Genomic DNA, 52,063 nt, shown 5'->3' on the forward strand with positions numbered 1-52,063 from the left:
CCTTTCAACCCCTACCATTCTGTGATTTTCCACAGAGAGTGAAAACAGGAGCCATGTTCTCCAACTTCCCAGTAACAATTGCTAAGAGTAGTCTTACAAAACACCTCTTCCACTAAGATTACCTTACCACTTGTAGGTAGGAGTCTGTTTACTTGCATTATGAAAATTGCAAAGACGACCATCACCTTAAGACAAGGAAACATCCTTATTTTATTGTGAAAACAAACATTACATAAAAACAGAGACTTTCAAGTTCTGAGCACTTTCTGGACTTTGCTGAGGCACAGACTGGGAAAGTACCTTTGTATGGTCTGGAGTGGCTCTGTTTTGCACACTTTGATCTCCCTAACTCAGCCTCTGCTCTGGTTTTCTCTCCCTGCCTATATCAGGCTGCTCTTTGCCTCTGTCACAGACCCAGATGTTGAAAATGTAGCTGAACACCAGCACCATGTTAATCTCTTCATGTTAAGCATCTTCCACTTCCCTGAGCATCTTTCCCTTACAAGTGTCTGCAGAAGGAATGGTATAGAAGTCATTATTTTGCCTCTCTAGAGCCACAGTACAACTTTTGGGTGTAGTTTATCCTCCCCAGGATGATTAATCTTGATTTAGCATCAACTATTACAAGTATCAAGGCACAGTGACACAGCACTGGGGGGAACCAGGTAACAGATCCATCAGTACCAGTTTTTGCTATCAAGCTTTATACTAGGAACTTGCAAAAGATCCAGAGAGTGGATTTAACATTTTCCCCTCAAGAACCGATAATAAAATTCTTTCCAGAGAGTGGATTTAACATTTTCCCTCAAGAACTGATAATAAAATTCTTTCTAGAAGACTATTTGGAGCGAGGCATTCATTTTGTAAGTGCTCTTTGAGCATGGCAGCCAGTTTCTCCATACACAGCTGCCTCCTGTTTTCAGAAAACAGACGCCGAGAAGGTCGCACAGTACTCAGCTTTGCTTGAAGGCAAAAGCTGACAATCTGACATTTGCAGATTGATCTAAAGGCTTCGATTTTTTGGATAAACTTGAGTCCTCTGATTTTTGCTCCTGGTCCTTTTTCGTTTCCTCTTCATCAGCTGTGGGACGCTTTCGCTTTTTGTCTTCTGCCAAGTCATTAGCTGTTCCTCCTTTTGCTTTCTCGGTCCACACCTTTGAAGAAAGGACGTGATTAAATAAACAGAGAACTACAGATTAGGCCACAAAACTCACCACTTCATTTTATACACCTTATTTTCTGATCCTATGGAGGCACTGAAACAACTCCCATCAAGAACTAATAAGGATGAAGTTTGGAAGAATTTCCTCACTTTCCTTTCTTCTAACAATATTCTCATTCAAAACTATTTCATTTGAGCCTGTATATGAAACTGAAGCCTTTAATTGTCTTTCTGGACAACCAAGAAACCCCAAAGGCCTTAGAACAAATGTAAGCCCAAACGAATTAAGGCTGGCTATGTCACTTGTAGCTCCTTCCCTTCTCATTCTTTATTTCTTCAGGGATTACATTTCTCCCACATGCCTCACATTTCCAAAGGGGAAAAGCTTTCTGCTATTGCTTATTATTCAGACAGTTTATATTTTCATAAAGATCATGGCCTAATACAAAACTGCAGCCCACGAAAGTGGAGGACTCCTAAGTGAAAAGAACCAAGGAATTCAGTGAGAGGGAAGTTCTCAAAAGCCCAGACTGGATGCTTTCTCACCATCCTTTCCTCTGCCGACATCACTCGAAAGCGGTTCATGCCTTCCTTTATTATTTCTGCTTCGTTCAGATCAGGATTATCTATCAAAATGTTTGCTCTGTTCTCTTCCAGCCATGTCTGGAATCCTGTCTTCGGTCTAAAATAAGCACACAAAAACTGTCAGTTTCAGGAAGCTACAGGCAACCTCTATCCTCCAAAACAACATTTCTCGATGACACCTAACTGGATTTTTATGTTCTTGAAAGAAAAGACAAATGTAGTCCTCTGTCTGCTTTCTCTTCCTGCAGTATGCTTAAAGAACACGCTGACTAGGCAAGACTAAGTCAGGCACTTCTACTAAAACTGCAATCTATGTGGAGATTAACATTTCAGTTTCAGAATGATGAAGCATAATGGCTCTCTTCCTTTCTGACAAGGTCCCATCAACCTGAAAACAGAGCAGACAGATTAGCATGTTTCAACTAATCTTTTCCACAGTTCTCCTTGCCACTTGTTTTAGAACATTTTCTGTTAAGGTTAATGAAAAGAATGCTAGTCCAAATGAATGGTAATTACCTTCCTCAGTTAAACGAAGTCTAAATGAAACATGATTATAATACTGCAAGTTTCCCGAGGACTGGGATTGTTAGAAAACACATCTGCTCCAGAAGAACAAGATAGATTAGTCTCTTTGCTAGGAAGGGATGTGCTCCTCGGGGGAAACAAGATTCTTCTGCTTTCTTTATTAATAATCAAGCTAAAATAAAACTTTCACCTTTGCCCATAAACCCCTCAGCTTTTAGACTTCCTTTGACATTTACTAGAGATGTTTCAACTTCATGCATTTCCCATACTTGGAACTGGCACAGCAGCAGGGTTTCGTTTCTCATTCAAAGGTCATTATCAGATGCATAAGTAGTATCAAGGCAAAAAGTGTTTCTTATAGCCCCAAAATTGCATTTTACATTGTTTATTATTCACTCATACATTTGTTTGTCTCAGGCTGATGAGATAAGAAACTTCTACTTTGACTAGCACTGCCATGCACACTGGGAAAGACTGAACAGACAGAAGGCTTTTCTCTGGTCTTCCACTGTGATGGTCATGTGGCACTTTGGAAATCCAGCTGACATGTTTTATGCAGCTTTTCTGCATAGTGTAAGTAGCAATTCACTGCATTTCTGAAGTGAGTTCACAGATGTGACAACTTGTGAGCTAACACTTTAACCTTGACGTTATGCCATTTTGTCCAGTCCAGTGTTTGCAGAGACAAAACAGGTTTTGGGCCTGCAATTCTATTAAAATTGGAATATGGTACCTAGATGCAAGTGTCCTGCTCACCTTCTGTTTTCAGTGTTCTCCTGTGCAGTGACTTTGACTTCAGGTGACTCATTTCCTGCTTTTTCTTCTCTTTCTTCCCCCTTTTTTTCACTAGAGTTAGGTATACGAGTCTGGAAGAAGGAGGCTGCTGAAGCCTATAGAAATTGAGGTTAAAAACAAACAAAAATGGTAAGAACATCTCATTTCGGTCAACATGTACCAACAAAATGCCTAACAATAAAGCCCTTCCTGAAGGCATAGGAATCCCTTACATTAACACAGAATCTAATCCACCCACTTTCAGTGCAGCAGATGTTAACATTCTATAAAAGCACAACATCCAGTGCAGAATGTAATTTCTACAACTCTTTTATGTGCTTTTACAGTTTCCACAGTGTACTTTGATGAATTTTGCCATCTAAGATGCTTTACTCAATTAACAAGCTTTTGTATTTGGTAAAAGCTGGTAAAACTCAATTTATTGTTCCTTGCTTACTGAAACAACATAAAAAGACTAAAAACGTTACCTGCTTGGACTTGGGTTTGGGAATCAGAGGCTTTATGACTGGAGGGTTCTGCTTGTTCACAGCTCGACTGCCAGACATAGAAGTCTTCTTGGAGTATCTGCTCATAGTGTCTAGAACATTTCCTGAGGGGACCACAGGGTCCTTTTTGTTGGATGACACCTAGTGAAACAAATAAATAGACATTTCCTTTATTCTTTGTCACATTTCCCTACTCTGTCTCTCCAAGATATCTATCATAGTTCTATTGTAAACTTTAGATATCGTAAACTGATGTGATTTTCAGAACACTGCAATCAAATCAGCTGCAAAATTCTTACCTTAAAGGGATTCACTCGTCCTTGGCTGCTTGATGCAATTACAGCTATGGAACAGGGAATAAAAGAAGAATGTAAAAATCTGTGTGTACACTTACATATATATAGATAGATAAAAATTTATGAAGCAATGTGCACATTTTAGATGAGTAGATGAAAAAAATATTAGCCTCATTTACACTATATACACTCAGGTATTGCTATTCATCAGAAAAAACACACACACAATCCCAGAATGGTGGGGATGGGAAACGCCCTGCAGAGCTCATCCAGCCCAACCCTCTGCTAAAGCAGATGCCTCTCAATCAGGGAGCACAGGAATGTGTCCAGGTGGGTTTGGAAACCTCCTGAGAAGGAGCCTCCACACCCTCCCTGGGCAGCCTGGGCCAGGGGCAACAACAAAGGAATTTCTCCTCATGTTCCAGTGGAACTTTGTGTTCCAGACTGGCTCTATCCTCTTGACACCCACCCTTTAGGTATTTATCAGCATCAATAAGGTGTCCCCTCAGTCTTCTCCAGGCTGAACAGCCCCAGGACCAACAGATGAAAATACAAATCCACAGGAAGACCCAGTACTTCCTCCACTCCCAAATCCATTTCCACTTCTATTATTCTTGTTAGAGGCTGGCAGGGGGGAGGAAGCAAGAAACACCAAGAGGTCACATTCTGTCCCTGCCTGCTAAGGCTCACAGTTCTACATCAGGGTTAATGACTCAACCTTTTAAGCGCAACCCATAAATGTGCCTGTCATGAGTAAAACACAAATCAACTGATTAATGTTTTCATTTTCCCCCCTGTCCTAAAGAATGCCTTCAGGACACAGCTGGGCAGAAAACTGATTCAGTATTTGGCACAGCTAAGGCCACTAGCATACTGCTATGGAACATCATCAGGTAATGAAGACAGTAATAGGAACCCCTTAAAATATGAGAGCAACTACTACTGTAAGTTACCACTTGACAACACTGTTAGGCATTAAATTTTAGTAGTTATGGGCAAACAGAGGATAAAACAGGCACAGAGATTGTGAAATGTGGTAAAGTTCTGATCTGGAATAAAGGGAGATTTGCTCACCAGACTTTGGAGTAGTCACCTCTGCTGAAGCGACACCTTTGGAGAAAGGATTCGACCCTTCAGAAAACAGAGAGAGACATGTATTTAAGTGCAATAAAACACAGGAGCATAACTTCTTTAAAAACATCCCCCCAAAGAGACAAGTAAGTTACAGTAAAGCTGTCTCTATTTTAAAGCATGATGTTTCATTTTCAGATTGTACACACACTTTTACAAAACCATCTGTTGTCTCAACTTAGATTTCATTTCAGGTTAAACTCTAAACTTCTTCCTTAAAATGTGCTCAAACTACTTGTCTACCTTGTCAATTCCTGCAAGTTCTGAGCTGAAACCAAAGTAACCATTTCACATGGTGACCTAGTCCATTAGAAATAGTCTCAGACAACAAAGAAAGCCTCCAAGGTCCCTTGAATGGTTACTAAGGACAATGGCTAAGAAAACCTAGTCACTGCTACAGCTGTAGAGTTTCAAAACTCCATGAAACAAATGGAATTATTTTCTATTTAAGTAATTGGTTTCTAAATCAAACCTCCTGTACCTCGCTTTTGGTGTCCCCTGGCAGCTGCTGTGCCTGTCTTGTCTTAAATTTTATGTCAAAAGAACAAAGCAAAAACTATAGACACAAAACCCTGTTGTTTGCACTGTCCTGTAGACTGCTGAGTTACCCAAACAACGAGTTGTCTGGGCACTTTCTAGAGTTCCTTATCTGTGAAAGACACATCTAGGTAATTTCCATCTTATTCAGGGAACGTATTTTTCTTACTCTGCTTATGTACTTCTGGTATTTCTTCTGCTTCCTCATAGGCATCAGAACTCTCAGCATCTTCCATGTCTTGGTCCTGCTGAACATTTCTGACCGGCGGCCGACTCCACTCCGTGGCTGAGTTGCTGTAACTAAATGGAAGGAATTCATCAGAGAGGAAGTAGTCACCACATACAGAAGGAAAACTGAAACAATGGAAAGCTAACTTACTTAATTTAGGAAAAAAGAACAGTAATGTTTGTCATTTATTTGTGTTATACCTCCAACGAAACTGTCAGGATTGCTAAAAGTAAAATGAAGATTCATTAACCACTTCAGTTCACCCCAAAAACCAAGTGTGGTCGACTGAAGTGGTGCTCGTGGGGTTTTAAGAAAGACCGTGCAAGGCTGTAAAACTTCCTAGGATTCCCACTCAGTTAAAAGTACACACACAAACAGCTCTGGATACGAGAGTGAGTGTCCAAACAGAAACAGCAACTGTTTACCACCTTCTCTAAAAGGTCCCTTCCAATCCTACCAGTCTATGATTCTACAATTCTTCAGAGTGTACAACACCATCACTGTGTTACCAGAAGACTTTGTTGCAAGTAGAAATTCAAATGTAAAACATCTTCCATGACCTCCACTGAAACACATGCACCTTCAGTTCCAGTATTCTGCAGACATGAATGTTACACGGGTGGCAACATGGACACCTATTTTCAGTCTGAAGCTTAGGCAGCAAGTTATAACGTTTAATCTGATTCTTCTCTAGATTCCCAACAGTAGTATGTACATTTCTTGCATTTCCTTCCTAACCTTTGCTGATTACTAAAATCTGTGTATATGTAAACTAAAGGTTCATTTATTTCAACTAGAATGTCAGTGATTATTCTGGCACTAAGAACAATGTGGTGCTTGTGACAAGTTTTAACCCTCAGAGTGGCTGAAGTTGCAGACATGGGATTATAGCTTCCACTCACGATCCAGAAGAACAAGGCAGAGCATTTATAAATGAATTGTAAATGTGGAGTTTCACACAGAAGACTAAGGGAAAGGCTACAGATAAGTTCAGGGCTTTATCACTTCCTCTTGCTTAAATAAGTTCCAAACTTCATACATAAAATTGCTATAGGAAGACATTGCTTCTGACAAAATGTCATGACATTTTCTGCACCGTCAGACTGGTGGTTAGCAACTGCTTTCCTTTCAGCTGTACCATCCAGAGGCCAAGCAAGAACACAGCTCCTCTGCATGGGCACTATCATGCAGTTTTTTAAAAACTACACACATCTTGGGCCTCATCATGCTCTACAAAGCAGGTGCAGGTAGGAAGGGTACATAGCACAGATATAGAGAGGAAAAAATGCAAAATAAACTCGTATTTCCATAGCTTTAAAGAGCTGGGATTAATTAGAAGGGATAAAGACTAAGTAGGATACACTGAGATGGGATAATGAAAGAGAAGAGGGCTGAAGAAAGATAAGATTTAAGATATGTGTGGAATGAAGTGAGAGAGAGATAGAGGGAAATAAAGAGAAAAAGAAATAGGCTGTAGCCAAATAACCAAATAAACACAAGCTTGGGGGAAAAGAAAGGAAAAAAAAAAAATCAAGTCAGAGCAATTTGGTATCGAGTCTGCTTTGTCTCTGAGGCTGTTGAACACAGACATACAGCAAGCAAGGAGTAGAGACATTTCCCTCTGTGTTAGTAGTCTTGTACTAATGAGTCCTCACAAGGTATCAACAAGAATGCAGCTTTTTATATGCTCAAGTAGAGCAATACAGCTACTTCATAACAAAAAACATTAACTATGGTCCAGAAAAGTGCATCAAATGGACCAAAACATCAACAGATTGGTAAAACATTCCCAGGTTTTTAATCACAGAAATTTGTGTTACCCAGCATTCAAGTGCTTTCGGAAATCCTCTTCCTCCTCTTCATCTTCCTGTGCTGCTGCCAACTCACTTGCTTTTTCCACAGCCATTTCACTAAGTCTCTGAGCTAAGTTTAGTTTCCGGGAGCGAGAAGCGTACTTGATAGCTAAATTCACAACGGTTTGTGTCATGAGGTCAGCAAGCTCCACGCAACGAAATTCACGCTCCAGTTTACAAGAAAGCTGAAAGAAAAGAAGCCTTGAGAGTTACACACTTCCCAGCTACACAACTCTCTCAAGACTCTACAGTCAGAATATTAGGGTGTTGGTGGAGTGAATGATTAAAAACAAATCACCAACAATTATGAGCTGCAAAGGAAAGAAAAAGCACTCTTTATTGAAAACAAAATTCTTCCTCCCACTCTTCATCCTCATTAAGCAATAACATCTGTTCACTGCAGTCCACTTCTTATCCTAGTCTATAAACTAACTGGATTGCCAACTACTAGCCAGGCTTCCCTTAAGAGGAATCACATAAAAATTTAAATCAAATGCCATCCATTCAAACCAAAGTCTCGGGGATTCTATCTGGGTTTTTTCAGTTGTACTTACAGCAAACAGCTTCATTAACAGTTCTTGCTGTTCTTTCACTGATTGACTTTTAGCATTTTCATCAAATTCATAGCCATTCTTTGACAAGTAATCCACATGGTTGTGAAACACAACAGAACGCCAGTACTGCTCCTGAAAAAGGGAGAAAGATGGAGATCAGAGGGGAATAAACAGCCCACATTGCCTAATAATTTATAACATTTTATCCACTAGTTCTTAAACATGCGTTTCATCTTATCATGAGGGTGAGGGGATAGAAAATTCTCTTTAAAAGGCAAAGCCTACTGAGTCAAAAATAGACCTCACTAACAACCATCTGTATACAAATCGATCCAAACAGTTGCCCTATATGTTAAACTCCATTTATATCACAAGCTTTCAGTAGGATGAGATCTGCACATTCACCAGTATGCTACCAGGGCAGACAATCCTCAAACAAGTTGATTATTTTATCTCAACTTCTGTCCTACAGCCAATTGGAAGCATTCCAGAATAACTCAGTAACTGAAGGACTAATCACCACCTGTGAGACAGGTAAACAAGAAATAAAACTCTCCTTCAGAGAAATGCCAGTATGGCTACTAACCAGGCTAGCTGTTACAAAACGACTATAAACTTATTCAAAACCAGTACATTTTCGTTTTCTGTCATAGAGAATAAATTCCAAATAAGTTTAAACTCTCTCCAAGGTTGAGGTTAGAATTTTATGTCTGTTTCTGCTTTGTGCAGCACAGCTGAACACCACAATATTGAAATATTTAAATCTACAAAAAAACTGAAGAATAAATACAGATATTCTTCTGGAAGTTCTCCACAGGGATACATCTTGCTTCAACCAGCCTCTACCTTTTCTTAACTCATGCCAGAAGGCTTGTTCCCAGAATGATTATATGAATTTGAGTACTTAGCACATCTTCCAAAACAAGATCTTCCAGAAATTTTCATGCCTCTAAAACATAAGAGACACCTTCAAGGTGGTCTCAGTTTGGATCCCAATATCTGGTGCTTACTAGAACATCAACCCATACCCACTAAAAAAGTAAAGCACAGGATAAGAAAGACTTTATTGGTCAGAAATAGATTATGTGCAAAAATAACCTTGCACTAACTCCAGCAGCTTTATCTTGTACTCTAAAGAGAGAGTTGTGAACCAAACAAACCAGAAAAGCTACACAAAACACTGAACACAAATAATCTCCTCAGCCACTTGTCTTACTCAGAGTTTGTACGACCCTCCCTCATAACACAGATGATTAATGGGAATCTTGTATAATCCCTGCTATGGGGACATCCAAGACTCTCATCTGTGGACTCAACACAATTCCATACCTCCATCTGTCCCTTCTCTGTTGTAATTTGACAATAAGGAAGTTTAAAAGACAATATTGCTACAGCAGGCCGTGGTAGTGTAGGAGGGAACCGGGCTCCTTTACAAGGAATACACCTGTGCAAGGGAAACAAAAATGACACACAATCCTTAACACCTATAGTCACTAGTTGTTCTGCCTCTAAACTGTGCCTCCTAAGAAGCAAGATACTTTTAAGAGGATTTGCTCTTTAAAAAGCAGATGTTAAATTATTGGCCTAAATATAGCAATATCATAGAATCATAGAATGGTGGAGGTTGGAAGGGACCTTTAGAGATCACCTAGTCCAACCCCCCTGCAGAAGCAGGGTCACCTAGATCAGGTCACACAGGAACATGTCCAGGTGGGTCTTGAGGACATCCAAGGAAGGAGCCTCCACAACCCCTCTGGGCAGCCTGTGCCAGGGCTCCCTCACCTGAACAGTGAAATAGTTTTTTCTTATATTTAAGTGGAACTTTTTGTGTTCCAGCTTCATCCCATTACCCCTTGTCCTGTTGCTAGATACCATAGAAAAAAGGGATGTCCCAACCTCCTGACATCCCCCCTTTAGATATTTATAAATGTTAATAAGGTCTCCCCTCAATCTCCTCTTCTCCAGACTAAACAGCCCCAGTTCCCGCAGCCTTTCATTGTATGAAAGATGCTCCATTCAAATAAAAGAGGAAGAAAAAAAGAGAGGTGAAACAGATAAGCATATACTAAAAGCACGGGCTTACTGTTTCATTATATTGAAACTAGTACTTTCTGGTAACAATCACTTAAGAAAACATTAATTGGATTGTTTAATACAAGAGCTATATTTCCAGCAGCACCAACGCAGCATTGACAAAAACATCTGGTTTTATAAGCTACTGTTTCAGATATTAGGAAAAAACCCAACCAAACAAAAAAAGAACAGGAAGCACTGGTGTTCTGGCTATCTGGGTTAATTAAGGCATATGGTGTTTCTACAACAACCCTGCCCCCTTATCTTCAACATGCTAGTGGCTTTGAATAAAACATCCTTTGCAAAACAGAGTAGCACTTCATTTCTTGGAGCAGGATAAAACTCATACTGACAGCCTCCTAGTTGACCATCCCAATTGGTCAATTTTCTGGAGGTCAACATTACTTAATGATTTGGAGGAAGAAACAGACAGTGAACTGACATTTACCAGTGATATTAAATTATATCCCTTATTACAAAAACCAGAGGATTGCCAAGAATGTCACATAAATTTAAATAAAATGCAGTCTCCCACCAACCTCTACAATGACTAGCAAAGTATAAGAGGCTAAGTTGCAGTAAAACGTGTCAGCTGATGGGTTCTATTCTGGTACGAAAGAGACAGAGATCACTTCATAAAAAAGACTACAGACAAAGCCAGGCACATGTTAAGATGAAGAGAAACAGTATTATTTAGAGATAGCCAGTATCACATTTTTATAAAGTAATGGCTATTTCTCAGTTAAATATTTGATCAATTTTACACATAAAGTTGTTCCTCATGCCCACAGTTCAAATATCCATCTAGTAACAGACAGTTTTGATTTCTCTATGCCTTATGACATAGATTAGTTAGAGGACTGAGTTATTTTCAAAAGGAAAAAGGGGAAAACATAGCAAAAATATTTAGAAATAAAAAACCCACTCCAAATTCAACCTCCTAAAAACCAGCAACAAGAGAAGCAGATTCCTAACAGCTACTGTAACTTTTTGTAGCTTTGTCTAGCAATAGGCAGTCTAATGAATGTGTTTGTATCAGAGATGAGTGATTTCATACTGAAGTGCACAGGCCTGTTAGTGGCTTTTTGCCTTAACTATAAGTCAGCTCTAAATTCTAAAACTCTAAAGAATTTATTCAAAATCAATTTAGTAATGAAACATCCATGCAGAATCACATTTATGAACTAGATGTTTTACTGTGCATTGTTCACGAACCACTTGTTTTAATAAAAGTTGTTTATGGTTTCTCTCAGTAAGAGAAACTATAAATAAAACCCAAGACAAAAAACCCCAACCAAACAAAATATCTGACCTGAGCTGCTGGGGATTTTCGTGGATGCCAATAACCCAGTAATGATCAGATTTTCCTTTGCAATGCTCTCTTGTGTTACACACTGGAATCCAAGTGTTCCCAAGTCCTCGGTTCAGCATCCGCACAACTCCCTCGGAATCCACGTAACAAGGGGTACCTGTTTGTTACAAACCAAAACAACTATTCTGACAGGCAACTAATTACAAAGCCACTGAGTTTGAACTGGTGGATACTGCTGGGAAATGATTTGTATCTCAAATAGGACATCCTCTCACCCAAACAGTACAACCGGGAAAAACTAGATGCCTTAGAAAGATGCGCCACCTTCTGACAGTCAGCACTACTGCGAGTCAACTGACAAGTTCAAATACTGCATGAAGAAGTGAAGTTCATCCAACTTGGGTACCTTTCCAAAGAAAATTGGCTATTTTGCTATTACTTTTTCTGGTTATCATAAAAACCTCCTCAAGCTACTAACTTTCGGGAGTGCCTTTTGCCATTACGTTGAATATACCTATGGTGTACCACTGCAGTTTTTTTAGCTGAGCAGGGCAACTAACTAGGAAAACAAGTTCTGATAGCATTCAGATGTATGCCATCCACAGTGGAAACATAGTAAAGATGTCTGATAAATACATTGGAAAAAATAGAAAGAGAATTTTAGCATTGAGGAGATTGAAAAAGAAGCCTAGGTCTGAAGATCACCATTACTAAAGAGACATTAATTAGCTAAACTGTCCTCCATAATTCCCCCAATAGTGTCAAAATTTCTCCAGGTCACTCACACAGGTATTTCACAGAAACATAGAATGGTGGGTTTTGGAGGAGATCTCTAGAGGTCACCCAGTCCAAACCCTTGCTAAAGCAGGTTCACCCAATTTCATACCTTCTGCAGAGAATCCAATCCATACCAGATAGGATTTCTTTGTAAGAGAAAGAGGTTCTCCATGCAAAATCTGTCTTTTCTTTTTTCCTAGCTCCATCAGCTGTACTCCAAGGCACTGGTCCCCATCAAACCCAGTACCTAGGAAGAAGTTGTTCAATAACTGTATTAGAAAACAAAAGAATTGTCTTCTCTCTTAGCTAAATGTAAATTTTGAACGAAGGACTAATTCTAAAGAAAGGTATGAAAGTGATATTCTAATCTATGCTGTCAGACAAGCAATCACGTGTCTTTTTGGACTTGCAAAGCACTAGTAACAACTACTTCCTCAGTTTCCTATAGTAATTCATTCTGGCACATCTGAAACCAAACTTTAATAGATTCATGTCACTTAAAACTTCTCTCCTTCCCCCCATGTTAATCTAGGCATCCCAATGTAAGATGCAGGCTTTGCTGTCAGATGTCAAAGATCTGTGGGTTGTGACAGCAAATGCATCATGAAGAAGAGAAGAAGGATAAACATCAGCAAGAATAACAAAACACTTCTGGTGATTATGTACAAATGAAGCAGTGTTCCAAGACAGCAACATACAAGGATTGAAAACTTAACCCTGGTTCAAAAAAGACAGAAGGGAGAAAACTACCTCTGTGATAAATAATCATCGACTGCTCTCCATGTCCTGCCATCGACACCACTGGACCTGGGAGACTGAAGATCTCTTTCTGTACCCCTCCAACTGTAAACACACGAACCAGCAAGGCACTAGTGGCACACGCAGCCCAACCTTGACCCAGACAGATAGCCTCAACGTCTTCATCCTTTGGCATATCTACTGTCCACTCCTTGTTTGCATCCCATGAGCTAAAATGAATGCAATGGAGCTTGCTAAAACAGAGACAAAGAACAATAATCAAGTATCTCATGAAACACACACACAAAAAGCCATATCTGAAAAATACACCAATATATCACATTTTTATAACAAATATGGAATCTGCAATGGTCACAGAAAGGAACTACCAAGTACAAGGGGCCATTTGCAAGTGAGTTACTCTTATTCAAAAGAGACAACTAGATCTTCAGCACTGCAGATTTAAAGCCTCTAATCCCTGAAGCAGAGAGAGTTTAAAGGTCTGAGGGGAGATTTTTTTTAGATGGAAACAGATAAGCATCCTGCTTCATTAAGAAGAACTGAAGGTGCTTGGTACCCTGTACGACAGGCTTGTAATGAGGGCTATGCTATCTTTCAAAGGGAAAAGATAAAAAGGAACTTCAGTTCTGCCATAACTGAAAACTGCCCATCATCAATTCAGACACCACAGCTTCTGAGAGATTACCCACTTCCACTGAGGAAAAAATAAAAAGGAAGTCTTCAGAGTCTGACACCCTGTACATACAAGTCATACTTTTAAAGGCAAAGGGTGCTTTGGAACTTATCATGATCCTCTGTATGTGAAAATCAGAACAATGTTCTTTCTTCAAGATACTTGCACAAAAAGCATCAATAAAATATTGTTGTTGACGTTCTTACATGCAAGAACAAAGTCTAGCTGGCCCAGTTGCTTAAATATAAACATGGTTTTCATAAACTTGTGTTCCTCACACTTACAATACTTTTGTAACTCCAAACACGCCTCCTTAGCAATAGTGTGAAAAATAGCAACAGCCCTTATGATTTTACCTTTGACCTTAGCAGACTGAAAAACTAGTGCTTATGTTTACAGTTCCCTTTGAGCTAGCAATGGATGAAGACTGCAGTACATACATAGTTGAAAGTGACTAGAAAAAAAAATGAAAATCCCAGGAAACAAATTACATGTCTCAATATTCTTGAAGTCTTCAAGTAGGTGGATGTGAAAATCCTCCTCGAAAGCAGTCTCATAAATAAAAAGCACAATCAAAAGCCATAAGCTCATAAGCTGTAAGTGATAGAAGCTGATAACTAAAAGCCAAAATACTTGAAACAAGTGTAATTCCATACCCCGTGTTCTGCAGCAAAAGGCCATGACTTACCTTGCAAGTTCATCTGTACTCTCACAGGCCAGTAAAATAGCTTCGGTGGAGAGGTCAGCCATCGTGTGATTCAGAGAGTTTGGTAGGTGTGTTGCATGATGTACAGAGGTATCATGAAATTCTATATCTATAGCATTGTCCTGCTCATCATTGTAACAGCGAATGATACCAACAGAATTCCATACCTATTAAAAAAGAACATCCCCCCCAAAAAATAAAAACCAACCCAACAAAACAAAATCAAACATACTGCCTCTAAAACAGCCTGCTATAATTTTCTCATCTGAAACAACAGTAGGTGGGAGGCTGGAGGAAGACTGAAGACTTGTGGAGCCAGGACTTGCAGCTTCTAAACAGCTGAATTAGGCAGAAACTAATTTTATCCTCCCTGCTTATCTATCTTTCTCCTCACAAAATTAAATGTGAAGAGCTTGCAGTTAGAAAATAGTGGATGATTAACATACAAGCCTTAACAGCACAAAAATACCCACAAGTTCTGGCTAAAAGAGAATTTAAGAGAACTGCTAGAATTCAACAGCATAAGTACAAACTGTATAGCCTGCTTTTGTCTTAAAGCCAAGTATTCACTTCTACATCAAAGCAAATGAAATGTAAAGCGTAACATTATGCAGTCTTTGCATTAACAAAAAGCTACTTTCCAATATTTAGCTCCACACTCTGAAGCATTAAAAATAATCATTAAAAAAATCTTGGGAAATATTAGATTAAGAAACAGCAAGAATTGGGCAACATTCAATATTAACAAAGCAACTGAATCTACTCAACTACACAGCAGCAAGATTTACCATGAAACGATGTGTGAGATGTGCTGGAGTGGAGCCAGACTGGAATGGCTTTTGCTTGGGAGTTGGCATTGGCCCGTCATAGAAAGGCTGTTGTGTAGATGATGGTGGTAAAGCTGGAAAGCCACCAGTCTGATCATCATCATAATCATCATCTTCCTTTTCATAAAGATTGGAATTGGCTTTTATCATCCCAATATCTAGAGATTTAAAAATAAACACGTCACGTATATTGTGACAGAAGGTAGGTAAAAAAGTGTTAACAGTCAAAATTTCTCTGGAAAAATAAGGCAGACTATATCTGAGGAGAGAATGCTGAGATCACACCAGTAACAGCACTAAAGAGCTCTGGAAAATTAGTTAATTCAGTACCTAGTGAGTTATCATCATCATCAATTACTGCCCGTCTCAAATGGCCTGAAGTTGGCATGAGGACATCATCATCAGCACCATCTTCACTAGCTCCAGCCTTTGGGGAAGACTGGGGTTCAATCATATCTCCATTTAAAAAGTCATCGTCTTCTCCATCAAAGAGATCATTGTAGTCCTTTGTCACGGTACTGGCAGCCTAAAATCAGATTAACAATCATCATAAAACTTCTTGTGGACTTGGAATTCAAGAAATGAACTAAACACATGAAAGAGAATGTTCAATATTATTTGCTAACCTGAATAATTGTGTCAATTTAAGAAATAATTACTACTAATCACCTTGTCATTTGGTTTCTTTCCACCACCGATATTTTCCAGCAACCCCAGATTTCCTTCAGTATCTGTGTAAGCAATTTGCCTGTATTTGGGGTGCCAGGCCAACCCACAAATGGAGTAATTTTTCTCATGCTTCATCCTAAAAAAATATTAACATAATGGAGTTTTACTAAGCTGCTCAGGGCACAAACCTCTCCAAGACTGTAAAATGCAGTCAGTATTTACTGGCATTACAAAGTGACGTTACAGTGGTATTACACATAATAAAGTAATTAATAGGTCACCTGTAGAATACATGGCTACCATAAAAAAAAGAAATACAGGTCTTCATTTTCTATGGCGAAAGTCATTTTACAAACCACACAGATTCATATACTTAAAACAGTAACTTCCTGATACAAGTAGCAAAGACAAAGTAATTCCTTGGTAGCTATACATTGCAGAAATAGCTAGTCACAAAAGGCACACAGTTGTTTTACTTGTACCAAAGGGATGAGTTAATCATCTGTCTTTTCTGGTCTGCACTCTCATGAGAAATTCTCCCATAAATTATTCAAATAATGTTTAATTCTTCATACAGATGCTACAGTAACAATCATGTTTTTCATCCAAAATATTCAGACAGATAAATCATCACTTCTCTACCTCACTTAATCATACTTTTTTTTATTTTAAAGAGAGATGCTTTAACTAACCAAGACGAAGTACAAAATTTATCACTTTGTCCTTTTCTTGCCTACAACTGAGGATGGTTGAGTGATGTTTCTGTATTTCCCTCTCCCTTTAGAAAACATATCTTGCTGCCAACAATCCCAGGGTCTGAGATGAGAGGAAAACGTTTCCATCAAAATTATCCTTTAATCAACTACTAGATTAAAAAGTAATAAAAGGTATTTGCACACAGAAAACTAGACTGGAATTTGACCAAAAGCCTCATTCATGGCCTTTCACTATTCTATTTCAAAGAATGTACTGTTTTCAGAGCCTTCTAGCTATGAAGAAAGAAAAACAGTCTATCACATGAATCAGGACGTGTTTCTCTGTATACTGGATAAGGGGGGGGGGGGGGTGTGAGGAAAAACAATGCCCAATTTCTACCTTACGCCCAGAATTACACCCCTGTGAAAGCTGCTTTCCTGTAGAGGATGGAAATTATATGGCAGCCCTTAATTCCCTCCAGCATATCAACTGCAGTATTAGCACACCTCACTTAGGCTGCATAAGAGAAAAGCCTCCTCTTGATCCCCTCTAGACTGAGCAATGGCCCTGCCTCCCAGCATCATTCAGCTCTGACATAGTTCTTTGGACTTGGGTGCTTCAGCTCCTTCCCTATGGATGTGCTTCCAGCCCCATCACCAACTGAGCAGCCCACCTCTGAGGCAAATAAATGCTCTTCTTCAACCTGAGCCTTCATGCACTGTTTGTGGGGTGCTTGCTTTCAGTGGCCTATCAGCAGAAAACTGCTATAGATTTGCCCTGTAAATCTTATTATGGCTTTTCAAAGGTCAGAGTTCTACATTTACACCGTTAAGTTTTTACAGAAAATATAAGAAACTTCTGTTTCAAGAAAAAAACATGTACTTAGGGATTTATAAGACAACACTGAATACCTCTCTATGCACTCCTGGGTTTCCACATTCCACACCACTAGACTGCCATCCACGCTTCCAGCTGCCAGATACTGCCCACAAGGAGACCAAGTCACAACATTCAAGGGCTAAGGAAAGAACAAATTTAAAAGATATTACAATGCAGGCACAGCATTTGTATTCCGGAGCTTAAAACAGACTGATATTCTTGAATTTAAAGAAAGGGATAATGATCTTTAGCAAAACATATCCAGCCCCCTGTACTACAACCAGTACATTTATTTTTTTTTTTTCAAGAATATGCAGCTTTTGTCATTACACACTGCCATGAGGTTGAACAAAACCTGGCTGCAGACACACAGAGCAAAACTCAAGACTGTGTGTTCTCTATTTTAATAACACTAGGAAAGTAGTCCTCTAACTCAAACATTTCCAAGTCTATAATGAGGTCAGAAGAAAAAAATGCACAATTACAGCTTTCTATGGAGCTAAACTTCAGCCTAAGAAAACAAAGCTAACAACGGGTATCTGTCCTGTATAGAGATAATACCCTTGACATTTTCCCTAAAAAGGTATGTATTTAGAGCAATTTGTGAAAACAGATGTTCTTCAGCTGCAGCTAGTGACTCCCCAATAGACCTGAAGAGATCCAGCAGGTTACTATAAATAAAAGAGGGGAACCAGAGCCACATAAAGACATATTTGCCACTCATGAGGTATCTCATGTCTTGTTTTCCAACATAAAGCAACACGATCAGAAATTAAGTAGAAAATGTGAGAAATTGTTACCAAGTAGGTGGGGTTGGGATGGGAAGGGGGGAGGAAATACTGTCTAGAAGATAATTTCTTGCAGAATAACATTTAGATTATGGAAGATGTAGCAAACACCTGCCACACCTACCTGTGTGATGAATGTATCCGACAGATCAAATTTACTATCCCAGGTTTCCCTTCTATAGAGCTTAACAGCTTTATCTACAGGAATTGCCAGCAACTGTTCAAAGGAAACAAGAAAGAAACAATTTAGAACAAGTTGCCTTTCAAACAGAGCATTCAAATAGCATAGCTCCTTCAGGCAGAAGTACTGAATGGCTCTCTAGCATCCTAGCAATGCCAATGGAGAAAGTAAAGAAAGCTGAACTAACTTAAGTTACAAGGTTCTTTAATGCTTTCCGCATGCAACGTAGCAAAGCATGCCTGTTTCTACTTTAGACTTCATTTCTTTCTGCTAGAAAAATTAAGGTAACAACAGCTGCACAGTAAGATTAGGAGTTCTTATTGATGAAACAGCTAACACACACAAATAACTAGTTTTCAATGCTCTAAGCACAAGGCTCATATCCTTTTTCCCTTCCTCAAACTTCTTTCGATCAGGTCATAGTTTCTCAGTAAATCTTATTTGATTAGCTGATTCCTGAAATAGCTTATTTCATCTTTCACAGAACTACATAAATGTTACTGCCTGTTGTTTTAGGAGATGGGAGTTTTTTAAAGGCTTCTAACAATTTGAGTTGCAGGAAAAGCAAGATAACTACTTACGATTCAAATACCTCTCTGCATGAAGACTTAGCCTAAAATTTAGAAGTGTTTGTTTCTATGCAATATGGATACTGAAATAATTTGTACTGCAGGGACATTCTTTCTTCCACAGAAGAAAAGTTATGTATAATACTACCATAACAGCCAGGTATGCTGAAGAGTAGACACTGGTAGGCAGACACAAAGTTGGGGAAATAAGATTATTCAGGTAAGAACTGAGCAAAAACACTGGAAAACACTCTTTAGATCCAGTATATTGGAATGTCAGTAAAGGACAAACAGGTTCTGCCATACTATTGTCACAGGCAAGAACAGAAGCCATTAAAACAAGTTTTCCAAATGGCTAACTTTTGCTCTGTTCCCTGTCCTTCAAGTATGACAGGGGATGCTTCACTTCATACAGCTCTGCAGTTATTTGCTGCTCCTCCTCTTGCCTTTGCATTATCAGATACTGCAGGTGTGTTCATTTATCCATTTTCACCAGTGATCCTTACACAGCACTACTGCAGCAGTACCTTCACTGTGCACTAGACCTGCAGGATGTCTCAGCACCACCTATAGTCACAACAGAAACAATTTTGCTCTTCAGGTGAAGAGAGATGGAACGACTTACTAAGGAAATATTTACAGAGCAAGACCACTGATAGGGGAAAATTTAGTTCAAGTAGAGAAAGCCTCAACTCCTTTGATGTTTTGTTGTGGGCAATTTGATTCTTTCCCTTGTGTACAATGTTCCTTCCTATTCAGCACCATGACTGTTAAATGTTGTTTGGGGCTTACAGCTGAATTACTGCCAAAAACAGCCTGAAGCTTAAACAAGCAACCATGTCCAGGCTTTTGTTTTTCCTAAAAGTGAATTTCACTCCAAATATTTTCCTTAGTCCCAGGAGCAGCAATTTGGGCTTGCCCAGATTGAATTCTACTGTTGAACTCTCAGAGAGAAATGAAAGATTGAGACATGGCTAAAACAAAGTCACTTACCTTCCCACTGCCAGGTTGCCAGCCAAGCCTGCATATTGATTTAGCATTTATCACATCATTACACTTCTGCAGCAGGGGCCAGCTTGTCGTGCATGTCTGGAAACAAAATATTAAACATCAGTTTTTCTAGCTCTGTGAAAACTTACTGTATAGTACAAACTCTAAAAGGAAAAGTGTGGGGGAATAACACTAAAATGAAAACAAATATATCACTTTTGGATCTGAAATCACCTCTTTCATCCAAATACAACAGCAAATACTGCCTTAAAAAAAAAACATCCACCCAAACTGAAAAAATACCTTGCCAATATAGACCTGAAACTATTTTAATGACAATACAACTACTTATAACAGAAATAAGATCAAAGAACAAGTGTTTTCAATCAAGTACAGAACAAATGAGCTCATATATTTTAAGGTTATAGAGAAGTCTGACCAAAATGCACTTGTCAAATGCAGATCAACTGCAGCAAGCTGACACAGATCAGCCTGAATCTCACCACAGCACTGTTAAGAATCAATGGCTGTATTCTGAAATTACAGCTTAGACACATGTAGCACACTGCCACAATTCTAAGACTCTCTTAGCATAATGGCCCCACTGTCAGTCTGCACAAGAGATTTCACACTAGAAGTATGGTTTTGGTTTTTAAAAAGTAGCAGTCTCCAGGTGCAGGGGGTACATTTTCAACTATACTTAAAAGGAATAATTCCACCTGGATTCTTATTGCAGTTGATGGCATTTAACAAAACTAATCCCACATCCCTATGCAGAATGGCCTTATTAAAACATTCACTTGAAACACTCTTTTCAAGTTCCTTAATGTTCCAAGGGCAGAGACTAAATCTGATTCTCTCACTAAGTCTGATTTCATACAGGCCTCGAATTATTTCAGCCAAACATTGCCAAGCTGAGCCCAAACACTGTATTTCTAATAAATTCTGTCAAACAGTGATTTAGGTCCTTCTGGGAAACCGCTGTGAAGATTGTAACAAACAAAGAAAGAAGTGAAAAAGTGGAATAGCAAGCCCTTTGGCAAGAGCCTTAAACTCATGCATTTCTAACATGTTGAAAAGCACTGAGTCCTTAGAAAACACACAGAAAACACTGAGGCAATGCTGTGTCCAAAGTATCTCTTCCTAATATCAGGTCAAAGTAATCATGTTTCCAAGGAGACCCCAGGTCACTTTTATAAAAAGATACTGTGTAGCATCTCAGAGAATTATTCCACCTTCACCAGGCAGTCTACAATCCAAAAAAATAAACATTATTTCATAGGAAGCTTGGTAAAAAGAAGTAAAACAAAAACACACTTAGATACTTGTTTATTAAAATTAAAAAATCCCTCCTCAGCCCTGCAAGCAACGAGCTGAAATTCTGAAACATGGAATCTGATGTCACCTTTACACAGAAGCATTATTTCTGAAGGCATTCAAGACAAAATGCACAAATGTTGGCCAATGAGGAAAGATGAACGGAAGAAATCGGGGATTCCACAGACAAGAAAAACCAATCCACAGCTACCCAGGCAACATTTCATCATCAGGCCATGGAATTTCTCCCAGAAGTAAATAAAAGTATTCTGTTAAGTGTAGTAAGATTTCTTCCCCAAAGGAGAAAACCGTGTTCCAGGAGGGTTACATCAATACAGTTTGTCTGGTTGTCTGTGAAACCCCGGATTCCTTATGAAAAGCCTCTTACCTGATCGGTGATTTTCCAGACCCTGACAGAACCATCACAGCTCGCCGATGCCTGTGGGAGAGATTTTTGCAAATTAATAACTACAGACACAGAGAAATTAATGTTACAGAATTGAAGAAAAGTCCCTATAGCAAATGCTACAGACATATGTAGGCAGTTTCAAACAGATAAAGTCTCTCTGTTAAAACTATTTCAAGACTTAAAATTTTCTAATACTGTCATTTTGATAATTGTACTCGACTCCGAGGTATTGTAATTAAACACCTCATACTTCAAGTGAGCTGCTTATTCACAAAAGAGGCTCAAAATGAATATTAAATTTCTTTAGTAAGACATCAGTTCCTCTCTAAAATCAGATCTGCATTGGGTTCCAGAAGAACACAGACAGTAATTGAGTAGTAAAGTGAAGACTGAACTCTCCTGGGAGGCAACAAGTTGTGACACACTCCACCATCAGGAAGGTCAGCTGAGATGAAGTAGTCTCATGTGCCAACATATCGAGGGGTTTTATGTATTTAATACAGTTATATACTTATATTCTCCCCAGGGAAAAAAAGAAGATTCAAAGTAGAAAGTAAAGAAGAAAGTAGTTTTACCAGGTAAACATCCCTGGGGTCAAAAGACAGGCTTAAAACAGGAGCCTCATGTCCCCGGAATGTTTTCTGCTTGCTGCTATCAGTCACCTCCACAATTTTGACCATAAAGTCACTGTAAAAAAGAAGTCACATACATAGTCACATATGTTGTGATCATAAAGTCACAACAGCACAGACATGAAAGTATAAACATTTACATTAACAATGACAAACTCTGTGTTTATGGCAATAAAAATTGACCACTAATTATCTTTTGTGGAAGTCATAGATCTCAACATTGTGTATGATCTAAAGAGAATATGAGAATCTTGAGGCTTACTAGAACAGGAGCAAGGCCAGACTTTTTAACAGAAAATAATTTCTGCTCATGTCCAAGTACATAAAATATAGTTGTTCTTTGAAATTATGTACACACAGACCATATACCTATTTAATGTCATATTCTGCATGACCTAATGAAAACCTCTGCTTAAAGACCAGAGCTTAATTAACAAGAACTATCTGTTGAATGGAACTGCAAGGAGTTTATTTTGTGACATTTCTAAAAGGATTTTTAAAACCATTTATCATATCAGACACATGAATAGATTTTTTTACAGCTTTAATCCCTCCTCCAAAATTACAGACATCACTGCAGTCTCAACTCAAAATTATCAATGCAAACTTCTAAGCCTACGAGCTCCCCTGAGAATCTTTCAGCACCACTCCCTCTCATACTCCATTGCAACATCCTCAGAGAGAAATTTCATTCTAGGACCTAATTCTTTAGGGTTAATAACTGCTCTAACTACATTCAGAAACACATGCTCAGTTTTGTCAACTATTTAATGCTAACCAGATAGTCATAAAAGTAAGTCTATAAACTGTACTGTGAGATAGCTAAAATTATGTTGGTACACTTAAACAATGCAAGACAACTTAAAAGGAAAAAACCCACAGGCAACAGGATATTTCTTGTTTATTTAAGAAGCCACACAACCATTTTTTCAAGAAGTTCATGTGAACTCTAGCAGTCAGTTGGATGTTAAATTTACATAAAACTTTACATTAAAAAGTTTGCAGATTTCATGTAAAAAAGGGGAGAAATTTGGGACAATTAAAAGCAACTCCTCTTAGCTACATTCCTTTATTTTGTGGCTGTCACCTTCTTCCTCAGTATGTTACAGAGGACCTCATTGAGGAGTGGCCTCACAGTCTTATGAATTCTTTTTCCTAATGCAAGAGCCTTGGCCAGGCTGCAGAAGTACAGGGGGTTGTAAAAGTTTTAGAAACAGAGAAAAAAAAATTGCCTAATCTCTCTAATCAAAGTCAGCTGCTGAGGCAGAGATGTTCCCTCAGAAACAAGCACTGGCAAAGGGCCTGAACTCATGATCCCTGTCAGATTTGGAGATTAGAATGGTTACTGCCCTCAGCTGTCTAGCCCTCCCAGTTTTGGGGGACTGTGAAGAGCTGCCAGAGTTCAGCATACTCATCCAAATTGCTTTCTAGTTCCATTCACACTTAGAGGAGCCAGAGAACAGATGCAATGCTCTGCCATCTCTACTGTGGAGGACAAATTCCAGTAATGAGGCAAGCAGGCAGCCTGAGTTGCTGCCCAAAGAATTCACCCAAACCAATTAAGGCTCAGGTGATTATTGAATTAAAAAAAGAGAAAAAACAATGTCTGTTTGCCATTTTGCCATCTCTGTTAAAGGACTAGCACCTATTATGTAAAAGCAAACATGTGCCCTAAGAAATTTACTAAACTATGCATTTATTTCCCCTCAGGCAAATCTTGCAACTGTCATCTCTTATCATGGGACAGAACAGTGATCATACTTATGCCAGAGAATGACTGAAAGCTCTCACACAAATCAGAAGACATCTTACTTTTGCATGTGTCTATACATCTGCAGCACCGTGGCCCTCAACAGCCAGGCCATTATCTTTAGCACACAGTAACAGAATTCTTGACACAGCAATGAGATCCATAGGGGCAAATGCTTTGCTGTGTGCATTATAGGACTGAAAGCTGAAAATGCTCAAGGCCTCTAAATAAATCATTTCACAACATCAGATTTCCATTTAAAATTATTTAGTGGATCAAATATTTCTCAGAGCATTGTTTCCCAAAGTCCTTTTCGTTCCTTTTCCCCTTTCCACCCCTAGAAGGCATTTTGCAATACTTTAAAACCCTCAGAGGTACGTGGATTCATGATGTCATTGGTATAAAACAGCAGGCAAGAAAGTTTCCAGATCTTGAACGGCAGCAATGTTTTCCCTTATCATTCCCAGGTTACCTAGATCCAGCAGCAACTTTGGTCCCATCACTATTAAAGATGACGTGGTTTGCGTTCATGGTGAAACGAGTAAGGATGCCATCTGGAGCTCCTTCAGGAAATGTATGTATCTGGACAGTATTGTTTGACACTGCTGTGATCAATCTTCCATTCTAAAAACAAAATCCATCATAAAATTTGTTAGTTAAAACACATTTATGCCCATCAAGCCAAAAAAAATGCTCTGATGTTCCAAATATTTGGGCAGATTAACTTCAGTAGTTCCAAAAGAGGTTTGACAGCAACAGTACTATGGGAAATTTCCTTTAACTTTTATTTCTTCCCCCAAAAATGCAGACAAATACACTAACACTTCAACTGAACTACTAAAAACCACTCTCTTGCTTTCAGTCATGTAGAAACACACTGCTAGATTTAACACTGAAACTGCAGTTGCAGACTTAAAATTCAAGATGCCAACTACATGACAATTTAGTGCATTGAGCCCTTGCCAAGTTGTATCTTTACTAAAATAACAACTACACAAAGTCACTGACGCATCTCAAAGAGAACTATCCACATCTTCTGGTGGGTGGAAAATTCACTTCTTTACATAGACAAGAGAGCTCTTAGAACAGGCAGAATCTTGCCTCCGATTTAGATTAATATGCTGTGGTATCAGGAGAGGGCACCCTTGGACAGAACTTCTCAGTTAAATGCCACCAGGGAAAGAGAGGTTCATGAACTACAGCTTAGTTCTTTTCAGAAAACAGAAGGCAGATATTTACTAAAAACAAATGCAGACCAAAAGAAGTGCAAAACAAAAGAAATAAATCCCCTATACTTGGAAAAGTAATATCTCTTCAAGTGACAATACTAACAACTGAGGAATACATAGCAGTAAGTGCTTGAAATATCTTGGTTGGTTTGTTTGGTGTTGGGGAGTAGGGTGTTGCTGTTCTTTTAAGTTGCCCAAAGTTATAGCAAAAATCCTGAAGACAAACAAAGCAGCAGCCAGTACTAAATAACCTAACTAAATAAGAGATGGGATTTATTCCCTAGGTTACATTGACAGATCAGTCATTTTCATTAAAGAAGAAGAATTTTAGAAATCAGATTTCCTGAAATTAAGTCTCAGAAAGTGTTCTCAATGTCACTGTTTAAAATATTTTTTAAAACTCCAAAATCTTTAAATCTAAAAGCAGCTTACAATAAACTTAAAAGCACAGGATTTTTCCTACTGGTGTCAAAACCAGCACTTTCCCTCCTCTATTTGTTAATAGCTTTAGGAATTTCTGGCTCTGCCACTGATTTGCTGAGAGAATTTATTCAAGTCACCTCACTCGGTTTGTGAAAAGCTAAGTAATGCAATGAAAATCAAAATACCCGAAAAATCAATGATGAAAACAGATTGTACAGGTATTGAGGAATAGATACATAAGGTATGTTAAAAGGGATATAAGAAAGAGGTTTCAGTTAAGGCAGTAGCTTTGAATAAGGTTTCAAATTATTACTTTTGAAGTGTAATACATATATGTTCATTCTCATTTACTTTCTCTTTCATACTCCTCTCCAAAATCACAAACAGTTCGAAACCACTTTTTTCCTTTAGCACTCCAATTTAACTACACAATAACTGAAGAAATGATGTAGAATCCTGGAATTCTTCTCTTCTGCTAAAATTGCCACAAATACAGCATTTTAGACCTTCTATTACTAATGTAATATAACAATAATTGCACATAAAGAAAATACTGTGAGAATTCTTAAGCTAGTTACATGAGCATACAAAGTAAAAAGAATTCTTTTCTATTATATACTTTGATATAGGTAACAAGTACCTTGTTATTTACAAATAATAAGGCCTGCAAGATACAGTAAAAGGAACTGCTTTAGTAGAGAAACAAAAAGAGCATGTTATGCTTCACAAGCCAAGTCAGTCTGACTTCAGAAGTGCCTCCAGTAAGCATTCCCACAAATTCTTAGAACTTATGCAAGTAAGAATCCTGTTTTCCGACTTAAGGGAAGGCGAGTCAGAAGCCTCTTTGGGCTAAACAACAATTTTTGAGAGCAAAGTGTCGACCAATTGTCAAAAAGTACTATCAAAACATTACCACATTGACTTTGTGAAAGTAATTTCTGATTAATACAGTTTGTAATTCTCTGGACCTTAAGCCCACAAAACCACCTCTTGGCTCTTCTCCATAATACTTAATCACATCTTACGCTGGGAAACTTTTTGCAGCTCACATTGTGAGAAAATACTAAAACAGCCTAAAAAGTTCAGTAGATAATTAGCTTAATCTGCTGGGTTTTTTTCTCAGAAAGGAGATCAAAGTCAGAAATTAGTAAAATTGAATGTGAAGGAAGATGAGGGGGCAAAAAAAAAAAACAAACCACAAGTTGGTAGAGGAATGACTCCTACCAATCTTGTATGGAGCAAAATGCATCATCAGAAGTGCTCTTGATTGATATAAGATACTTAATTCAGTTAAAATATTCAAGAGTCTGAGTGCACATTTAATCAATTAAATTTCTGTGTATTTCAGAAAATGATGTTTTCAGTACTGCTTTAATACTTTGACTTAGATACAAAGGTAAAAGATGCTCATACAATCAAGTTTAAATACCTGCCTCTCAAACAGCATTCAATTTGTTTTTTCTATATGTTAATCTGAGGACAAAGATCCACATTTTTAACATAAATCAGACTGAAATGTGCTATGTACAATATTATCCCTGCCTTTCTCTGTATAGATTCTCCTAGCAAATGCTTAATGTTGCCCACACAAGCAGCATCCCTGACCTTGAAAACCCATCATTTGCACAGTCACATATCAACAGTTGAAATAGCCTAAAAATTCACTAGATAATTAGCTTAATCTGCTGGCTTTGTTTCTCAGAAAGGGTTTGTTTCTTCATCAACACCAGCATGACATGACTCAGAGGAGTTCTGTTAATCACAATACCTTCAGAGAACACGAGTAGGCCTTTTCTCCCACGTTAATGGACTTTGGATCATCATCATCTAGGTTTTCCCAAATCCTAACATCTCCATCACTGCCACAAGTTACAATGCAGCTGTGAAACAAGATGGGATTTGTTAACATTCAGGAATAAAAACGACAGAACTTGTGACTTTGTGTCCTAACACAAAAATGTTACTGAAGAATTACATCTTGCTGGGGGTTTTTTTAATTGAAACACAACACATACTATGAGATACACTGAACATCTGCATTTATTATGCCACAATCACAGAATCTCAAGGGTTGGAAGGGACCATGAAAGATCATCCAGTCCGACTCCCCTGCCTGAGCAGGACCCCTTAGAGTAGGTTACACAGGAACTCGTTCAGGTGAGTTTTGAAAGTCTTCAGAGAAAGAGACTCAACAACCCATCTAAACATGGGGGAGAAAAAAAGTAACATTTGGTAGCACAACACAGTACTTTGAGTCTCTGGGGGCTACCTAGGCCTGCACTCACCTGAACTGACCCCATTCTGATGGTACCTGTCAATCCAATTTTCCATGAATATTTACTACAAAGGACTTAAATAGCACTGATTTCTCTAAGAACTGGGCATTTAATTGCTTCTTAAGACTTTGAAAACTCACCTTACAGCTGAGTACAAAGTTGAGGGCCAAACTAAGAGTACTAATGTGTACTTGACTGGAGTTTAACAAGCTTAACATGTTGGCCTGGGCCTACAGAACCCTTAAAACACAGTTAATGCAGAAGTTGAGTTTGCTGTTGTTTACTTCATTAAAGCTGTTGAAGATAGCAATAACCTGAAGTCACAGAGCAAATACATAGAAGTTTGGAGGGGATTTTTAAATAAAAGACATGATGTATCTATCATCAAGCCTTGCATTCTACAGTTGTCTGCAATCCCCAAAAAATTCTAATTAAACAGCAAAACGTTACAAAGCCAGTAGAGAAGCTGCAATGTTGGGTAAGACATGACAGCAACACAATACTGTGTTGATAGTGAATATATTGATGCTAGGACTCCAGTCTTTGTCTCGAAAAATCAATGAACTAAAGAAAGGAATAAGAAAATATGGGCTTAAGCCGTACTCAATATATAAGATTTATCCTTAGTGTTCATTTTGACAGAACTTGTTTTCTGGTCTGACATTTGTTTTCAATCAACAAAAAGGTAATGGCAAATATTTAATTTGTGTTTCTAAGTTTGAGAAGTAGCATAAGAATAACAAGAAAAGACAGCAAATCCAATATTCGATTTCTTCAACTCTATGTTAAATTTCTTAGTGCATATGTGAATATATTTACTCCCACACTATGTTGATTTCTGCTAGAGTCTGTGAAGTCACTCATAAAAAGTGCACATTGTTTTTTATATACACATATAAATATACATACACTATATAGACACATATACTCTCTCTATATATGCATATATATATATTCCTACAGTTGAGTTATGAATCAATCACTTCAAATCTCAAGGCATCAAAATATGTCATATAGCCACTTCTCAACACAGGCAAAACCTAAAGGCTCTGCCAGATCAAGCCAAGCCAAGCGATAAACCTATCCCACTATCTCACACAGCGGTGGCTGGCATAGAAACTCCAGGGAAAACAACAGACAGAACAAAACCATCCCTCTCCCACACCACCGTTCACCCTGACCTCCAAGAACAAGGCAGTTACCTCCCAGTGTCATCGAAGCAAACATCCGTGTGGCCCTCGGTGTGGCCGTACCGCATCGGCTTTTGGGCCGATGACATCTTCACTCTCACCTGGTTATTATGGAGAACAAAAGAGGATAAATAAAATAGGTTAAAGGGGAAACTTCGGGAAGAGTCTTAGACAGCAGGGCAAGGTCAGAGCTGCTGGGAGATACCCTGGCCCACCCGCAGGGCTGGGGACACGGGACTCGCCACCAGCCGTGCCCCGCACGGCCTAAACGGATTACAGCCGGGCAGGTGTCGGACACGGCGCCCGCCCCTCCTCACATCGGAAGCGCCTGGGCGCAGAAACGATCCAAGAACGAAAATGAAGGAAATAAACTGAGTTAGCGGGGGTCGGAGGGGCGAGGAGTGCCGGGGCCTGTCCCCCAGGCAGCTGGGCGCAGGCCAGGCCGGACCAGGCCAGGCCGCCCACCGGACCCTGGCCGGGACCCTCCTCCCGCTCGGAGGCCGTGGCTCTCTCCGCGCCGGGAAAGGGGCCTAAGCCTTGCTCTGGGCCCAGGGGAGGCTTAGTACCGCGCCAGCTCCCCGCCCGCTCCCCGCCCGCTCACCGCGCCGGCCCCGCCGCCCTCTTCAAGCCTTCCCGCGCTCGGCGCCGCCGCGCCCGGCTCCGCCCGCTCCAGGGGCCGGGCCTGCCCTGCCCGTCAGAGCCCGGGGCGGGGCTGCGCGCAGGCGGGGCTGGGGCCGGCGCCGGCCGGCCGGCAGAGCGAGGATGGCGGCGGCGGCGGCGGCAGCGGGCGCGGCTGGGGCCGCCTCACAGCGGCTCCGCTCCGGCGGGTAAGCGGCCTCGGGGCTGCCGCTGTGCTCCCCGCTGTCCGCGGGGCCCCGCGCACCGGCGGCTGCGGAGGTGCCGGCGACATTCCTCCTCCTGCTGCCGACATTCCTCCTCCTGCTGCCGTCACCCCGCGCCTCGCCCGCCGCGGGTCAGGCCGCCCTGCCCGGCTGAGGGAGCGACGCGGACGACGAGCGGCTTCCCCGGGGAGGGACGCGCGATCGGCCGCTCCCTCCGGACGATCGTAAGTTGGGGTCGGGAGGAGCTGGGTCGGTGTCAGGCGGGGTCTGCGCCCCAGCGCCGGGCTGCGCTCGGTCCCCGGGGGGCGTTCGGTTCTCCTGTGGAAGACTGCGTGTGGGTGCATGTCCGACATCCCTGTCTTAACGGACAGAGTGCGTGTGTATTTGCTGTCTGTACTTACGTACACCTGTTTAATGGCAGTCCCTCAAGAGGCACAGGAACGGCCAGGAAAGCCCCGGTGCGGGGCAATATCCTTCACCCCGAGCTCAACCAAAGTGTGTCAGGGAAGCCGGGGAGTGCTCTCGCCCCAGTCAGGCTGCAGGATCAAACCCACTTGGAGATGGTTATGGTAATTACGGAATTAGTCCATAATTATAGCCGCCCCGATGCGTGCACTAGATAGCAGTTGACAGCAGTTGTAGTTAGGCAGGTAGCGACGGCACCGCCAAAATCATTAAGCTTGCGACTGCTGGAAAACAGGCAGAAAGCATCGTGGTTTATTGAAAGGCAGAAAAAAAAGCATTAACGCTCGACATATCAGAAATAAAGAGGGGAAAAAAAAACCCCAGAGTTATCTGTTTTCCCTTTATGTAGCTTTAATGATCTGGCCCAGTTTATTCCTGCTTCTAAGAAAAATTGCTTCCAGGCAAAACCCTTTTATCTTCAGTTTTGCTCTACCACAGAGTTATCAGTGGTTGGGATGAGCAGAGTGATTTATCTATATTGGAAATGTGGTCGGGCTCTCTATAACAGTCACTTTGTTGGGACTTTCATGAATGAGTAAGTAACAGCAGTACAGAGCAGGCATGCTGCTTAAAAAAAAAAATACAATGAATAAATATGCCCAGATTTCATTATTAAACTTTGTGGAAGCTGTGTAGAGACATGTTTTCTACGGGCATATCCTGACATATTTCAGTAAATCGTGATTTCTGGTGAGGATAATGTGTTCTAGCAAAATGATTTGAGCTGAAGTGCTTATCAGGTGAGTGGGAAGACCAAGCTATTCTTACAGCAGCCTTACTGCAAGCCGCTGCCTGGGATGGAGACAAATGCATGTGAACTGTATTTATTTTTCTTTATTATTACAGTTTGCAGAAACTTTGGGACAAACTGCACCTAGAATAATTTACAATACAAAAGCTGGTTTAAGTTCAGTTCTATGTAGCCACTAAATTCGTTGTCTGGAGGTGCTGCCTGCTGAATAACTCTTTGAACAGCATGGGAAAACTGGGGGTAGGGAGGTTTGTGAGGGAAGCATCCCATGGTTGCTTGGCCAATGGACTGAAGGCCCAGTGGCTTTGTCATGTCCCAGATGGAACAGCATCAAATGCAAAGTTATTTTGTAAATCCAGTTGGGAGCAAAATCTGCTGCTGAGTTGGTGAATAGGTGTGAGCAGCAGCGAGCCGAGCGGCAGGGCGGGAGCTGGGTATCGCGCCGCTCTCCTCTTGGGTTTCTGGGTGGAGCACCAAGTGTTGGTCATGGACTGTAAAGCTTTGAGTGATTTGGTGCTGCTGCATCTTTGCTTCAGCACATGAGCAGAGTTTCACTCAAGCAGAGTGATGTGAGCAGCCCTCACCTTTGACACCTGCTTCCAGATCGCTTCTGTTTCCTGGGTGTGAATAAAATTGCCCCAGTGCTGGGGTTAGTGTTGGGTTCTGCTCCTCCAGCTCTGAGGTTATAGGGACCTAGGACAAATCAAGGGTGTTTCCAGGGAAGGAGTACTCTAGGCTACCACAGGTACCTTTAGACAGTCACTTTCTTTTGTGTGTGTGTGATTCCTGCTTCAATTTACCGGAAAGGCCTCTGGAGTCAATCTTTGGTATTTTTGGGCAGTATCATAAAATCCAAATAAACATAGTCAAAACTGAAGAAAACTAATTTAAGACAGAGGAATGGAGGCTTAATGTTACCCATAATAGGCTGGGCTTTTTTAAAGATCTCTTCCAGCTGAAACAATTCTATGACTCTGTAATAACTGCTCAACTTCAGCAGAAGGTCAGGTTTGAAAATGTGGCCTTATGGCCAAAGTGGGCAAAATTAATGAAAACAGCATGTGACCAGTGAGATTTGTTTTTCTTTACAGTAGCTTTTTTGTAAGTTGAAAGTAGAAAGATAAAGTACTCCAATATATTTCAGCTTGCTCTTGTCTCTCAGAACGTATCAGCTCTCTCTAACAATTCCCAGACTGGTTTATGTTCTCTGTATGAGTCTCCTTGTTTCATTAGAGGTGTGATACAGCAACTCTTTGGCTTTTGTGTACTTGGAGAGAAAACTTTCCAAGTCCTTCCTTCACTAGAACGGTCGTGCAGCATGAGAGCACCAAAGAGATGGTGGGACCTCCATCCTCAGTGGTTTTCAGGACATGGCCAGACCATGCTGTGGCTCCCTGGAACCCACGCCAGCAGCAATCCTGCTCCGAGCAGGAGGGTAGGCTGGAGACCTCCATGTCTGCCTCAGCCAGTGTTTCGCTGATATTACATACAGTGTTCTGCTTCTTCATTATATTTGAAAGGGCAGCAGATTGATGAAGAGGACTTGGAGGTAATGGGCTAGAGGCAAGGGTGCATCAGTTCAGAACATCAGTATCTAGTTGAAGTGATTCTGTATTTATCAAATAATAATTTTTAACTTCTGTTGCAGTTATTGGGTATTTGCTGCTGGTTTAGTTAGACATATGGTGAGACTGTAACACTCTTATCACAGCTGTTGATTGCAGCCTACCTAATGTTAGGAGGTAATATCGTTACTGCCTCCAAATAGCTACTAGATACTGCTTTTAGTCTGGGCTTGAAGTTTTAGTGGCGAGGCATCAGCACTTGAAAGAAAAAGCATCTTGTGCTGCTGTCTGCGCCCCCCTCTCCTGCACAGCTTGGCGAGAGACATGCTTCAGAAGGAGGGAGCTGTGCATGTTATAAAAGCAGCAACAAAACCCCTGAGTTGTCTGCCTGTCCTCAGGGACTGGAAGCTGTGACAGTGTTGGGTAACCTTGAACTACCAATCCCAATTCACTGTGTGGCCCAAAGTGAACTCTGCTTATCCCTGCGTGTTGCTTTATCTTTGCCATTTGCTTAGACAGAAGAGCTCCAAGTGTAAGGGTTTTGTTAAACATGCCTGCTTCTGAGATGCCTAAGGTATCCCTGGTAGAAGGCGGCTTTTGTAGGCAGGAGACTGAATTATATCTACAAAAGGATCTTGGAACTGATAAACTGCACAGTGCCAGACTCCTCCATTTAACCGTGCCCTGTAGGGAAAACTACACTCTACGTTCCCTCTCTTTCATCCTTGTCCTCCTCTCCTGCTCTTTCTGTCGCTCTCCAACTGTTAATGGCTGTACAGTACACCATGTTTCCCGTGGACATTTGCAGCAAAAGGATAGCCTGAAGTGGTAATCCAGCTCTGAATGCCTCACTGCCTTCTATGCTTTTTTCTTTCCAACATCCAAATGATTTTTGATCTGCATTTTATTAGTGGGGACATGAATGAGGGATTGAGAAGGGTATGATGGCATGGCTCCTTGTAATGCCAAACAGTGGGATCTGTGCACCTGTATCTGCCATGGCCAGTATGTGTTTCAGAAGGCAACTCACCTGTGAGCACACAGTTTCTAACACCTTTGGAAAGTGAGGTTTTGCCTCCTGAGCCACAAGCTGACCATTGAACTCTTCTTCTTCTTCTTTGCTCTTCCTTTACAAGGTCGGGTTCAAACTTGGCTCTCACGGGATGACATCCCCTTCTTTCTTCATTTATTCGTGCTCTTTTTGTGGCCCTAGCGTTAGGTCTGATTAGCAATTACTGCTCTGATGTGGCAGAACTGGCGCCTCGGTTCCAGCAGCCTCCAAACCCCAGGGAAAACAGCTCACTGTGTTGCTGGCTAATGGTGCATGTCTTACAGCATCACATGCTAGTTCTCCAGTTTAAGTTTCAGGATTCAGGTACCACAAATGATTTGCAATAGAAGAAAGGTACAAAGTAGAAAGTGGCTCTACAGTTAAACCCAACAGCCACCGCCCCAAAATGACATGAAGCGCTGGACTGGTTTCAGTTACAAGGCTGAAGTCAGGAGATAACGGCCCTTTGCAGCACTTCAGGGTTTTGTATGTTTTGCAGATTTTAATTAAAAACCCATATTCTGTGTGTTCTTATTCCTTATATGGCCTGGATGTGCAGAATGAGATAATTGAAGGTTTCAAAAGCAATTACAAACTGTCGTATCCTAATTTTCAAGCGCTTGACTTTGCAACCTCAGTGAAATCTCTCTGTCCAATTAAAAATCCTATATATAGGGAGCTAATGTATTTTAGCACAGGATGACTTGAGAATCACTTTTTGGTTTCGGTTGTGTCAGGTGATCAACCAGGGTAAATGAGATGACTTTTTTTTCATCTTTTTTGTAATTGAGGAGAAAATGCAGTGCTCTGCTTCAGTCAGTTCTGGATGAAAAACATTAACATTACAAAAGCAATCTATGAATCTTGGTCTGAATAACAACCCCAGGCAATGCTACAGGCTTGGAGATGTGTGGCTGGAAAGCTGTCCAGCAGAAAAGGACCTGGGGGTGTTAATTGACAGCGAGCTGAACATGAGCCAGCAGTGTGCCCAGGTGGCCAAGGAGACCAATGGCATCCTGGCTTGAGCCAGCAGGCCCAGGGCAGTGATTGTCTCCTTGTACTCAGCGCTGGTGAGACTGCAACTCGAGTGCTTTGTACAGTGTTGGGCCCCTCACTGCCAGAGGAACACTGAGGGGCTGGAGCATGTCCATTACTGGGGAAGGGGCTGGAGCACAAGTGTGATAGGGAGCAGCTGAGGGAGCTGGCGGGGTTCAGCCTGGAGAAGAGGAGGCTGAGGGGAGACATGAGCACTCTCTGCAACTCCCTGACAGGAGGCTGTGAGGAGGTGGGGGTTGGTCTCTTCTCCCAAGTAATGGATAACAGGACAAGTGGAAACGACCTAAAGTAGCTCCAGGGGAGGTTGAGATTGCAACTTTTTCCCTGAGAGGGTTGTCAGCCCCTGTGCCAGGCTGCCCAGGGAGGTGGGGGAGTCCCCATCCCTGGAGCTATTGCACAGCCGTGGAGCTGAGGTGCTGAGGGCCATGGGTTAGTGGTGGGCTGGGCAGGGTGAGGGGAGGGCTTGGATTCCATGGGCTCAAAGGTCTTTTCCAACCAAAATTATTCTATGATTGACATACAAACGTGGCCTTTCTCCCACCTGTGTCGCATTCTGCAGTGTTTTCACAGAAATAAGTTTGCAAAATCCTGAGAGACGAAAAATAAATCTTGATTTTCATCTTTGATTTATAATTGCTGGAATATGAACCCCATTCTGGGATTACACTTGAGGTCCTATTCATCTAGATTGCTCTAATGGCACTTTTTCCCCAATATTCAATATTTTCCCAGTTTTCAATATTTCACCTATCTTACCCTCTTTCTACATTTCTATATCTCTCCTTTTTCCTCTCCCCCAAATCTCTCAGGTTTGTGGCTTGTAAATAAGGAATGCAGTGTCAAAAATTCCTGGGTGAAAGTTACATCTGGGATGCATTTGGCCCACAGATTGCATGTAAGCCTTTTGGCACTGCAGTCTTATTCTTTTACTGAAAGCAGAGGCTAGAACTCAGCCTGCACAGCCCCGGGGGATTGCAGAGAGGTTGTGTCATGCTGGCTAATCCTGATGATGAGAATGGATTGAATGGAGAGAGGAAGTGGATGCCCTTTTCTTTTCCTGCTCAGTATTTACCATGTCAATTAGTTTTAAAAAAAAATAAATCAAAACCAAAACCAACACAACAAAAGCCCCACAGCCAAAAAACCTCGGTGGAACAGAGGAGCTGTTCTTGCCTTGTGGTACACGATGGGAAGCATTTCTACATGCTGCTGTGCCTGGGGAGAGGATAGCATACTTAACATACTGCTATCTATGTACCTTGAAAGAATTCTGCTCTACTTTCAACTGAGTAATCAAAAGAGGATTTTTTTTTCCTTTTTCAAAGTGCAACATTCAAAAGGGAACCTCTTATCTATTTGAGAATTCAATACACTTTTGGAAACAAAAGAGAATGAAATCAGCAAGCCTAAGTCTCAGAGCATCACTGATTTTAATAATGTAAACTTCTTTCTCTAATGAGTAATAAGCAGTTCCATCTCTCACGGCCTTTTAAAATTGCTTTTAGTAAGGGACTGGATTTGTTTTAATCCTTTTCAGTATGTAAAGCCCCAGATATTTCAATCCCTTAGGGGCTCAGTATTTTCTAGCTTCGTTTGAAAAGGCAGAGGAAAACAGCTTTCAAAAATTGACACAATCTGTGACTGATATTATTTTGTATATATGGGGGTTTTTTTTATCCAGCAAGTGACCCAAAAGTGTCAGTTAAGAGTAAGATCTCTGGCATCCCACCCTGTGGATTAGTAACAAACATGCATATCATCTAGGTACAGTAGCTCTTTGTACTCTGACCTAGTTGTTTCTGTTCTGGCTTGTTCCTTCTTGAAAGGTTATTTGGAAGAGATGCAGAATTTGCTCGATAAAGGGCTAAAGCGGTATCACCTGCCATGCAAAGGGCTTCTGTTTAAAGTGGACCTCAGCACAACAGCATTGCCAACACCTAAAACTCTCTACTGTCCTGTGCAGTCAGAATGGATGCTTTAAATGCACCTAAGATGGTTTATTCGGGAGGTTGCTTTTCCCAAGGAGTCATTAAAAGAGCCTTGGCTGGGATTGGGCTGGTGTTTGTGGGATCTACTAGCAAATTCAGCTTGATCATAATATTTTTACATGATTAGCAATGAATTGTCCTGTGTATGGCCTCGTGCTCTGTGCATACCTGACTGTTAACTTGGCTGTGTTTTCTTTTTCCTTAGGTATTTTCAGAAAGTGCTTCGAGGAGTCTTCCTTGTGTAGGAAAACCCCACAAGAAACACGACGCGCTTTCTTGGCAACTCCTGAGGCCAAGCTGTCAAGATGGCAGAAAATAAGGACAGTAATGTTAAAAACGCAGACGTGAGACCCAAAAGCAGCCGGAGCAGGAGCGCAGACAGAAAGGATGGTTACGTCTGGAGTGGAAAGAAGCTCTCCTGGTCAAAAAAGAGCGAGCACTGTCCTGATGCTGAAACAGCAAGTGCTGCGGGAAGATCAGGGACTAATTTAAAGAGCCAAGAGAGGAAGTACAGCTGCTCGTCTATCGAGCTGGATCTAGACCGTTCGTGCGGTCACAGGTTTTTAGGGCGGTCTCTCAAACAGAAGCTGCAGGATGCTGTGGGTCAGTGCTTTCCCATAAAGAACTGTAGCAGTCGGCACGCCTCGGGGCCGCCATCAAAAAGGAAAATTCATATCAGTGAGTTGATGCTGGATAAGTGTCCTTTCCCTCCGCGCTCGGAGCTGGCTTTTCGCTGGCACTTGATCAAAAGACATACAGCCCCTGTAAATCCAAAAGCAGAAGAGTGGATAATTGCTGATTTATCCCAGCGTGAGGAAACGGAGGGTCAGCTGCGAGACGGCGAGATTGCCAATGGGGAAGCAGATTCCCCCTCCCAGTCCTGCGACTTGACCGACAGCGGTTCCTCCAGGGGTGATTCGAGGTCTGAGTTGGTTACAGGGAAGGTGGTAAGGAGCGGTAGGGATGAGAGCGACATGGACTCCGATGACGAAGTTATAACGCTGTGCACAAGTTCTAGAAAAAGAAACAAGCCCAAATGGGAAACGGATGATGAGCTCCTGCGGATGGAAACGCCGCCGAAATACCACACGCAGATCGATTACGTCCACTGCCTAGTGCCAGACCTCCTCCAGATCAATAACAACCCCTGCTACTGGGGAGTCATGGATAAATACGCAGCTGAGGCATTGCTGGAGGGAAAGCCAGAGGGAACGTTTTTGTTACGAGATTCTGCCCAAGAAGACTATTTGTTTTCCGTGAGCTTCAGGCGCTACAGCCGTTCCCTCCACGCGCGGATAGAGCAGTGGAATCACAACTTCAGCTTTGATGCCCACGATCCTTGTGTCTTCCATTCTCCCGACATCACGGGACTCCTCGAGCACTACAAAGATCCCAGTTCCTGTATGTTCTTTGAACCACTTTTATCCACTCCGTTAAACAGGACTTTCCCTTTTTCCCTGCAACATATATGTCGAACAGTTATCTGCAACTGTACAACTTACGATGGTATCGATGCGCTTCCCATTCCCCCATCGGTGAAGCTGTATCTGAAGGAATATCATTACAAGTCAAAAGTTAGAGTGCTCAGGATTGATGTACCAGAGCAGCAAAGCTAGGAAATATTTTTATGAAACAATGAAATAGTCTCTAACAGACAAATAGTGTGTTCAGTCTTTTTTTCCTTCTACTTTTCCTTTTTTTAGTAGCAATTTGATTTTTTCCCTGTTTCTGCAGATTATTACCACCTAAATTAGCCTCCCTCTAGGGCTTTTTTATCCAAATGTACTTTTGAGTCTTCCCAGCTCTCTTTTTTTAGAAATGATATTCATTGTGGGCTTTTGGTACTGTTGCCAGACTAGAGTTTTTCAGCATTTCAGGTAGGCTTTCTGGTATTTCTATAGATGGATAATCTTTAGATCTTAAAACCCTAAAAATCAGTTTTGAACTCGATCTGTCTTTTATATTGTATTTACTGACATGTTTGAAATAATTCACTGTTAACTCAAGATTGACTTCTCTGTGTTTTCTGCATTTGTTTTAAAATGAGTGTGCTCTGGCCTCTGCGTGCATGTGTGTCCGTCACATCTAACAGAGTAAATTCACCAGTCTATTTCTAACACTACTATTCCAAGCAAAATCTAGTTTGAAAGAGGAGATGATCCTTCTATAAATACACCAGGAGAAGAAACACTAGGGAGGGGAAAAACAATTCAAGTTAAGGATGGTGCTCAGTACAGGGAACTAATGTGTATGAACTGGTCATGGAAAGATTTTGGTTGGAAGAGGAAAGCTCATCTTTGTCAGAGCAGTGGGGCTCTGAAACAGCTTTTCATTTTGTGTAAGAGCAGTAAAAAGCAAACTGCACATAAACTGGGATTTGATCAGTGTCTAGAAGGGATAACGAGATAGTTACTTATGATAGATGGGAGCTGGTAGCTCTATTTCAATGTTACTATTTCATTATTCTCTATGGCAGCTGCTGCTTCTGCACTGATAAAACATGGAGCGGGAGGGACAGGAGGAAGGTATTTCCTTAAAAATCTGTATATTAAAGTATCTGATCTCAACCTCGGGTTGATCCTGAGGTGATAATGAATAACTCTCCCACTTTGTTACTGGAGGATTATTTTTTTAATAAGCCTAGGCTTTTTTTTAAAAAAAAACAAGGGTGTGGATTTTTCTTGCAAGGTGAAGCATTGGGTTGAATGGCCTCCTGCCAAATTCCATGTACAGGAAAATCGTGCATGGATAATGCTCCTAAAAGCATCACTTAACATTACACGGATAGGCAGATCTGCTGCTGAATTATGGGTGAAATCCCAGGGAGACTCAGCAGATCTGGGTTCAGGCAAGAAACTCTCTTGCTTTCCAGGGTGCCTCGGGGCGCAGCTCCAGGCGGTGCAGGGGTGACCTGCACTGCTGTTGTCTTCACTTCAACGTGCTTGATCTCCTCTCTACAAAACTGGGCCCAGAACTGCTCTGCTTCAAGTATGTGAGATGATGGAACTGTAACTACAACAACCATGCTGTTTCATCTCCTTTGATCACAGGGAGCTTTTGTATCTTCTTGAAATGCTTTTGAAACCGAGACCCCAAGCCTGCAGCATTACAAATGTGTTTCATTTCATGCACGCAAAAGGTCTTATCACAAATCAGTAATCACTTGCCTTGGAGAGGTTATGTTTATGTGCAGGCTCGGAGTGGCAGAGCACACTGGGATTGTAGACTAAGACTAAGCTATATTTTTACTTGAATCTTTTCATTTCACCTTGTACAGAGTCCTGTGGAATTGTGGACATGAGATCCATCTCACAAGCTTGGGTACTCAGGAATTACCAAGGCAGCTTTGCTATGCAGCTTTACCCGGGAGCTGCTACCCTGCCCTTGCTCCCGCCCGGAGCAGAGAAAACCCTTTCCACTAAACTGCTGTCACTGTGATGATGTAAACAGATTTCCAGGGGCATCTGCTTAGAGGCCAGCCCGTTGATTTTCACTGTGTTTTAAATAGGGTTTGAACCAAACTCTCCGGGGAGAAAACGCCGTAACCCATCAATCTATTGCATTGCACATGAATGAATGCGCTACAGGACAGACTCTCAGCTGCTGTAACTCAGCGTGGCTTTATTGATACGCTTATAACAGCTTATACCAGCTGAGACTCTCTCTCCTCCATATGCAAATGATAATTGGATGACTGATACCAGAAAAATGACCTTTTTTTCCTGTAATCTTTTCCTTGTGCTTCTTCCATTCAACTCACTTTGCCTTTTGCATAAACTGGATTTCACCAACAACAGCTTTGTACTAGTAAACCTGTTTTTCCCTTAATCACTGCCATTTTTCAAATAAAAAGAGACTGAGCAGCAGGGACCATCTTTGCACTGCTCTTTTATGCTGTGCCTGTCATGGTGGAATGATGACCTGTGACTTCCGTGGCCCCAGTACGTACTAATAGTATCTGGTTCAAAATCGGACTTCACAGAGTGATGTCAGAGATATTTGCAGTCTGCTTGATTAAAATCCTCACTCAGAAACTTTAAATTAGGGGGGAAAGCTCATATTTTTAAATCAAGATTAGCATTATTTTTATCCTGAGACCACAAAAAATAGATTTCAAGCAAAAGTTGTACTTACTTTGTAAGTTAGTGAAGGCCACCACCTCTTTCCAAACCAGCAAAGATTCTCTCCCTTCAAAATGAAAGAACCTTTTTTTGGGGTATAGTTCCCCAACACACTGTGTTTTCAGTGTTGTTTTGTGTGCAGCCTACATTGTTTTGACGTTTGTTGATGCATCACCCCAAAAATGTCTCGAGGACACCAATTTTAGGACACCTATATAATACAGCAGTTGAGGGAAGAGGGTGCAGTACACAAAAATGCTGCCTTTGGACTGCAGGCCAGTTAATTGCACTCAAGAGGAACCATATGTAGAAAATATCGATGAATGGAGTTGTGTGGAAGTTCACCCTATTTTTTTCTTGATTTATTTGTCTAGGTCATTCCTACCTGTATGACAGTGAGTTGCACATATGTGTACAGGCTGTGAGAGAAAGATGCATTTTTTAATGAGACTGGGGTGGGTTGGCCCTGGCTGGACACCAAGTGCACACCACAAGTGCTCTGTCACTCCCCTCCTCAGCTGGACAGGGGAGAGAAAATACCACAAAGGGCTCGAAGGCAAGATAAGGACAGAGAGATCACTCAGCAGTTACTGTCAGAGGCAAAACTGACTTGACTTGGGGAAAATTAATTTATTGCCAATCAAATCAGAGTATTATAATGAGAAGTAAAACCAAGTCTTAAAACATCTTCCTCCCACACTTCCTTTCTTCCCAGGCACAACTTTCTCTGCCTCCTTCCCTCAGCGGTGCAGGGGGACAGGGAATGGCAGTTACAGTCAATTCGTCATAGATGGTCTCTGCCTCTGCTTCCTCCTCAGGGGAAGGACTCCTCACATTCTTCCCTTGCTCCAGCCTGGGATCCCTCCTTCCCACAGGCTGCTTCTTCACAGACTGCCCCAGCGGGTCCTTTCCATAGGGTGCAGCCCTTCAGGCACAGACTGCTCCAGTGTGGGTCCCCCATGGGGTCACAAGTCTTGCCAGCAAACCTGCTCCAGTGTGGACACCCTACGGGGTCACAGCCACCTTCAGGCATCCACCTGCTTTAGCGTGGGGTTGTCCCCATGCTGCAGATGGGTCTCTGCTCCGCTGTGGCCTCCATGGCTGCAAGGGCAGGGCCTCACCATGGGCTGCACCATGGGCTGCAGGGGAACCTCTGCTCCAGCACCTTGAGCACCTCCTCCCCTCCTTCTGCACCGACCTTGGTGTTTGTAGAGTTGCTGCTCTCCCATATTCTCATTCCTGCAGCTGCAATTGCACAGGAGCTTTTTTCCCCCTTCTTAAATACCTTATCCCAGAGCTGTTGCCACTCTCATTATGGACTCAGCCTTGGCCAGTGGTGAGTCCTTCTTGGAGCTGCCTGGCATTGGCTGTATTGGACACAGGGGAAGCTTCTGGCATCATCTCACAGAAGCCACCCCTGTAGGCCTCTGCTGTCAAAACCTTGCCACACAATATAGAAACGTGAGGGCTCAAAAGGTCTATTTTGCTTAAATCCATGGACCTTTTCTTCCCTTTCTTTTCTCTCTTTTTCAAATAAGCCTTATAGAAACAGACTCATTTTACAATATGCCAAGAACTGTCATCCTAAATTTTTCCTCTCACTGCTGTCATTAACATTGTTCACCCCAATAATACTTGGTAACACCTTTTATCTGAAGTATGATCCAAAGATAACCAAGCCTTGGAAGTTCAACATTGGAGCCCTCTAGTCTCAGAAACAGGGTAAGAACTTCCATTTTCCAAGCTCAAGCTCTTGCAAGACAGAGTTCCCAAGCTCTTCAGGACAATGACTAAATGTGGCACAAAGAAAGGTACAGGGATGTGTGGAAAAACACATGGACATAATCCAGAGGTGACCCTGGCCACACCTCCCCTGTCTTGGGGCACCTGGCCAGCTCTGTATCAGGAATTGTGTCTGTATGATGTGGTTTGTGTTGGTTTGAAGGCTGTTCCATAGGAGGACGATAGAAACACAGCGTTTGAATTGCTGTCAACAGCTTCTGGTAAGAAAAATATCTAATTTTGATAAATTATTTTGATATAAGAGGAGGAAAGGGCCAGGCTTGTGTAGTTTGCTGGGCAACCTATTTTTACAGAATAGTTTTAGGAAAAATGGACCACTCTTTCCATTAGTTACATTCTCTGGAGTTTACTTTTGCCTGAAGTGACACTTTGCAGCTCTGACATAACGTCAGTTGTTGTCCTGGTGCTGCCAGTCCAGAGCAGCTTCAGCTCCATCTGAATCAGCGATGGATTCAGGGTAGTTTGTGTGTCTGGTCATTGAGAGTACAATTTCATTTCAATTTTCCTGTTCTCAGCGCTCATCTTGATGAAATTCAGGGCACATTTGGAACAGGATATGTGTATCTATAGCAGCATATCCAACTCTTAAAAAATAAACAAGTGACTAGAATTTCATTTCATTTGCTTTCCATTTAAAGATGCTGTAGTGTTTCCAAGATAAAGAAGAAATCCTTGTATGATGCAATCATACATGGCCATGCTGTAAAATTGACGTGCTCTTAAATAATTAAAAAGGGGGATACTTTAATTTTGAAAAAGGATGCTGGAGGAAGGAGGTTAAAGGAAGCTTTTAGTCAGCTCTAAGGTTAGATTTATTGATCTGGTGATCAATCCCATTCTCTTTCCTGGATTTAAAGCTAATGGGAGACTGTGGTCAGAGATGAGTGGCTTTTAGTTAAGGTTTTTGACTCTTATAAATAATACAACAAATGTCCTAGTAAGTAATAAGACATAAGATACTCGCTCATTCTTTTTAAATAGAACAAATGTGGCAAACAAGACTCGGCTGTAATTTTTGAAGTCATTTATTAGACAAATTGCTCTTCTCTACTTCTTTTACAAGAGAGACATAAACCATTATATTATTAATTCATGAATCATAGCCATTAAGATGATAAATCAAATTATCAGCTTCCTGTCTCTCTTCAGTTTTAATCATTTTTTATAGTTCATGCAATATAAAGACAGCTTCCTTCCTATGAAACAAGAGACCTTCAGAGACCTTTTTATTGTAAACGTACATTTCCTTCCCATTTTTAAGTATATCCCAGTGATTTTCTCTGTCAATTTTATCTGCAATAAAAATCCAATAAGGGACTTGTACATTGATTCAATATAGCAAGGTTAGCTGTGAAGTAAGTGATTTTGGTTAACCTCTGAAATAACGGAGTACTGGAAAACACAGTTAAGGGATTTTTCTGCCACCCCTAAATGTGTGTGGCAGTATCATACATTTAATAGAGAGAAATATTTAATAGAGAGGAATCTTGACACAAGCTCACATGCTGATAGCAGGACGTTTCCCAACAGGTTCAATGTGAGCTCTACAGTAGGATCGCTTTTAAATACATTTAAGCTTTATTTTTCTACAACATCCATGGAGCCACTGTGTTTTTGCCTGAGATGGTGTCATACATCCTTTCCTTGTTTGTTTTCTGTCTGCATCTGCCTGGTTCAGCGTCTAAACCAGTCATGGGACATGGTGTGGGTGGAGAAGTTGTCCACTGAGAAAGAAATGCATATTGATTTCCATTCTGAGCAGTGGCAGCTAACTGGTTTTAAACTTGATCGTCCTTGTTAAATGCTAATCTCAGGAAGCACCGATGAGGTCAGAGTTACCATGGATGGAAGAGGAGCCTCTGTCTGCATCATTAGAAATACTCATCTGTGCCACAGTGTAAAAATCAATACTTGTTTACTCAACTCTATGAATAATAGAGTTTTGAACGTAAATATATAATTTATGCATGTAAAATCTATAGCATGGGGCTGACGTGAGTTGCAATAACTTCCCTACATCCATTTAAAAAATCCCCTGGGTGTCTGAGTGATGCGCTATCTGGCCAACCAACATGTGTCCTCATTACAGACACCTTCCTGCAGGGATCCTGCTGGGCTTAGCAAAGGCTGCCAAGTGTCCCACGGATGTCCTCACGTGGGTACTCCAGCTATTTTATTGCTGGGGAGAATCCCTTGAACAGCATGAGTTTGGGACCAGTCAGAGGGATGTCTGGATTAGAGAGCACAGCTCCCAAGGTGGCCACAACATAATTAACAGTCGTAGCAGGCCCATTAGCCCGTTAAGGATGTTTGGCCACTGTTGAGGGCCAAAGCCAGCATCTCTCTGCTAGAGCTGGTCCTTGTGAATACAGAATCTCCTTCCTTTCCCAGTGCAGAGGTACAAGGACAGCTGCTATGCAAGATACATTGGGGACAGCCTCACAAGGCACATTCCCACCATGCAGGGCACATTCCCACCACAGCATGGCCTGTGAAGTCCAAAACTGGTTGCCTCCTGTCTTCTTCATTATGTGTATGGCTCTTGCTTATTAAAATGATGCAGCAGGAAGAACACCAGACTCACATTACTTACTGCAACCCACCAGCACAAAGCCATTGCTGGAAGGTACCAACCAAGGTACCAGTCTTAACCAAGGTTAATCCAGCTTCGAGGTAAGAGCCCTGAGAGCTCTTCCATCTTATTTTCCTTACTTTTCTTCCTGACTCTTTAGGGAGGGGGAAAAAAACCACTTTGTTCTTTCTGAAGTTTCATGTTCAGCCACTGCCTCAGAGCATGTCTGAGTCTGCCTGAGTTGAACACATTCTTTGCTAGCTTCTTTTTTTTTAGCACACGTCAGTTGTAACAGACTGCAGCCCGTGGCTCGTGCTTACTTGGGGTTTTTGTTAGAGGAAAAGACTGGATTTGTCCTTTGTAGCAGTTATGTGATTGTATTTCTAGGTCAGGCCTTTATGTGTAGTCACATGAAGTTTCAATTTGGACCAAATACCCAGTAAGGGTTTTGATGCTTGATGCTGTTATGATTAGAAAGTTGTCTAATCAAATTTTGTTTCCAATTAAAAGAATTGGATTAGCTCTCAGACTGAGACTTTCTCTGTTATTTTTAGTCTACAACTAATGAACCCCTGAAAATAGAGTGTGTAATGAAAATATGGTGATTGGTTCTGCTGGGATGGTTGGGAAAATACATTAGCAGATCAGAAAGGGTAATAAATCTTCCATCACAACCTTCCTCATTAAACTAGATAATTTGAAATTGCCTCTAGTGTATTAAATAGTTCATTATTTTGTAGGGGAGCAACACACAAGACAAAAGAGTAGTGTTCTTTTAATTGATATCCAAAGCCTGAAAGGGAAAAAAAAAAAAGTAAGTTTAGTCAAGAAAACTCCATCTGAGCACTGTTTGTGATGCTGTACAACTTGCTCAGGGCCATCCGAAACTTCACGTCTCCTGACTTAGGGGAAGGAGAAAAGGGCTCTGGAAAATACTGGGAGAGAGAGAGCAGGGGGACAGGAATAGCTCTGGCATGGTGGTTTTCTACCCCCGCACAGTTGCAAAATTAGATAATTTCAGAATCACAGAATCTTAAAAGTTGGAAGGGACCCCGAAAGCTCATCTTGGTGTGATGCTGCTGGCTCTGGTATCCTTGTACATGAGGAGCCTTGGTCCCATGCCCAAAGAGAAGGCAAATGTGAAGGCGAAATAGGAGAAGGGTTTATTGGGGAAGATATATTCAAAGGTGCAAGGGTGCGACTTAGAGTACACCAGCCCTTGAGGCACTTGCCCTTTGTCGAGTCACTAAGAACACAAACATTTATTAAGGTAAGCCAAAAAAAGCCCTGTTCCCTGTTTGAGCAAATGTCTCTTGGAGGCCTCCTCTTCTCCAGCTCTCACCCCTTCCCAGCCAGCCTTTCTCACTCACAGCACTTGGTTTCTGATGGATATTTCCTCCTGACAGGATCTCCTGCTACCATAGGTGCCATCTTTGGTACAAATTACCTGAGTGGGTGGCAGATTCTTGGCTAGACAAAAGACTAGCCAAGGAACAAAAGGATCCTTTCTTGCATAGGAGCCAAGGGGATGCACTGAATACTTTGCTATGGTGCTTCGTTTAATAGCAAATGCTTGAGTAAATAGTCCCTTGCTTTATCTGATGCACTCCTTTATTGTGATACCAAGCAGACAGGATTATTGAGAGGGAAAGGAAGGGGGGGATGGAGAAGACCTAAATGGCAGAAAGGGGGAGGCAGGAAAACTGGAGAACCAGAGTGTCTCTTTCACAAGGGCTTCCCAAGCCATGCATTGTGCCTCTACTTTTTAATCTCCTGTCCTTCTTCCCCCAGACTGTACCTTTAACTGCTCCTGTACCCATACACTGATTAAATAGCATATTCTGGAACCCTCTTTATCAAGTGTTTGGCCACATTAGGGTAGAAACTATTCCAGATAAATTCGTTCAATGCTTTATGAACTAAAAGTGACACATTTATTGTCACACAAATAACATATGGCATTAGCAAATGAAATTTCATGTTGCAGCAGCAGAAATCACCAGCGTAGCTTACCCCCCTTAACCTGAAATGTGCAGGGTAGGAGGTAAAGCAACAAGATGTACAGCTCCCTCCATCTCACGTTGGCCAGAGTAACGTCATTAGCATCCAAAAGTCTTTCTTTGGCTGCCTCTGCCCGCTTCAGCTTCATCATATTTGTAATGTAATACCAGACTTTTTGCACTGGCTTATCTAGTTTTATATCAAAGCAGAGCATGTGAACAGCCATGTCAGGCTGGGCCACAAGCCCACCAGGCCGAGTACCCCATCCCCAACAGTGGCCACAAGTGAAGGCTCAAGGAGGAGTAGCTCACCCACTTCAACAGTGGGTGCTTTACTTGTCTCAGAATCAAAATAAGCCTTCCTAGTAGAGAAAATGTTATGAAGTTGCTTTGAATGAGGCACTAAATTGCTGTATGCTGGTGTTTTTACAGTCTAAATCCAAACGTGGGTCTTAATTTCTAACGGGGGAGATTCATTGGAAACAAATGACTGTGAATAGGTGAATGGATGAGAGTACAGCTCCATGAAAGTTTACTTAATTCATTTGCCAATTACAGTTCATTTTTAATGCTGAATGTGGCAAGCATATAATACATTCTTTGCCTACAAGAAAAGTAATTTCTAGCAGTATCAGACCAAACTACAGTGCTGGCCATTAAATCTTTGCTGAGAGTGAAAGGGAAGAGTCCATTTTTTCCTGCCCTTCAGCATAATCATTTTGGAGTCTGATCCTGCAATCCCTGCCGCTGCCTCCTTGTTCATTAGAAACAATTTGTGTGATTAGGAACTATTCATAAGTTCAGAGAGCACTGCACTTGTTTTTACCTCCTGTTACTTCATTAAGCCTGCAGTTCAAACAGTGGAGCTGTGGAAAGGCCGCCTGTTGTGGGAGTTGGTTCTTTCTGCTATTTTGGCAGCAGATCTTGTTGTTTTCCCCAGACTGTGTTTAGCTAAAGTAGCACTGAGGAAGGAGTGTGACACGGTGCAGAACGAGACTGGTTTTGCCAGGTCACCAACTGGCCTGGACTCCGTGACGCTGGGCTGAAATATTACAGAGGAAGTGTTATTCACGTGTGTTACTTGTATTGCAACAGAGGCTGGACACTGCTTGCCTCAAACATAAAGCATAAAGCTCCAGCTCCCAAAGAATTACAAGCCTAAGGATGAAATAGGAAAAAAGTATAGGGATATAGGAGAGGTGGTGGAGATGAGTGGGCTCTGCAGCTATGGTGTCAACCCAGGCCAAGGCAGTAGTCGTGGGCTGGGGAATCAAAGGATGGGAATTTCCTGGAGGAGGAGGAGGAGGAGGAGAGCAAGCTCCTGCCAAGCACAGCATAGGCAAGGAGGACCTGGGAATGCAGGCAGTGGGGAGCAGCGTTTGCTGGAGGCAGTTTTTAAGTGCCCATTCTGATAAACTGTCTCCAGCACAGCCCTGGAGAGCACGAAATAACATGGCAATTATGTCCTCAGGTCCCTGTGATACTGCTTATATCTGAGCCCAGCATGTTTTGCAATATACTTCATCACAATAGTCAGGTCCCTTTCTTTCTAAATGGCCATATAGGAGGAATATGTGTGCTAATTAATTAGGATACCTCTGGGCAGGGGAAAGAACTTGCAGTGGGGATTTGAAATCTGTTTTTTCAGCCAATATTACAAACATTTACAAGAAGGCACTTGCCCCCAGGCAGAAAGAACTGGGATAACACAATGCTCACTCACACAGCCTGGAGCTACAAGGCTCTGGTCAGACAGGAGAAGAGCAGCCTGGCTGTTGGGAAAACTCGGGATAAATTCTGGATGTGGGACTTCCACGAAAAAAATCCAGTGCTGGGTTCCTATATTTTCTTTTGCCCTGCTTCAGTGGGATCCCCACAGGGGAAACCTGCACAAAGGCAGCCCTGTCACCCAAACTGAGCTGGGCTAAGACCTTCTTCTCTCAAACCTTACACGAAAAGCCCCCAAATCAATGAGGAAGCTTTGAAATGATCTTTGGATCAGGCTCATTCCAAACCTCCCGTTATCTCACTTCCCATTTATCACTGAAATGTCTGTAGTTCTCCTCAGGGAGACCTTCTAGTATTTAAACAGCTACTACCCTGCATAATTCCTTCCTGTTTTCATAAGAGAGAAGAGGAACAGAGAACATTATGCTAAATGCCTCAAGAGCCCAAAGAGCAGAGATTTTCATGGAATTTTCTGAATTTATTATCATTTCTAAGGATGTGGCTGGAAACAACCCCAAGGTTAAAAAAGTTCAAATGATTGTTTTCTTTTATGGTTTAAATGACTCCTGCTCAACATGATCTTGACTTCAGCTCATTCCAGCTACATTTGCACTTTAAAGGAGCTCTGTCAGACACATGGAAAAAAAAATCAGTCATTTATTTATAGGAATCCTTCATACTTGGGTGACTATTGACTTGACAAATCCATTTGACCTAAAATATGACTAAGAAGTGTATTTGTGGTATGTTTATTAGTTGAGAAGTCTTTCCCGGGCTAGTCTGTTTTCCAGTTGTACTCTTCCAGCAAGCTGATGGAAAAATCAGACCCAAAGAAGGAAGGGGATTTTTAACAGTGGTCACGAACACTGCTTTACTCTCAGGGCATTTTTGCATGGCACTAGCAACTAAAAGACACCACTTCAGTCCCTGAACTTAAGCTATTTGCTGAATCAGGGCCTGAAAGCTGAGGAGAAGGAGGAATAATTTGGGTGTTATTCCCACAGATTTTCCGAGAGCATTATAGAATCATAGAATGGTAGAGGTTGGAAGGGACCTTTAGAGATCATCTAGTCAAACCCCCCTGCAGAAGCAGGGTCATTAAATGACTATTGTCATTTAATGACTATTAATTAAATGACTATTAATTAAATGACTATTAATTAAATGACTATTGTCATTTAATGTGACACGATTTTACTGCATTAAAGTTGCAGTGGATGAAAGTCGTGCTCTTTTGATAGGGTAACCCAAAATTGCCAAAGCAGTTGCAGCCACCAAGTAAGTCCCTGCCTGGAGCAGAAAGGGTAAAGAAAGACAAGATACAAGACTTTAGGCTGGGAATGGGGTAAACTCCCCCAGCTGCACCAGGTACTTGGTATATGTCCATCCCAGCTCAGCACAGAAATGTTGGGGGAAAACATCCCCACTGGGAGAGATTCCTAGAACTATTGAAATTAACAGGTGAGTATTGGCTGGGGTTTCATCTAGAAGCTCGGATGGCTGTGTTCCCTTCAGCTGCTATGAACCTCTCCTGGAGCCAGGCTATCCACCAAACCCCTGCAAGCAGAAAAGGCAGCTCAGTCCAGGCTGCCCTGCACCCCTGGATCAGCACTGGACATCATGCTTTCCACATAGTGTTTTATACCAAATACTCATGTCAATAATTAATCACACACCCTTCAGTAACACCTTTGTCATACCAGTGACTTAAAGATCCTTCAGGAGCTCCAACAGTCCTTATATACATTATTCCCTCAATTACTACAAGCCATTTGAGTGTAAATGTGTTCTTTGGCACCGATCAGTGGATCATTGACCTTGGCAGTATGGCTACACCATTGATATACATCTGAATTAGAGACAGGAGCATCTCAGTATTGAACAATTAATTTCACATATAGAAATGCACATATATAATGTCAGTGGCTGTGCAAAACTGGAGAGCTCAAAGACCCTCAGAGGGCTTGCAGAGAGAAGTGCCTGAGCACAGAAGTGTCCCTCCATGAGCAAACAGATGCCAAAATGCTTTGCCCAGAAAGATAAAACGAAGCTCAAAGGCACAAATGGAGTCACAGGGAAGTGATGAAAAGTGGAGTGTGTGAGATTTAGCAACCCAGACACATTCTTCCTGCTGGGAGCTGCTCATGTGATGAGACAGATAACAGGCTGGCACCCCACTGCACAGGCTATACCTTCACAGGGTGCTGGCACTGCCTTCCATGGGTCAGCATGAGCCTCAGCATGCTGACTGTCAGGGGCTCAGAGGCATTGTGAGGAGAGGATCATTCCACATTCCTATCCTTTTCCTTTTCCTAAGTATTTAGTGTTGCCCACAGTCACATGGGACTCAAGCCCAGCTGGACCTTTGGTCTGTCTCACTAAGACTGTCCTTCAGTTTCTGCACCAGGGATGTGTGTCTGCCTCTGTCTCTATTACAGAATATGGGCCATGGGGAAAATCAACTCTGCCCTCATTGCCAGGCCAAACCCTCCACAAGCCAGTGACTCCTCACCTCCTTCTCCCTCTCAAAAAAACCCAAGAGATTAATTTACAATTGCAAAATCAGAGTGAAATAAAATAAGGGGTCTTTTTATTTGCCTTTAGCTCTTCAAGCTTTTGGAAAAAAAAAAAGACATTTTCCAGCTTGTCTCCACAGCAGTGAGCACTTGAGGACACGATCCTTCAGACAACCAAGGGCCATAATTTCATATTATCATCTGCCCGTCAGAGCCGTGGCTGTAAGCCAAACAGCAAATGTCACAGAACTCATTAGAGGCCATGAGGATTGCAACACTGCACCAGCAACCACAGTTTGGGATTGGGCATGTGGAGGAAGGGCGAAGG

At 41.5% G+C, this 52,063-nt stretch overlaps 2 protein-coding genes across 2 annotated transcripts; one reads left to right on the top strand and one right to left on the bottom strand.

The window, feature by feature from the left end:
* Positions 1-251: 251 nt before the first annotated feature.
* Positions 252-29,900, bottom strand: WDHD1 (WD repeat and HMG-box DNA binding protein 1). Its single transcript, XM_061997996.1, has 26 exons — positions 29,879-29,900; positions 29,290-29,378; positions 27,580-27,691; positions 24,632-24,783; positions 22,353-22,464; positions 21,757-21,807; positions 20,055-20,150; positions 18,436-18,528; positions 17,556-17,662; positions 15,949-16,084; positions 15,610-15,805; positions 15,241-15,437; positions 14,435-14,619; positions 13,065-13,306; positions 12,424-12,561; positions 11,538-11,694; positions 9,482-9,596; positions 8,153-8,284; positions 7,566-7,783; positions 5,686-5,816; positions 4,923-4,979; positions 3,852-3,895; positions 3,535-3,693; positions 3,029-3,162; positions 1,709-1,844; positions 252-1,154 (listed from the first exon to the last, which is right to left on the bottom strand). The coding sequence occupies exons 2-26, from the start codon at positions 29,364-29,366 to the stop codon at positions 954-956; spliced, it is 3,378 nt and encodes a 1,125-aa protein (XP_061853980.1). The 5' UTR covers positions 29,367-29,378; positions 29,879-29,900; the 3' UTR covers positions 252-953.
* A 150-nt stretch (positions 29,901-30,050) lies between these two features.
* Positions 30,051-40,870, top strand: SOCS4 (suppressor of cytokine signaling 4). Its single transcript, XM_061998520.1, has 2 exons — positions 30,051-30,343; positions 37,201-40,870. Exon 2 carries the CDS (start codon positions 37,301-37,303, stop codon positions 38,609-38,611), a length of 1,311 nt encoding a protein of 436 aa, XP_061854504.1. The 5' UTR covers positions 30,051-30,343; positions 37,201-37,300; the 3' UTR covers positions 38,612-40,870.
* Positions 40,871-52,063: the final 11,193 nt, after the last annotated feature.

This window comes from Colius striatus, chromosome 6 (assembly GCF_028858725.1).
Source record: "Colius striatus isolate bColStr4 chromosome 6, bColStr4.1.hap1, whole genome shotgun sequence".
Lineage (NCBI taxonomy): Eukaryota > Metazoa > Chordata > Aves > Coliiformes > Coliidae > Colius > Colius striatus.

What these genes read in the sequence shown, in the direction of transcription:
- WDHD1 (XM_061997996.1), bottom strand. Translation starts at nt 29,366, where the DNA reads ATGTCATCGGCCCAAAAGCCGATGCGGTACGGCCACACCGAGGGCCAC. An exon ending in TGATGATGATAACTCACTAG is followed by an intron (nt 15,438 to 15,609) that starts GTACTGAATTAA and finishes TTAAATCTCTAG; the next exon opens with ATATTGGGATGATAAAAGCC. An exon ending in GACGAGTGAATCCCTTTAAG is followed by an intron (nt 3,694 to 3,851) that starts GTAAGAATTTTG and finishes TTGTTTCACTAG; the next exon opens with GTGTCATCCAACAAAAAGGA.
- SOCS4 (XM_061998520.1), top strand. Translation starts at nt 37,301, where the DNA reads ATGGCAGAAAATAAGGACAGTAATGTTAAAAACGCAGACGTGAGACCC.